Here is a 72,089-nt window from a genome sequence, read left to right as displayed (position 1 = left end):
TAAGAGCCCATTGAGAACAATACTACGCCATCTTCACCAGCACTCTCGAGAAACTCAGTCCATTCCTGTTTGGTTAAAGATAAGAACAATGTGTCAATGAGGATGATTAGTGATATCAAGAAGCACATATACAAGAAGCTCTAATCAAATTAATGCGTCTGACGTCATCTATCAATCAAACTCGGGCATGGTTTGTTTACAAGTGTCGTGATGATCTGAACGCGGCGTGCCTTATGGTTAGTTTTGCACCTTGATTCAAAAGTTAGGTCTTAGTAATGGAAAACTTTCTTTCCTGAAGGCACTATGTCAACAATGCCTCGAAGGTAGCTCTTTGCCTTGTAAAAGTACCGTAATTTTTCGCCATTTTCTGCGATTCCTTTTGTCCTATCGGCACTAGATGAATCAACTTTCATTTTACGCGCTACTGGGGTCGTGGAGAGTTTGATTGACAGTTATGTCAGACGCAAACTAGTCTTTTTAATTTTGTCTCATAAAAAATCCTCCTGTAACACGGTTGTTTGATAGGATCATTTATTAGTTTTTCAAACAAAACATCATGTATAACCAAATTTTAGGCTTAAACAGCTAAAAGTGATATCGTGCTAATGTATACAGATGCTTTTGAAACGTTTTCAACTTTAATTTCCCCTCTTTTACAAAATTATTCACTTTTATAGCATTTTTAAAGCTTTTTCGGATATAAAATCTATCTATTAATAACAAAATAGGTGGCGCTATTTAGTTACTGGAAATTACTCTTTCAAGCTTTTAATACAAATAATTCCTTTTATTGTTTGATCAAATATGTTTATAAAATTTCCTTGTTGCTTGTTTCACCTATTGCAGCTGTTTTAATGGCGGTATTAATCACCTAACCCTTGCAAATAAAGAATTATGATTTAGGATAAATAACGCCATCTATAGTTTGCATTTAGTTAATAATGAAGCCAATTCTATAGACATCAAACAACCGTGGTAAAAAATGAAAAGCGTTACAAAACACAAAGTACGAATTCGGTGCAGACTTGTTACAAACAAAGAGAAAAATGTACAAATGAACCAACTTGTTAAAATTTATTGCTAGAAAAGTCTTTTGCAGGTTTACGTATAACTTGATAAGGGGGTTTCACTTGAGTTAGGGGGCAACAATGGGCTGGCAGTAATGCCCACGGCGAGGGTCGTGTTAGATAAAAAAAATATCAAAGCAAACGTCGTCAGAATTGTAATCAATCAATCAATCGATCGATCGATCAAGCAATCAATCAAATAATAAAATAATCAATCAATCGATCAATCAAAACATCAATTATTCCGGTGCTCATATAATTATTAGTGAAATTTGAAAAGCACTAAAATGAGTACTACCTCCTGATTGGTTACAAGAAGACTATTAGGACTTATTGAGCCAATCGGCAACATGGTAAGATTATACCGCATAATTAACCAATCAGAAACGTTGTAAGAAAGGCAGTATTAAGAGGTTAGAAAGTGCTTACAGCTGAAAGAGGTCTATTTGCTTTGGTGGTCAGCCCTCCTACTGGAATCACATTGGGCAACAATGGCCTTGCAAAATCCAACGCAAAATCAGTATTGATTAAAAACAATTCAGCATCCTCATAATAAGGACTTGTCTCTGTGATACCAAAGTCTCTTCTTGTTTCATACTTGGGTTTATTAACCAGTGTTGATGCCACCAAGATGATAAAGGATGTCGCCACATTTTTCAGACGCTCAGAAATTGTCATTTTATGATCTAAAGCAGACGTCATTTCCGTCATGTAAGAAGGATTAAATGGAATACGTTTAGATATCAAGTCTGTGGAAGGAATTGTCAGAATAGCGGACACTGATACAAATTTTACGCCATATTTGAGACGCAAATATTGCATAACAAAACACTCTTGATTATTATCTACCACGGATAGATCAAAATTCTGCAACTTTGACATCAATTCTTCATCGCCTAAAATCCTATCGCATTCCTTTATATGTTTTTGAAACCAGTCCGTTGAGGACGCCTCGATAATCCATTCGTTGAAACGTCCTTTTATCCCTGCATTAGTCATGCCTTCTTGAATTTCGATTCTCTCGATATAGGTCAGACTAGTTTGATGGAAGAGAAACTGGATCTTCTCTCCATCGGGATCTGTGGATTTTAACATTTCATCTTGGAAGATATCGCCAACCAACATGGTGACATTGTGTCCGCGTGCAACTAATTCCTTGGCAATGTTATACATTACTTTGAAGTGACTTCCGTGGCCGTCTAATGGAAAGATAAGCATGTTACTAGCACATGCCATTGAGGCCACTATCCATAGACACACAATAAGACAAAGTATAGTTTGGTAAGCCGTCATCATGACGTAGTAGTGACGGTGGTACTAATACCCAATATGAAGCGTACTCCGTTAAACTTCTTAAAAGTGCCATCTTCTGCTAGTCACAGTTCCAAAGGTTAGCACTCGTCGTATTTCATACTCTGTTTAATCAGAGATTTACTACATTAAAGCTGTGCGTACTGGCTATAGTCTTTTACATAAGAAGTCCTAGTTTTGAGATATTTTCTCAAAATGTCAAGAGCTATCTCAAGAACCACTGAACCAATACAAGGCTTGATTGTACTTATTTGAATTCATTTGTCATGCTGATTCTAAATGTGATCATAAAAATGCATAATTCTGAAATTGTTGAATTTTTAATGAAAATTTATAACTTATCGTCTGCAGCCGATACCCGCGAAGAGAGGGTTAACTACGTGCCAATATATTGATAATTTGTTTGCTGATAACATGATATAAGGTTGCATAATTAATCTGAACATCAGTAAGGTTTTTTTCTTTTCCAAGAACATGCATATGTGCCAAGAACAGGCATATGTGCGTGTGTTCCGACAAATTTCGGTAACTGCGGATTATTCGTACAACATCAATAACTCGGAATAACTCCATATAAATATTGGAATTCCGATTATTCCAATATCGGAAACCCTATAATACTCAACAAACCGAAGACATGGGACATCGAATATTCTACGTCGAATAAAAAGTATTCAGCGGGCATTCGTACTCTAATGCATGAGCATGAAGTAAGAAGAAATACATATTGTTCCTTGTGCTATTAAACCTAACCTTCTCTGATCCAACAAAATCCAACAGCATGATATCCACTGCGCGTGCATACATCCCAGGTGATGCGATGACGCAATCACCCTATTATACGCACGGTTTTGTTAACCGGGCCAGCGAAACACACATGGCTACCGGTTGCCGGTCGAGTGCTTGACACGCGAGGGTCTGGGATTGGAATCCAGAAAAAAAAAAAAAACTTCTTTGTTCATCTTCTCTTTTCTTATTTATTCCTTCTTCCCCTTCCCTTCGCCAAAAATGACGGGGAAAGGGAGGTTGGTATGCCACTTGACTCTTATATAATTTAGTTGAATGTAAACACACATCTTTGCATACATCATGTACATGTTGTGATGTTGACCCTACTGTGGCAATATTTACACAGTTGATAACCAATATTGGCAAACAAAACTTCTCAGCCTTCATGGACGCACACTCCACACGTTTATGTGCATGTTTATAATGTTGTCTTTCTTGTCTTCCTGAATCAACAAAAACCATCCGTTACATCTGTGCATACAAACCAGGTGACCGAATTCAGAAATCATGCTTGACATTTTATATTTAAGGTACTAACAATTGCCCAATAAATTTACTAATCAATCATTTCTTAAAGTAGAAAGACAAAATAATTTTGTGTAAAAAATCTCTTTATGTTTCATTAAAATTAAATCAAACCCCGGATATATATGCAGGGCCCCATGTTAGACCAGCTATGTCGCTGCATTGGTCTACCCTGGATAAATATGATTAAAATCAATCAATCAATTAATCAATCAACTCCTCCTTGCTTGCATGTCTCTGGGCAGATGTGATCAATTATTAAGTGCTTTCAAGAACCACGAATCATACCATCAGCGGTATCGATAAATTTGAAAAGGGATTACAAATATTTATATCGCCTATCAAATAATTATCCAGGCCCATAGCCATAGCCAGGATTTTTATTTCGATTGATTTTATTTTTTGCGGGGGTGCGGAATTTTTACTTTGTTGCTCACATGAGAAAAAGTGGACTTACCCCGCTATAATAATGGATTATTTTTCGAGGTATCAGAAACGCTTTTAGAAAGTATTTATGGTGTATAGGGCTGGATAAGTACTTACTGCTGAGATAGGTCTTGCTTTTTTCGTGGTCAGCCCTCCAACTGGAATCGCATTGTGTATCAATACAAATTGCTGTTTAGCCAATGAGGTGGAGCGCTTTTTGTTACCATGATTACGTTGGGAAAAGCGCGCTACCTCATTGGTTAAACACCAATCGCTCGTCGCTCAGCGATAGAGTAAGAAAGGCAGTATTTCACTAGGATCCACAACATGCTCATCTATCATGGCACAGTTTTTAACCCAAATACATTTGTACATTTATTGGATGACCTTTGAAAATTTGGGTACAATTACTCATACTCTGCAACTTGAGGTCAAATTTTGCACTATGATTGTATAATTGAAATTATTGAACTATGACATTGGGATGAGGCCTTTGTGGTCCATTTCATAGTGTGTACGTGTTATAAAGTACTTACAGCTGAAAGAGGTCTCTTTGGTTTGGTGGTCAATCCACCTACTGGAATCGCATTGGGCAACAATGGCCTGGCAAAATCCAACGCAAAATCAGTATTGATTAAGAAAAGCTCCGCATCCTCATAATATGGACTTGTTTCCGTAATACCAAATTCTTTTCTTGTTTCATACTTGGGCATGTTAAGCAGTGTAAACACAACCAAAATGGTAAAAGATGTTGCTACATTCTTCAGACGATCCGAAAATGTCATCACGTGATCTAAAGTAGACGACGTTTCAGGCATGTAAGAAGGGTTAAATGGTATACGTTTTGTTATCGAGTCTATGGACGGAACTCCGAGAATAGCGGACACTGATACAAACTTAATGCCATATTTGAGACGTAAATATTGCACAACAGAACAGTCGTGATTATTATCCCCAACGGAGAGGTCAAAATTCTGCAAATTTGACATAAATTCTTCATCACCTAATACTGTGACGCATTCCTTTTCATATTTCTTAAAGAAATCCGTTGAAGAGACTTCCATCATCCACTCCCTGTATCGTCCTTCTAACATCGCGTTAGTCATGTTACCAATCGCTCCAATTCGCTCATCATAGGTCAGGCATGTTTTATGGAAAATAAACTCGATCCTTTCTTCGTCAACACCTGTGGACTTTAGAACTTTATCTTCGAAGATATCGCCAACCAACATGGTGATCGTGTGTCCGCGTACAGTCAATTCTTTGGCAACGTTGTACATTACACTGTAATGACTACCTTCCCCTGTAAATGGGTAGATTAGTATGTTACTAGCACAAACCAATGGGACTAAAATCCAGTATAGAAGACAAAGCAACATAGGTTGGGAAGCCATAATCATGACTGGTGGTATTGTCCAATAAAGTTGAATAGTATAACGGTTTGTTTGGCTTTTTGACAGCGAATACGTGGTTTAACGTCTACATGCCCTGCGCTACACTGCCGTTCTAGTAATATTGGTGGGCGCACACCACTAAATAAAGTCCCATTGAAATACACGTAAATATGCATGAAAGTAAGTTTGTTTTCCTACCACATATTATTATGTAAAACCATTTCATATTTTGGTGGCACAAATGTATTAAATAAAGATTAAAATTTAATTTTAAATTGTTTTTTGAAACAAGACTAACTTTTGAGCTACGGGGACCTGAACAGCGCCACCCTTATTTTCAGCTTGCACGAAACTTCCATGTCCGCACGCGCGGATTAGTTTTGGGAGCCAAACTTTTTGACCAGATCGAGATGCACCATTTTATGATATTCTGACATTGACAAATTGCATATCTTTTAATTTAATTATAATGATATATCGGATTTCTAATCATCTTGCTCCCAAGGGACACTCACTTGTCTGCACTACCGCGGCACACCGACATCGCCCGGTTAATAATTACATGATACAGCAGAGACACTGAAATGAATACCCGGGATAATGAATATCTCCCGTAATTTATTTAGTCTAAAGAAACCAGATTTTGTTCCTTGCACTTGAATATATGTGTTCAACGGATATGATAGTCGTTAGCTTGCGTCTTGAGAAAGAACCATTGCGTCTTGAACTCAAAAACTGACAAAAATATTCTGATTTTATATGTGTCGAACTGTAGCGCACCGTAGGCTAGCTGCACCCACTCGTGCAAGCAGTCTAGAAGCATATGACCATTGACCTCATCAATGGCGTATACATGCTCACTCACACACAGAGAGGTCAATTACCTTAGTCGGATGTCCCTCGGCTCATTATGCGTCTCAAAGGTCGGCTGTGGATTCAACCTACCATGGCGATTTCTGCCATGAAGATATCGGGGTGATGACACTGTGCGCGGGCGACCTATCATGTTTACCGGAACTATCAAGGGTTACACCAGCGGGCTACAACGTTCATTGTTCTATTGTGTCTTATTAGAGCGCTGACATATTGGAAAATGTTGCCAATCAATGTTCATGAGAGTGTACATTCAACGTCCAGTTTTCGAAATTGGGTGACTTGTGCTTGGCAGGTGCGAAATACATTTGACTGGGCTCTTTAATTACGTAACGCACATGCGCACAGCGGCATTGATGTCATCGAGTGGCTGCTTAGTGCTGTCATGTTTCATAATAATTATTATTACATTTATTTTCCTTTCTGTTCTTTCTCTGTACTTATTCTTTCCTAGGCCTACACTAACTTTATCACTCACTTGCTATCCTTCTCTCTCTCTTGCCTTCTTCCCTCTCTTTCTTTTCTTTTTGTCCTCTCTCACTCTCCCTGTCATTTCAATATAAATAATGTCCTTATCTTTCTATTATTTTATTTACTTCTCATTATTTCTTTCTCTTCATTTATCCTCTTTCTCCCTTCCTGTAGGTCCCTCATTCTCCATATCCCACCAGGCTCCCCTTTTCCTCTCTCATATCCCCTCTCAAGACTTCTCACATGGGAGAATCTGCCCCCAAAACTTCCACCTTTCTATGCCGATCTCCTTCTTAAAATAAAAATAAATGGACATTTGTGAAAAACCTTTATATGCCTATACTTATACTTACATGTAGACCGCATGTATACGCAGTGATTACCATTATAGAATACTATAGGAATGTGGACCTGGCAGCTAATACATCTGATTTGTAGTCGATCAGCAGGGGCATTCAATTTATTTAAATGAAGCGCCTAAAGTCAGGTGGGTGATAAAAAAAGATTATATCGACAACTAAAGCCTCCTTTATAGACTTCAGACCCGCACAAGCGCACATTTGGTATACGTGAGAACAATGGTACCACTTTACACATGACTGCCCTTACACATGACTGTATTGTAGTCACTTTATACTCGCCTGTTGGGTAAAGCGTTAATATGATGCCGGATCAGTGACCAATTTAATGGCGGAACCCCTTTGTTCGAAACAATGGTACCACTTTTATGAATAGCATGTCGCAATCTCTAATCGGCATCAAAGGAATTGGAACAAAGCATTACGTAATCTATTTCTTCTCCTTTCTATCTATCCTCCTTGGTTACACCAAATGCGGAAGGATTTAGTGGCGTGCTGTCTGGTAGTCACATTTAGCTATTCAAGTTGAATCCCATAAGCTCCCATACACCTTATGGAAGACATGGACTTAATTCACCCCACACTGGGGTTTAGATTTCAGATGGAGTCATGTGTAGATTTCAAATGGAGTCACCCCATTTGAAATTTACACTCCCTGTATGGAAGGTTAAGGCCATGTCGTCCATAGCGGGTGTGTGGATTTTAACTGTAATAGCTACACTTATCATCTTACCATGCTTTGTAAAGCGACATAGATTAAAGAGGGCGTTTTCTTTGTACTGGGCGCCGCCATTTTGTGCGATTTTGTAAAATGCCATCAGTTGTAAAGCGTCATAGATTAAAGAGGGCGTTTTCTTTGTACTGGGCGCCGCCATTTTGTGCGATTTTGTTGGGTTGAAAACCGCACAGGAATCACAGCGGTACCACATGTGAACACTCATGTGTCGATTTGGGTTGTGGGGTGGGGGTGCGTTGCACCTCCCTGGCACCGTTCTGTCGATATTGTGTCTTGATTTGGGTTGGAGGGGATACTTTGCACCGCCCTGTCTACCATTCTGTCGATATTGTGTGTCGATTTGGGTTGGAAGGGGTGGGTTGCACCTCCCTGGCTACCGTTCTGTCGATATTGTGTGTCGATATGGGTTGGAGGGGGTGTGTTGCAACTCCCTGGCTACCGTTCTGTTGAAATATTGTGTAGATTTGGTATGGAGGGGATGGATTGCACCGCCCTGACTACAGTTCTGGGTTGAACGGGATGCGCCTATTGCATCTCCCTGACTACCGTTCTCTCGAAATTGTGTGTCGATTTGGGTTGGAGGGGATGTATTGCACCTTATTGGCTACTTTTTGTCGATATTGTGTGTTAATTTTGGGATTTGAGGGGATGCTTTGCACCTCCCTGGCTATCTCTCGAAAGTGTGTGTTGATTTTGGTTGCAGGGGATGGGTTTCACCTCATTGGCTACCGTTCTGTCGATATTTTGTTTTTATTTGGGTTAATGGGGATGGGTTGTACCTCCCTGGCACCGTTCTGTCGATAGTGTGTGTCGATTTGGTATGGAGAGGATGCGTTGCACCGCCCTGGCTACCGTTCTGTCGATAGTATGTGTCGATTTGGGTTGTAGGGGATGCGTTGCACCTCCCTGGCACCGTTCTGTCGATGTTGTGTGTCGAATTGGATTGTAGGGGATGCGGTGCACCTCCCTGGCTACCGTTCTTTCGATGTTGTGTGTCGATTTGGATTGTAGGGGATGCGTTGCACCTCCCTGGCACCGTTCTGCCGATGTTGTGTGTCGATTTGGGTTAATGGGGATGGGTTGTACCTCCCTGGCACCGTTCTGTCGATAGTGTGTGTCGATTTGGTATGGAGAGGATGCGTTGCACCGCCCTGGCTACCGTTCTGTCGATATTGTGTGTTTATTTGGGTTGTAGGGGATGCGTTAATGTAGCGTTGCACCTCCCTGGCACCTTTCAGTCGATATTGTGTCCGCTGAATAAGCCAACTGTGGCCTATGCTACCAAATCATGAAATACAAATTAAAAGAAATGGGGTTTTCTTTATAAAGAGATTATTGCCGTCCTGTTTTAGCACATAAACACACTTTTAGTGCGAGTTAGAGGAGCGCATAACCTAGCGGTGTTTGCACTCAAATATTCAGACAAATAAAAGTGACACTCGAAAGAGATGACATAGGCTTCTACAGTAGGGTGGAGTGAAAAAGCACAAAATTTGTTTGGATAATTATAAAAACTTGCTTGCATATGAAATAAGTACGCTGGCAAAAAATTGAAAAATTGAAGCATATCTTGAGGTTCAACAAAGCACCTGAAAATGTCCGAAATTACCCAAATTTACGCATCCCGGCACGAAAGTGCATGCTGAGATGTTAATATATCCATAAGTACACTCCCTAGAACTATGAAATTTTGTATATATGGCTACCTTAGACTGCTCAATCCATTGCTTTAATCACAGGCAGTGTAGCATGTGCGAATTGCAAATGTAAGTGTCCAAAAATGGATGAAAACCCTACATGGACCGGTCGACCATTAAGATAATGCTTCTAATTTTCTAATTTTTTTGCCAGGTTACTTATTTCATATGTAAGCAAGTTTTTATAACTATCCAAAAAAATTATCTCACTTTTTTGTTTTTTCACTCCATCCTATTCTACAGGGTGGTCCAAAAAGAACTTCACGAAATTTGAGGTTGAAGTGTTGTTGCATATTCTGAAAGGACATCTTCCTAAATCGCGTTATTAGTCAGAAACGCGGTAAAACGCTGTACGAAAGGAATACTCCCATGCAAATGTATTAGTAATACACACAAATGTTTAAGGAATACACATAAATGTATTAGGAATACACCAAAATGTATTAGGAATGCACCCAAATATATTAGGAATGCACCCAAATATATTAGGAATACACTCAAATATATTAGGAATACACCCAAATGTATTAGGAATACACCAAAATGTATTAGGAATGCACCCAAATATATTAGGAATACACCCAAATGTATTAGGAATACACCTAAATGTAAAGGAATACACCCAAATGTAAAGGAATACACCTAAATGTATTAGGAATACACCCAAATGTAAAGGAATACACCCAAATGTATTAGGAATACACCCAAATGTATTAGTAATACACCCAAATGCATTAGGAATACCCACAAATATTTAAGGAATACACACAAATGTATTAGGAATACACCCAAATGCATTAAAAATACACTCAAATTGATTAGGATTACACCCAAATGTATTAGGAATACATCCAAATGCATATGGTATTAGGGGTGAAAGAGTACTTACTGCTGAAACAGGTCTTGCTTTTTTCGTTGTCAGTCCTCCAACTGGAAGCGCATTGGGCAACAACGGCCTGGCAAAATCCAACGCAAAATCAGTATTGATTAAGAATAGCTCCGCATCCTCGTAATAAGGACTTGTTTCCGTGATACCAAATTCTCTTCTTGTTTCATACTTGGGGGTGTTAAGCAGTGTAAACAAAACCAAAATTGTAAAAGATGTTGCTACATTCTTCAGACGATCAGAAAATGTCATCACGTGATCTAAAGTTGACGTCATTTCCGGCATGTAAGAAGGATTAAAAGGTACACGTTTCGATATTAAGTCTATGGATGGAACTGTGAGAATAGCGGACACTGATACAAACTTAACGCCATATTTGAGACGTAAATATTGCACAACAGAACAATCCTGATTATTATCCACCACGGATAGATCAAAATTCTGCAACTTTGACATCAATTCTTCATCACCTAATATTGTACCGCATTCCTTTACATATTGCTGAAAGAAATCCGTTGAAGAGACCTCCAACATCCATTCCGTGTATCGCCCTTCTAATCCCGCGTTAGTCATGTTAGCAATAAACTCAATTCGCTCGGCATAGGTCTGACAAGTTTTATGGAAAATAAAGTCGATTCTCTCTTCATCAGCACCTGTGGACTTCATAACTTTATCTTGGAAGATATCGCCAACCAACATTGTGACCGTGTGTCCGCGTGCAGTCATTTCCTTGGCAACGTTGTACATAACACTGTAGTGACTACCTTCCCCGAATAATGGATAGATAAGTATGTTACTAGCACCAACCAAAGGGAGTACAATCCACGATATGAGACAAAGCAATATTGGTTGGGAAGCCATATTAATCAAGAGCTCAGTGTTGTCCAATATAACGGCGTATTTGGCTTCTTTAAAACTCCAGCGAATACGCATCTATCAGGGCACAGTTCTTTACCCCTAATACATTTGTACATTCATTGCATGACCTTTGAAAATGTGGATAAACAAAAACTCATACTCTGCAACTCGAAGTCACATCTTGCATCATGATTGTTTAATTGAGGTTATTGAAGTATATGCCATTGGGATGAGGCTATTGTGGTCCATAGTGACATGTACTTGGTAGTCGTACTAGGCTATGTGGGTATACAAAAACTCATACTCTGCAACTTATAAAAGTCACATTTTGCATCATGATTGTTTAATTGAGGTTATTGAAGTATGCCATTGGGATGAGGCTATTGTGGTCCATAGTGACATGTACTTGGTAATCGTACTGGGCTATTCCAGTTGAATTCCATACACCCCCATGGAAGACTTAATCTCCAACACAGGAGCTACAAGTGGGTGTAGATTTCAAATGAAGTCACTCATTGAGGTAACCGTAGAAAATAAATGTCATGTCTTCCTTAGTGGGTGTATGGATTTCAACTGGAATAGCCCACTCATACAACAAGGTTGACCAAGTGCAAACATATTTACTTAACATGCTTAATGATAACACGATTTAGTTTGATAACATATTTGAACTTACAAGTTTACATATTAGTATGGTTCTTTAACATGATAATACGTCGATGCGACGAGGTTTTTGCCCCAGTGTCAACCAGCTCTTGTGTCAACCAAAGCTAATTTAGTATCACCATGATCATGATCACTAAGATCCGGGGTCCACTCATGAAAAGTTGTAAGCATCCGCGTGAAAGAAAACGCGCATTTAGGGTGGTTTTGAAAGCAAAACGAGAATCCGCGCGGATCCGCAGGTATCCGCGATTGAGGTATCAAAACTCAATTTACGTGAAGAAGGGGTGCTTTTTTGCGGACGATCCTCGCTTAGGGTAGTTTCGTAAAATTACCTAATTAACGGCCATTAGTGGTTGCATGTTTATCAAGTTATGTGGCACAAATTTGAGTGGTCTCTGAGCGAATTTACAACGTACTGATATCACTGTCACACCGGGCTGTAACTGAATGACACTGATACCTACACACGCAATGTCTATCCTTGTTTAGGGGCAAATTTCAAACCATAATCTTCGTTTAGGGTGTTTTTATGTCTATATCCTTATTTAGGGGCTAATTTCAAAACAGATCCTTGTTTAGGGTTTTTTTTGAGTAAAATCCTTGTTTAGGCGACGACAAAAATAAACCCTGTTCTACGGGCGGACGGACCTTTCAATTTGTTCCTGAAGTTTCCGAAATTTGGGTCGGTCGGTCTTTTTTTTTCTCTTTTTTTTTGGAAATGACCCAAAAATTACCAAAATCTGTAAATAGTTTGAAATTTGGGAAGATACAAAAAAAAAAAAATTGTTCCTGAAATTTTCGAAATTTGGGTCGGCATTCATTTGTACAAGAATTTTTTTTCCTTCCAAATTTGTTCAAAATCTGGGTCGGTCGGGCCCGTCGAACAGGATTTTCTTTTTTCGTCGCCTTGGGGTTACTTTGATAAATTTTCGAGATCCTATCTTAAGGCCATTTTAGAAAGTCAATTCACACGGATGCTTACAACTTTTATATATATTTATTTGGAATATATACTTAGTATAGTGGCAAAATCAAACTCGAAATCTGTGTTACGACTGAGCTTAAAACAAAGCCATGATGATTGATAACTTAAGGGCGAATTATTAATTAAGGGCTGGGCTGGGGTATGAACGTTTGGACAGTATTTATTGTGGGACATTAGAGCACATCAGACATATCGAATTGCATTCTGAATACAAAGAATGTCCTTCTGATATCGAATAATTTTGATTTTTTGAAATTCGCAATGTAATACACATTTTATGGCAAATGATTAAAAATTGATATTTTTGATATTTAACAGTATTCGAAGTAAACTTTATAAATCTGATGATTTATACTTAAAGTGTATGTAGCTGGGATGAAAAGCCAACGATCAATTGAAAACTTTGATATTTCGTATTGAAGATATGGATTTTTTCCCAAAACACCAAAAAATAGGTCTTTTTGGGAAAAAATCCATATCTTCAATATGAAAGGTCAAATTTTTTAATTGATCGTCGGCTTTTCCTCCCAGCTACATATACTTTAAGAATATATCATTAGATTTATAAAATTTACTTCGAGGACTGTTATATATCAAAATGTGAAAAATATCAAATTTTAATAATTTGTCATAAAATTTAGTATTATATCGTGATTTTCAAAAATGAAAATTATTTGATATCAGAAAGACATTCTTCGTATTCAGAATGCAATTCGTATGTCTGATGTGCTCTCATGTCCCACAAAAATACTGTCGAAACGCTCCAAAACGCTCATTCCAGATCCCTTAAGGCGACTGATTCTTAAGGAAGTACTTCCCTCCAAGTTTCTGATAAGATAATCTATTTCTTAAAAAGTAAAACCGTAGTTTAACAAAGAATAGTTAGGGACTGTACATAAATACGTGGGTGGGTATTTAATGTGGATATTAACTCTTTAATCCGACAATTTCAGTCTTATACACACCAATCGTTTATTGTGCAGATCAAAGGATTGCATCTCGGATCTACCCGCAAAGTCACGGTAATTTACTGAAAAGCTGAATTGAAATCGAGTAAATATAGATGACCACAATTCAATAAAGAGTTTTGAACTAGTACTCACCACCGCTAGAGGGCGTTCTGGTCCAGCTGTCAATCCCCCAACAGTTCTGGTATTAGGCAATAGTGGTTTAGGGAAATCCATAGCAAAATTAGTATTTATAAAATGAAGTTCCGCGTCTTCGCAATGTATAGAATTATCGGCAAGTCCATATTGATTTCGTGTCTGCAGTAACCTATCCTCTATTCCTTTATTGAATAGAATCAATAACACGACAGATGTTGCAAAGTTTGTCAATCTTTCCGGAAATGACATCACGTGATTCAAACCGGAAGAAAATTCTGGTATATATGCAGGATTAAATGGAGAACGATTTGCAAGAAATATTGGTGATTGTATTGTTAATACTGAAGACAGTGCGATATATGGTACACCCATAGTCTTTCGGAGATATTGAGATATAACACAGTTTCCATTCATATCAGCCAATGACAAATCGAAATTGCTATGACGTAATGTGAATACAAGCTCCTGATTGGTTAACAAATTGTGCCATATACCATATTGCTTTACTAAGACGCTGTCCTCCTCCCTCATTTTTTCCATGAACCATTGCATGTATTTGCCTTGTAATCCTGCTGCAGTCATCTCTGACATAACCTCACGATAGTCCGTCATTTTGATTTGAGCGGGAAAGAAGATGTAACTTATAGCCTGCTCCGTAGGGTCTTGAGACGAAGAAATATGGTGTTTCTGATGATCTGCGACGAGCATTGTAATGTTATGTCCACGATATAATAATTGCTTGGCAACATTTAGCATTATGTGATAGTGACTGCCTTCCCACATGAGAGGGACGAGAAGGATATTACTACAGGATGCAATGGTACTTGACGCCAGAATTACAACCAATGTTATCGACACCATTATGAAAGCAGGGTCTCAGTTTTAGGTTTAGATCTAAGAAACTTATAGTTCTACCTGTTTATTACAGGAAGACGGCGATTGACATAAAATGGTTATGCCAATAGCACTAGCAGATCTGGAGTCAAATTCAACAGTATTACGTACCATAGACGAATAAGTGGCCCGTCGGTATAAATACTCGAAGCTAGCTGGTGTCAAATATGAACAACGATAATGACAGAGGGATAAGTGACCTTTGACACTAAATATTGCAAAGGTATTATTTAAATAGTTGATAAGTTCGAGGATTCCGACTGCGATTCTGATTGCAAATTGTTCTTTCTGACAGGGAGTTTTGGACACGTTTGTATGATGTAGGTGACATTTACCAAAGGTCAAAGTTCACTGACCTAGAATACGATCAAGATGTAGGTGAAAGTACATGTATCATTATCAGACCGAGCAAATGTCCTGGTTACGATCATATGAGGTGAAAGCACATCATTATCAGACCGAGCAAATGTTCTGACTAGGATACGATCATATAAATTTATGTAGGTAAAGGTACATCATTATGAGACCGAGCAAATGTCCTGAAATTTCTAAAGAAAACCTAAAGCAGGGCCAAGCCGAAATGAAGCAATGGTATGACAAAAACGCCAAAACTAGAGAATTCAAACCAGGAGAAAAGGTTCTTGTCCGGGGTTCTTGTACTTTTTCCAATTCCAGGGCACCCACTACAAGCTAGATATCCTGGCCCATTATGTAGTAGAGTCATAAGTGGATTATATCATTAAGAATCCTGGTAGACGCAAAAGTAGACAGTTGTGCCATATAAATATGCTGAAAGAGTATATTGAAATAAATGTCACTGATAGTTCAAAAAACCAGTCTGTTCAGTTACAAATGCTGAAGTAAACATGAGTGAAGATGCAAACTCTCACATCATGAATGAACAGAGTGATGATGTAAACCACAAATATTATAATGTCAAATTAGAAAACTCTGATGTGCTCGGAAAATTAGATGAACAGTTAGAGCATCTTTTAGAGGATCAACAAAATCAAATTGGAAATTTGATCAAAGATTTTGAAAGTATCTTTCTAAACATGTTGGATCTATGTGGTTTGCAACAACATATCGTCGGGTCGACACATAAGAAGGGGCATACATTAGATCTCATCATATCCAGAAAAGATGAAGATCTTGTTTCCTCACCATCGATCCATCGTGGACTACCATCAGATCACCATGCCGTCAGATGCTTTGTCAATATAGCTCGCCCAGGACTAAGTGTTAAACACGTTGAATCTCGCAGACTTCGAGGTGTGGACACTGACGCATTTATTGAGGACATTCGTGCTTCACCTTTGCTCTCTGCTCCGGCTCCTGATTTGGAAAGCCTCGTCAAGGAGTATTCATCTTCATTGACTGGTGTGTTAAATACCCACGCACCCCTACGCAAGCAAACTGTGATGCTTAGACCACATGCTCCGTGGTTTTCAGATGCTCTTCGAGTAGCGAAGCAAGAGAAACGTCGTCGGGAGCGAAAGTGGCTTAAATCTAGACTCTCTGTAGACAAAGAGTACTTCAAAGACCAATGTGATCTTTACAAAGATCTCCTGTATAAGGCAAAAACTGACTACCATCGTACACAGATTAGTCAAACAGATTCGAAGGACCTGTTTCGTGTAGTTGACAACCTTTCAAATCCTAAAGTTGACCAAGCTCTGCCATCTCATGATTGCCCGAAGTCGCTCGGTGATAGCTTCGCCAACTTCTTCGCGGATAAGGTAACAAGACTCCGTGGATCCATTGCAAGTAACGTTGCAACACCTATTGTTGTCAAGGGATTGCATTCATTCATTCATTCTCCGAGTTTTCTTCAGTAACAGAGGGTGACGTTTTCAAGATCATCAAGTCTGCCTCCACCACATCTTGCAGCTTGGACCCCCTCCCTGTGGTGCTTTTTAAAACCTGTCTGCCGGAATTGCTATCAACAATTACAACCATTGTGAACGAGTCGCTGAAGACCGGCGTAGTTCCATCGAGCCTGAAGCATGCTGTTATTCGACCATTGCTGAAAAAGGCTGGACTCGACCACAACGTATATGCTAACTATCGTCCAATTTCCAACCCCCCTTCTTGGGCAAAGTAATTGAGAGGGTCGCCGTATCACAACTGCAATCATATCTATCTGAAAACAACCTACAAGCACGTTCGCAGTCTGCATATAGGCAACATCATAGCACCGAAACAGCCATCCTACGTGTTCAGAATGATATATTATCTGCTCTTGATCGACGGAAAGAGGCTATGCTAGTCCTTTTAGATTTTTCGGCGGCTTTTGACACGATATCGACCATGGTATGTTGCTAGACCGTCTATGTACACGCTATGGAATAAAAGGTACAGCTTTAAACTGGATCGAGTCTTACATGGCTGATCGTACGCAATCGGTTCTGATAGACGACGTGCAATCTGATCCTCTTCCATTATCTTATGGTGTTCCGCAAGGGTCGGTAGCTGGGCCACTTTTGTTCACACTGTACAGTGCGCCACTCCAGGATGTTATTGAGTCGCATGGCATCAACTGTGTTTTTTACGCAGATGACTCTCAGTTATACCTCGTTTTCAACCCCGAGGATCGTGATTCAGCTCTCCAAAAGTTGGAAGCATGTATTGCTGATATCAAAACATGGTGTGCATTTAATAAGCTAGTCCTCAATGATGACAAGACTGAGCTTATTCATTTTTGTTCCCGCTTCAACAGTTCATCCACATCTCCTGTTCAAGCGAAGCTATCCATTGGTGAGGTTGAAGTGTTGTCATCGCCAAGAGCGCGTAACCTCGGTGCCATCATGGACGCGTCTTTGTGCATGAGTGACCACGTAAATAATATCTGCAAGTCGGCGATGTTTGCTATCCGGAAGATCGGCCAGATCCGCCAATATTTGGATGAAAACACTGCCGCTAGACTCGTCCACGCCTTTGTAACATCTAGGCTTGACTCTGCAAATTCTTTGTTGTACGGTTTAACGCATACCGAAGTCGCAAAAATCCAACGCGTGCAAAACACCGCAGCACGTTTAGTTTTATGCAAATCTCGCCGTGAGCATATCACACCTTTTACTACGCCAATTGGCTTCCTGTGGAATATAGAGCTATGTTTAAAATCCTTCTGCTCACCTTCAAGGCTATGAATGCCATGGCACCTGGCTTCATTTGTGATCTCATACAACCTTATGTTCCTTCAAGACGATTAAGATCTTCGCGTGATAATCTACTGAAAACCAGCCGTCCGAGCACGAAGTTCTACGGAGAAAGAGCGTTTGCTTATGCCGCACCATCTCTTTGGAATCGCTTACCAACTGATATTCGTCAAGCAACAACTGTGCCGATGTTCAAATCACGCCTGAAAACTCATCTGTTCCGCCAATGTTTTAATTAGTGTTTTATAATATATTTCAATTTCCAGGGTGATGTGCCAGTAACCTCTCCCCTATATCATATTTTCTGCGATTTATTTTCCGTGCATAAGAATGGCGTTATATTTGCATTTCTACGTTTTTGTCATCGAGAGATATTGTTTCTGCATTCCAATATTATGTGTTTTCTGTGCAATAATCACTAGAGTGAAGTGCTGGTAACCTCTCCTCTAGTGATCCTTATTTTTCGTCATCTCAATGATATTCGTCAAGATACATCTCATTTGATATTCGCATTGCATTGCAACAACTCTACCGATGTTCAAATCACGCTTGAAACCCCATCCTTTCCGCCATTGTGTTATTTAATGTTTTGTTATTTTCTATAAATGCCAGGGTGATGTGCTAGTAACCTTTCCAGTATATTATTAGGGATGACCACTGTTAATACAGTTTCCACTAGAACGATTTTTCATTTACTGTGTGCGTGCACTCACACACGTATTGTCTATGGAGAAAGTGATCGATACAAGAAATCCCAGGCCTGTTAAATGGCGCACATACTTGTTTTGATCCAAATGTGGGCCTATATCAGGGTGTTTCAAGAAATTCCTGATTCCACCAGAAAACATTAACCAAACTTTTTCCTGTTTGGTCAGTAAATAGAGAGGACCTTCCTTCATGAAGAGATCAACTTTTTTAATGAAAAATTTAATGAGATGAGAACTACAACAGGTTGAAGTGACACCATTCCGTGCATCAGGTGTTCAAACGCAATTATCTCCGAATTTGGAGTGAATCAGACAAGCAAACTTACATACTCATAAAATTTAACTATTTTTGAAGACAAAATGTGCAGGATGTTAAGAAATTTAAGAATGTTTAAGCCTACCGCGGCCCATCTCAAATCTTTTACTTCCCCGTGCACTACTCACTACCTAGTCTGTGTTACAGACCGTGTACCTATATCCATAGGGAGAGAAACTACTGGGAACCACACACTCTCGGAAACCATAGTGGGCACATGCACACACAGTGTATTGCTCAATGTAGGAGCAAATGTCTCAAAATTGGTAGTGATTAATGTTACCAAACTTATGCCATGATGAAATATAATAATTTTTGAAGATAAAATGTGCTGACCTTAAAAGATTGAACAATGTTTAAGACTACCGCTATTCATTTGAAATAATGCACTTATTGTTCATCTCCTCTATGGAGATATTTTCCATGGCGGCCATCTATGATCATGCTTGAGGTTTCACCAAACAAACCATGGGTTTTGAGGTCTTATATTTTTTGTTGTATGTCAACAAAATCGATTAAATTTTCAGGATGATCTTATTTTCATGTTGTTATAAGCAAATATAATGTTCCAGATAACGCTAGTTAATAAATACATTAAGAAAAAGTACCTTAAAGTTGCACTTTCTGTTAGTATTCCTTTTTGGACTTTAACTTTTTAACATGTTCTAGCAGCCCTATATAAAACCGTGACACTCGAAAGGCCATATCTCTGGAATGAAACGTCCGATTAAGATTATTTAAACGCCAAAATGTTTCTTTCATCAATTCCAAGCCAATAAGTTAGGTCTGAATCAATTTAAATGTACTTCAATTTTTAGTGGACATGCCTAATATTATATTATTTTGTTGGATTGCATTTCTGCGAATTATTTTCCGTGCAAGATTGTTATCATCTCATTACATTTTACAACTCTTCATCACATACTCCGTGCATTATGGTCATCATCATTGTCTTCACACGCGCATTTTTCGAACATCATCTGAAATTGACTCTGACAATTATATTTTTTACTCAGTGTGTATATTTGATTTTTGGCGTTTTTACTCTAATCATTTTGTATTATAATTATATTCTCCTGCTTGTTTGATTTGTAATTTTTACAATGTTATTTGATATTTGTAATTTTACAGGCCTATTATTGCTTTGATGCATAATACTTTCATTTTGTTTGATTTATGCTCTCGTGAATCTTGCTGTTGTGCATCCTAGCAAAGGATATCATTGTTTTTTGCATTTTGCACAGTTCATTACTTGGTCTTCGCTCTCATGTTTTCCATCTCCTGTGCACACTGCATTTTTCGGTGTTAATTAGTATCATTTTCTTTTTGCTTTGCATTACATTATTTTCCCATAATTGGTGTGTTGTTTTTGATGTAGGGGGCCTATGCCCACTTGTTTCTTTTGGTTTTGCTCACGTGATTGTTTTGTAGTGGGCCTACATTATTAGCTGTTTTAGTTTTTTTGCTTTTCTTGTGCTTATTATTATGTTTGACCGATGGTATTTGCTTATTATTATATTAGACCGATGGTAATTGCATTGTTGTTTATTGTTTTTCTCTTGCTCGTTCACCCCTTCCTTTGCAATTCTCATCACGGTTTTTGGTAAATTTTGCTTCAAATTTTTTCCTTTTTGCTTTCTGCACAGTTAATTTTTGTGGCCTTTACTCTCGTTTTCCGTTTCCTGTGCAGATTGCATTTTAGGTGTTAGTTACACAGCCGTGACGTTAGTCACGGCTGTGTCTTTTTTCTTACAGGTTCTTTCTTCTTTCTTTCTTCTTCTTCTGCCGACCACTACATTTGCTCTAGCACTTACATGCTTACACCGATTTTGACCTAACTTGGTCACAACCATCATTGACCATGCCCCTACATGTCATATGAAACTCGTGGGGTCAAAGGTCACGCAGGGGTCATAGGGGTCAAAAACGTGATTTCAACTCAAAATGCTTCTTCTCTCACAGATTACGTAGGACAGTGACACCACTTGCACACATGCATTGTTATTATCCAGTGTCTATGGGGTCCTCACAGATTTGGGGTCAAAGGTCATTAAAGGGTCACTTCCGGTATAAAACGAAAAACCGTCAAATTTTTTTATTTGCTAAGAAAAACATAGGACAGTAACGGTATGTTCACACATAAATTGTAGTTACCCTGTGTATATGTGGTATTTTTTTTATTTAGGGTCAAAGGTCATTAAGGGGCCACTTCGGTATAAAACGAAATACCTTTAAAATGCTTCTTCTCCCACAAATTACGTAGGACAGTGACACCATTTGCACACATGCATTGTTATTATCCAGTGTCTATGGGGTCCTCACAGATTTGGGGTCAAAGGTCATTAAGGGTCACTTCCGGTATAAAACGAAAAACCTTCAAAATGTCTTATTTGCTAAGAAAAACATAGGACAGTAACGGTATGTTCACACATGAATTGTGGTTACCCAATTCATATGTGGTATTTGTTTATTTCGGGTCAAAGGTCATTAAGGGTCACTTTCGGCCTGAGACGAAAAACCTTCAAAATGCCCCTTCTGCCACAAATAACATAGCAAAGTGATGCCACGTGCACCCATACATTGACATTAGCCAATGTCTATGGGGTTTTCATATATTTTGGGGTCAAAGGTCATTGGGGGTTACAACACGGCTGTGTTTGTGGTCTTAGACCACAGCTAAGTCTAGTTTAAGTTTCTTTTTGCACAGTTATATATTTTTTATTCATTCATATTGTTTGTTGCTCTTGGTGTACGCTCGCTCAGTTTTGATTGTTTTTTACTCTCGTGAACTTGTTGTGGCGGGCCTACATCATTTGCTTTTTGCTGTTAGCCAGTTGGTTAGTGCAATGTGTTTCTGCATCTGCTGCTCATTAATCATTCCTTCATTGCATTACCCATCTTGGTGTTATTGTATTTTTCTTTTATCTTATATTATCTCGTGATTATCTTGTTTTTCATATTAATTTGTTTTTATGATAATGTTATCTGTACTTCTTATTGATGTTTTTATATTTTATCTGTACTATTATATTTTGTTTTAATATTGTTCAGCGCTTTGTGATCTTGTTTGATGTAAATGCGCTTTATAAAAATAAAGTATTATTATTATTATTATTATTATTATTATACTCCAAGCAGAACGAATGCTGCGTTCCATGATATAGATATTGGTGACACGAAACCAATTAAGCAGCATCCATATAGTGTAGAGTGAATCCATTGAAAATGGAGTATCTCAAGCCCGGGAGGGGGGTCACTCATGCGGTAGGTCAAGCTTTGGCTGAGAAGTCAATGGAATATTCCATAGAGTTTGCGGTGTTTCATTTTTTTAATTCAAAAACTTCAGAATTTTACAGGAGCACAAGGAATCAGCTTGAAAGTGCATTAAAATGAGTACAAACAAGCCTAGTATTGATTCAGAGGCTCTTGCAATAGCTCTTGATATTATGAGATTTCAAAATTGGGACTTTTTTTATGTTGAAGGCTATGGCTAGCAAGCAGACCGCTAACTTTAAAGCATATACACCAGTTAAATAAATTCAAAAGTCACCAAAATTACATTATCATGACTGGTTTTGAATTGATTTACCTGGCGTACGCTTAGAAGTAATAGAGAGGTTACGATTTACTTGGCGTACGCTTAGAAGTAAGCCGCGATTTCCAAACGCCGCGCCGTATCGTAAGCCCGTATACCTATTCAAAACCAGTCTCAGTTTGGCGCACGCTTAGATGTATGTACGAGGGGCAGTCAGTATGTTTTAAGAGTTGACTCGTGACGTCATTTGTGGATCGTTTTCATGGCATTTCTCAATGATTACATAAACACTGTACCTTGGTCTTTCAAACAACACATGTAAAAATTCTATCACACACATGATTACGTAACAGCATTAGTATAAAATCAATGGTCTAGAGTCACCTGGTGAAATTGAGGCGTTTTTGTTAATGGAAATAAGAGGCTGAAATGAGGTATTGTTGTATTTTCTATATTTTCTCTGGAATTAAAGAATGGAGAATGCTGCCTTTTGGAACAGTAATAGAACACAAACTGCCAGTTTATTAAACCGTGTTTGTTGGGCTGTAAAGGTTTTAGTTTATTTAAAATGCGTGGTCAAATATGTCTTATTTTTTTGACAAAAACAAGGCTTTTCTTTCTTTAAAAATCTTGATATTGCCAAAAATAGCAAACGTGGAAATTTAAATTTTTTTTGCCAGTTCTGTTGACTAATCTCCAAACATTTAAACGGGAGTCTCCCTAGAAAATATTTGAATCCGTGATTAAAATAAATTTAGCAATTTTTGTGCATTTCCACCATGTTGTATCGGTCATCCCACCTGCGCATGCGCAGATTGTTGTTTCATTTGCACCAGTTATCATCGCACTGAGTACCAGCTCTCACACGTGACCAGTCATTATATTTTAGTCTGTTTCATTTTGGAGATAATTAATGTCATTTGTAATAACTGTTTTTTCCATTTCGCCATTTTTGCAGAATAATTTTGCTTCCATTCAAGCCCTAAAGTTGTTGAAGTTTCCAGACGTCCCATTTCCACCAAAGTTTAATGGCAAATCTCATATTTTACCAAATGCAAACGGAGGACCTAGTATTTATTCCTGCCCAAAACTAGTCATATGCACCTTGTACTTTTGCTGTTTTCGGACATTGTAAACACGTGTTTTTTCTGTAATTTAAAAGGCCCGCCTTTTTGCGTGATTTAGCAGTGTCCCTAGTATATTGATTTTATGCTAATGCTGTTACGTAATCATGTGTATGATATAATTTTTACATGTGTTGTTTGAAAGACAAAGGTACAGTGTTTATGTAATCATTGAGAAATGCCATGAAAACAATCCACATATGACGTCACGAGTCAACTCTTAAAACATACTGACTGCCCCTCGTATTGCGGAAGATTCGCACCCTTTCAATTCGCCAAGGCAATTGAAACGCAAGGCCAAAAAAAACAAAAAAAAAAAGACAGCTTTGTTTCCTGTAGCAGGTCAAAAAAGTCAAATGCGAAATGCGTTTTTTTTAAATTTTTTTTTTATTGATCCATTTTTTCAAATGAAAAAAAAAACACCTTTTTTGCCGCAAATTGGAATGAGAATTTACAGTGGTGTCTCCGACACACAAAGATAATCGCATTTCTGCATATTTAAGAATATTTATGATCCCCTTTTAACCTGCAGATGAAAAAAGGTTTAAAAAAATGTGTGATGTTTTCTTCGGTAGTTTTGCACTGTGTTCGTTTGTTGTGTGATGTGTAAATGATTACTCCAGTAGCGTTTTATATTATTTTTTGCGATTTTCCCGTTATTTGGAGTTTTTGTACGTGAAAAAAATTCTAATGCGCAAAATAAGCCGTCAAAACGTAATGCGCGCGCTATGGGAAACAAACTTGTTTTTTTGCCTAATACGAATTTATTTTAATAAAATTTATCGTGAAAATATGAAAATAATATGATGTAGGCACCATTACCTTGTAACTAATTATAACAACCTATTCACTTTTTACTTTACTTGACCCGCTATATAGTCTTTTACAACCTCTGAAACATAGTCTACAGCTACAGTATAAAATAATCATAAATGTAATGAAAGCTAATAGCAAGACTGCGATGACGTCTAGTAATAAGTACTGGAATATGTTCAAATCTAAAGCAGCAGATCGTAAATGTTTGGCGCCATCGTGACGTATAACATATTCTATCCAATCAACGGCTTCTTCTGTTGGTGTGCGGGGTGAGTCTCGTAATATAGCGGATATACGTGTGGCGTTGCTCTTATAACTAAGAAAAAGAAGAAGGAAGAACAATAGGAATATGTTTATTTTACCTTAATCATAAAACATTAAAATTGTAATAGCTTATAAATGCTTATTAATTGCTTATTAAGGTTAGCAACTACTTTTAACTGTTGCGATTTGGTAGTTCACAGTATCTTGCGAATGGTAGTGAGCTTTGGCAAAAATTGCATTGATCATTTCATAGCGAGTGTCTAGAAGAATTCAAATATCACAGATATACTTTTGTAGGTCCTGTGGTTCTTGATTTATGTTGTAAAGAGGACTGAAACAACAACACATCGTGTACCCTTAAAGCAGTTAATCATTTAGAATCATCCTTAGTGCGTTTGGTTGGAATTAATTCATCGCTCTTAATTTCACAGATATGTCACCTATGCATCGCCCTTAATCTCATAGATATAGGTCATTTATTCATCCTGATTCAAGTATCCCTTTCTGATAAGTCTTGGTCTTTGGGAGAAGCTCTGTGCTCTTGAAACATGGGCATAATCTTACCTTGGATCGCTAATGACTGTATGTATAGCTTGAGCCAACTCGCTACTGGTCAATGTAGTGATGTCAACTTTCACCGCCATACCACGTGATACCAATCTTTGTGCATTGTCGTATTGGTCAGCAAACAATGGCACAGCTACCATAGGTACTCCGTGATATACAGCTTCCCATACACCATTCATACCACAGTGGTATACAAAGGCTTTGATCTGAGGATGACCTGTGAACAGAGACGAAGGGCAATATGGTATAAGTCATACCAATGGTTAACTAGTTTCCAATATGTTCCACTGTGGAGGATTAGAATGTAATAATTTAATAATCAACATCAAAGTATATAAACAATTTTGTGACTCCCATTTCGAACACATTGTGCGCAGTATTATGATATATATGATATATGACAGATTTCATAAAACAATAGGGGTGGTACAGTGGTATATTAATGGCACATTCTCCGAAGTGTCCAAAATGCCAAATCTGTGTTGCCCATAGTTTTTAGTCGTATTCAGACTTGTTTCGTCAGAAAGAAATGACTTTTATTAATATAACTTATACTTAGGAGTTGCTTTCTAAAATACGCCGGGCTAGAGGTTGTAACATGCATAGAAAGTATAAATAAAGCTGATTATGCATATCCATTGTTTTCGTCCATGTCGCCAGCCAAGGTGCGTTCCCTATGTGTCCCTACTCGCTAAACATGCGCGCATAATGGATTGTAGGTACTTTTCATTAGCTGGTATCATGCACTAAATAATAAAGTATAAAACATCACAACACAGGTTATTAATTTTTCCAACAGGTTTATGAGATTATGTCGTTAATATTGTTCACAGATACGTTACCATATTTCTAATGGATAACAATCTGTGAAAATAATTGGCTAGATGAATGTTCTCATATGTGATGGATCAAGCAGGTTCCATAGTTATATTATGTGTGATACATAATACACTGGTTTCAAAGTAAAAAAAATCAGGTCTATTAAAGGCAAAAAGTCCTTACGTTACGTTCATGTCGTCACAGCTACGTTACCTAAATTCTATTCCCCTGTGAAAAAACGCTGTGATAAATGAAGCCAAATACCATACCAGACTTTAGTACATTGGGTGATGACTGATCAAGTATGGGCATTAAGTCGGTAAGTTTTTACACTTGTACGATTAAGACAGGTGGGAAAGGTCTTCACAGATACGTTACCACAGATACGTTACCACCAATACGTACAAGTAATATTGCTCAAAAATGAAGTATTGCTGAAAAATACCCATGCATTGTTTTGTGTTCTGAAACTATTCAAGTTTTTAATACGATTCAGAATGATTTTCATGAATTCTTTGTGGTTGGCATTCAGTTATTCCTGAGACCAAATTTGAACACTTTATCGGAGCAGGGCCGGGATATCCCTGATCGGATAATGTGCCTAATGTCCAGAGCAGCCCCTGGCGGCAAATTAAAAAAAATATATATAACCCCCTGGACACTGCTGATCATCTAACAGCATTTTGACAGGTGGGTTAAGTCGACTCTTACTGACTTACCTAGCAGATCATTTTGCGGTATCCAGTCTACAACTTTGACATTAGGAGTCAAAGTGGCCGATGGTTTCCCGTTTAACTTCCAGATAACTTTTTGAGGTAACTGGGCGAAAGCTCCAGCAAAGAGACCTGCCACACCTTCATCGATACCAGTTGCATAAGAGCCCATTGAAAACAAAACTACGCCATCTTCACCAGCACTCTCAAGAAACTCGATCCATTCCTGCATGGTTCAAATGTAAACAAAAGGCTAAGTAGTATCTCCTTTAGTCATGTTAGTGATATCTTGACTATAAACACAAGAAACAGAAATTTTTTACCAATCATGTAAAAGGGTACCATCATGATTATAAAAGTTAAGAGGCATGAAGATGATGAGAAAGCATAGAGAGAGGTTGTGATTTCCAAACGCTGTGTTCGTGTCACCAATATCTATATCATGGAACGCAGCATTAGTTCTGCTTGGAGTATCAGGAAAGATACTTTCAAAATCTGTGATCTCCTGTGACGGAGCAGTACTTTTTTTAACGATTTGTAACTCACCATCGCTAGAGGGCGTCCTGGTCCTGTCGTTAAGCCTCCTACTGTTCTTGTATTAGGCAACAACGGTCTCGGGAAATCCAGAGCAAAATGTGTATTGATCAAAAAAAGTTCTGCATCCTCACAAAATATGGACGAATCAAGTCCATGCTGAGCTCTCAATTCCTTTGTTGGATCAACTACTAAGTTAAATAGAACCAAGTAAAGTAGGCAAGTTGAAAAATGTATTACCCGTTCTGAGAATGACATCACGTGATCACTCCCGGTCGTTATTTCTGGTATGTATGCAGGATTTGCAGGAGTACGACTGGTTAATTGCGATAGAAAGGGTATTGCCATTATAGCAGACACACCCACATATGGAACTCCCATATACTGTCGTAGATATTGAAATATTGGACAAAAACCGTTTACGTCTGCCACTGATATATCGAAGTTTGAATCATGCAATGTCGAAAGAATCTTTTGGTTAAGTAATAAATGGTGACATTCATCAGACTGCATTTGCATAAAGTTACGGTCCTTTTCTCGTGATATTTCCATAATCCATTGCATATATCTTCCCTGCAATCCGGCTGCTGTCATGCCTGTCATATAGTCACGATAATCAGCAAGTTTAACTGACGGGAAAAAGATGTATTTAATAGCCTGCTCTGTAGGATTTTGCGATGACGTAATGAGAGGCTCATGACGATCCGCTAGGAGCATTGTAATGTTATGACCACGATCCATCAATTCCCTGCCCAGTTTGAGCATTACGTGGTAGTGACTCCCTTCACCATGTAGTGGAAAAAGAAGGACATTACTGCAGGACACCATAGCAAAGAGACAAATGACAAGCAATAGTTTGATAGCCATGGTGTACGATCACAAAATTAAAATTCCGGCCTCTAGTGTGAAGAAGATACGATTTTATAGCTACCACGGTGTAGATCGACGCTTTATCTAGCTTTTTATAGCTACCACGGTGTAGATCGACGCTTTATCTAGCTTTATGTTAGCAACAAAAAATTGAACGGTATTAAACATTATAGTGCGTCCAATACACTAGTCTCCACAGCAGCCAATTCGGTTCCGCTCCCTCCAACAAGGAGCGTAACCAAACTGGCTGCGTTTAGTTAACGCATCAGTGCACGGTAAAAACGTCACGTGATGCAGGTCAAGGACAACATTCGGCAATCGCCGGTATTTAACTCCTCCTCTGTTAAGGGTAGACGAGGTATTGTTGGTCGAAACAACAAAAAAAAATCAATTTTCATTATCTAAATCAATATATTATTGAAAATAACAACAATTTGATGTTTTGCAAAAGTTCATTCTACAAATCATATCCTTTGAAAACTTAATTGATTTATTGTTGTTACTGCGTTATGTACGTTTTACAAAAGTGTGGTTGTTTAAGCTCTTTACAGCATAACTCAAGAACCACATGACCTACAAAGTAAATCTGTGATATATTAATTCTTCTACACACTAGCTATGAAATCATCAATGCAATTATTGCCAAATCGCAACAGTTTAAAATAGTTGCTAACCTCAAAATAAATGCAAGGTGAACTTGAGACTCTTTAGCACATGTGATATACGGTAGCGGTGTCGCATATAAATAGCCCTAAAAGCAAAATAATCTTTATTACATAATTTTTATTTCGCATGAGGAAATACCGTGCAATTTGTGTTGTAAGGGCGCATACTACCAAATCACTCAAAATAGACATTAACAATTGTATGATAATATGGATGGTTTTAATGCACTAACTTTAATTACTAATTTAAAGATTATTTGTGATTTTTGCCCGGGTCGGTTATCAAGCTGCTATTCAACTTGTACTAACGTTTGCACTTAAAAGGAATATTGTTTGTCAATTTTTTCATTATTTTCAAGTTGATTTTTATAAATTAAATGTGTGATTTGCATAAAGAATAGATTACTATTTAGTTTACATTTCGTGTACATATCCTGAAAACTTTTGAAGGCATGCTTTTTGCAGGTTTTTTAGGTTTGACAGCTAGTTGCCATGGCTATGAACATATGAAAGTTAGTCTTAAAACGCACACTGGATCCTGTGTCATATACTGGGGGGTACCCAAAAAGGTGGTTTTGTTACATTTTGATGTGCAGCTTGGATTTCAAAACATCTCTTGAGTATTCCTTCACTTATAAGATTCAATTAGGTCGTTAACATGTTAAATTGAGGCTAATTTATTCTATATTACTCATGTTTTTATCCCGTTTTCAAATAATTTTTCATTATTTTCTTATGACGTTTGGCATAAAATGTGCCAAAGCCTAGGGTGGTTGTGGATTAGGGGGAGGGATTCATATCGTAAATTTGATCTAAACCCCCATTAAAAATTTGAGTAATAAAATGTCTAAATGAACTCCCAGACATCTAAACCAAATAAATAAATACAAAAGGTCATTTAACTGGCTAATACTTGCTCAGAATGATTGTAAATGTGGAAAAAAGAGATGGGGTTAAAGTCAGGCGAGACAAAAAGACACATTAGGTATGAAGCATAACATAAACAAACATTAAAATTTTAGAGCTGTAACATTCACCACCATTTTGAAAAGGTATACGTCGCCCAAATTGACAACATGTTTTAAAAGACATGATACCAAAACAAATCAACATTAACATTTTCAATAATTGAAACAACAACTTGTCATGCTTTAGAAAATCCCGACTTGAGCTTTTTAGGGGAGCACGTGTGGCCGAGTGGATAAGGCGCCCGACTCATAATACATAGGTTGTGAGTTCGAGCCCCGCTCGTGCCAACGTGTTGTGTCCTTGGGCAAGGCACTTTATCTTTATTGCCTACTTGGGGGGATGTGGTTGGGATGGATTGGATGTTTGTATAGTTGTTTGTTTCAATGTTGCAATATTGGCGCTGATTAAGCTGCTGCCTGCAAATTGCATTGTGTCTGTTTAGGTGTGTTTAATGTACAATTCTAGCAATTTGACCTGCGGGTCACGATTAGAGTTTGAAATAAAAACCTTCCTTTTTAAAACAAATTGAATGTGTGACCAATACCTACCATGGTGTGACTATATACCATGATAATTTAACTTTGTTTACACTTTCACGCTATTTCACGAGAGATGGGAATCTCCTGTTTCAGTAAACACGAATAATGCACGAGTCAGTGTACTCCGTTTTGATCAGAAAAACAAATTCAATCAATACGACATATTTTGAATGTCGTAAGTATCATTCCTGTTGAATTTAAGCTGGATTGGACAAATTTTAAAATTCAACTTTTGACCCGTCAACTTTGACCTTTGGGGTCACATATAACATAGATGAACTCCTGGATGGGGCAGCTTTAATTAGCATGAGGCCGCATTGATATGTAAATAGCGTATTGTTATTTAAATTTGTGCCCAGACGTATTGAGGGCGACAGTCATGTTATCCAGACGGAGAATGGCTGCACATGCCGGGCATGTCAATTTGCTGAGTGAAGGCTGATACTCACCTTTCTGTATAGGTAATAAGCTAGTATATTTCGTGTACCAGTTGGTTATAACAAAAAATTAGTATCAAATTAAATATATTAAATGTATAAACTTTGAAATTTACATAAATTTGAACCGCAGAGCTTCGAAATCTAGCTAAGTCAGGTGATGTGAAATTCTGCTGCGTGACCCCCTCTGCGTGGTAGAATTATATTAATAAAACATTGAATTTAATAGATATCATGGGCAGCCAACCACGATTTATCAGCATTTAAAATATATGTTAATTAACCAAGATAAATAATTAAGAGTACAAATGGCAATTAACTAGTAAACAATCCTGAAATCTTAAAATGTTGCCACGTGATTTCCCGACCACATGATATGTCATCATGTGACCACTATTCAGATTTACCGTAAATATTTGGAGTATTGTTGCCTTTGTTGTACGGCTTGCACATACACTGTGCATTTCTTCACCTCCGTATAAAATCAATAATACATGCTGGGAGCCAAGTAACATTCTGTCTGCTCAGTGCACATTGGTATTTTATTTTACTTGTATAATAGAAATACATAAGACGAATAGCGCGCCATGATGGAAGGTCAGGTCGGGTATCAAAGGTTATTATAACTTAAATACTACTTGTATTTGTAATTTCACATCTTGCCTCTGTCACATATTTCCTTCATATTATTGACAGCAAGTCCTAATTTTGACTTTGCTATGCAAAATGTCATTTCATATTAAATTAGTAGACTTTCTTTGAAAAAACATATCACTGGTGCCTGATGGGAATACCCGTCCGCCATTTCATTAAACTGGATCGTTTTCGCCTGGTTTGTGCCCAGATGTATTGGGGGCGCGCTATACTCTCATTGAACAGGCAAAGTTCGCAAAACTAACAACGTTGTTATTTGCCAAACTCAATTAACATGATCCAAGGGGTCGAACATGAATTATTCATAACGAGCTATAACGGATCGATAACTATTGTTATTTCGCTCCAGAAAATTGATTTCAATTTTACTCAAATCCAATTCTTTCTACACCTGGAGTCTTGCTATTCAATTCCAATTCAATCCACCTTGCTTTAGAATTAATTCAATTCGATTCCAATTCAATTTTTCATTTTCAAAGTCATTTCAATTCAATTCCAATCCAATGCAGTGAAATTAACAGCTAATCAATTTCAATTCAATTCTGAGCATTCATTTCAATTCCAATTCAATTCCAATACAGTTGCAGTTTGTGTTAATTGACCAAAGGTACACTGCAAAAACTGTGTCTAGCATGTCTAGAGATAGAACTTTTTTTGTCCTCGATTTGTAAGTTACACATATGTAAAATCTAAACACAAAATTAATGTCAAACTTCAAAAACATCAAGTGTTTAAAATCAAGTACACTACTTGTCACAACAGCATACTTTTCACATTCAAACAATGCGAGTGATCCTTGACCTCTGGGTCCTATTTTATGAAACTTTGGAACTTCTTAGTTCTTAGGTGACTGCAAGGCCGGATTGACCTTTGGGGGGGGGCTGGGCCAGGCCAAAATGTGGAGGCCCCAACCTCACCATGAGGAAGGCATGTGCACATCAAGTGGTCAAGTTTTGTTTCATAAATAGCTCTAAATTGGTGGCCTACTTTAACATCGATAGGATATTTGCACGCAAAGCGCGCGAAACAAAAATCAATTTTAACCATTAATTCAGCCCAAAATAAAGGTGAATTTTGCAATTTTAGCATATTTTGGTCCAAAACATTGTGTTTTCGGGCAAAAAAGAAAGCTGCACATGGCCACATTGGGGCCCCCAAATTTTGGGGGCCCTGGGCCCGGGTCCATCTGGCCCAATGGTAAATCCGGCCCTGGGTGACCGACTTCGTAATATTTGTCTTAACTTCTTGTCCACCATGCACATTATTTTCTAAACTTAAGGTGTGTGGTACGATCGATAATGGGACCCTGTCCACATACTGACCTCAAAGATGTCAAAAATCAGGGTTTTGATACTATTAGATAGCCTCTACTTGTCTCCTGCTCCACCTAAGATTTTACACCCAAAATCCTTGTACTTTTGAAAAAGTGTGAAAAAAGCTGTCAAAGATATTTAGTATTTTCTTAATGGTTTTCTCACAATTTGTTCAAATGTACAATGGCTTTTGAGCATAAAAATTAGGAGCTTGAGAAAAATAGGGGCTTCGCGCCGTCGGTGTAGCCCTGTGAAAAGGGTCTAGCTTCGCGCCGTCGCTGTAGCACGGCAACAGCGATACCTTTGCGCCGTCGGTGTAGCCCCGTAAAAAGGTATAGCTTCGGGCCGTCGCTGTAGCACGGCAACAGCGATATACCTACCTCCCCTACATTCATTTGGTGACATGACCATATAAGATATACCTCAGTGCCGTCGGTGTTACCATATAGAAATAGGTATATACCTTCGCGCCGTCGGTTTAGCCCCTCAAAAAAGTCTAGCTTTGCGCCGTCGCTGTAGCACGGCAACAACGACACCTTCGCGCCGTCGGTGTAGCCCAGTAAAAAGGTATAGCTTCGCGCCGTCGCTGTAGCACGGCAACAGCAATACCTTCGCGCCGTCGGTGTAGCCCTGTAAAAAGGTCTAGCTTTGCGCCGTCGCTGTAGCACGGCAACAACGATACCTTCCTCCACCACACTCATTTGCTAATATGGCAACTTTAACAATTAGGCCTACATAAGGTGCACCTTTGCACCGTCGGTGTAGCCTTACGGAAATAGGTCTACCTTAACGCCGTCGGTGGAGGCCCCTCATAAAAGGTCTAGCTTCGCGCCGTCGCTGTAGCACAGCAACAGCGATACCTTTGCGGCGTCGCTGTAGCACAGCAACAACGATACCTTCATTCACCATCACATCAATATTCAATATTATGATACGTATTTACTCCATGAAATAAATGCTACTCATTCTTAATCAAACCACTCATTAACAATTAACATTCCTCTTATCAATATAACTTTAATCACTATTAACAATCATTGTTAATTACTTACAACAACCCTCTTATCCCTCACACTCATTATTATTATGTCATAATTATTAATTAACTACCATCGCCCTCTAATCCATCATAATAATTAGAATTATATAATCATTCATAACCAATTACAATCGGCCTCTTATACGTCACACTAATTATAATTATATCATGCTTATTAACATCATCTTTTGATGCGATCAATCATTATTACTTGAGTACATTAAAATCTATTACGCATAATTAATACTTCTAAGTCATTATATGCAATATAGTTATTTCATTATGCTTAAATTAAATTCAAATATGACATTACTACTATCTAGAAGTAACCACAATAATTTAATCGTACTAACACTTATTACCTTGATGAATGCAAACTTCATTAAGTCAAACGCCGACATATACTTTATTAAAAACCTGACTCATATACCTCTAATCTATCCCATTAATAAGTAATTCTCGCCGACGCGACGTCGGTGTAGTTTTACCAAAAAAGGTGCAGCTTCGCGGACCCGTCGATGTGGTAGGGTATTCTAAAGGTACTCCTTTATATGCTTTTCTGTGGGGTTGACCCATAATTTTCATGTCAAAAAGGGGGCCTGAAATTTTTGAGGTCTGTGAAGGGGAGCCTCAAAAAATTTCCGCGATGACATTTTTTTTACAAGCGGCTAGGGGACGCAGGGGTAACCTTGTCAATCAAATACTTTATCTATTGTGTCCAATACTTAATCCGAAAAGTGATCGATGTATATCGATAAAAGTAGGATCAAGATCATGGAATTAAGCTACGGCGGCGCACTTTAATACTTAACGAGGTGATTCAGCCAGGTACTATTGTTATTTCACTCCAGAAAATTGATTTCAATTCTATTCAAATCCAATTCTTTCTACACCTGGAGTCTTGCTATTCAATTCCAATTCAATCCACCTTGCTTTAGAATTAATTCAATTCGATTCCAATTCAATTTTTCATTTTCAAAGTCATTTCAATTCAATTCCAATCCAATGCAGTGAAATTAACAGCTAATCAATTTCAATTCAATTCTGAGCATTCATTTCAATTCCAATTCAATTCCAATACAGTTGCAGTTTGTGTTAATTGACCAAAGGTACACTGCAAAAACTGTGTCTAGCATGTCTAGAGATAGAACTTTTTTTGTCCTCGATTTGTAAGTTACACATTATAAACTGCTCAAATAAAGAAAGTCCGCACTCATGTAACCTGTCCTACACCAAAACCTGATCTTGTTATGACAATTTAGTTGATAAGATCGTGTGCAGAAGCTTGTTAGCTCAAATTTGATACCAAATTTGCTACCAAACACTCAAAAGTGACAAAGATTGATACCAGTTTATGGCATTTAGTGCATTTTCAAAAGTTGCAAATCAAAACTATGCACGCGGTCGAAATTGCTTAGCGGGGTAATGTGGTCAAACTTGCTTGCCTACGATGGGCCCTGTCGACTATCCCAAGTGCGCGCTTTATTCAATTGTTAATTTAAAACGCATGGATTGCTACAGTGCTTTACTTATGAATACTAGGGCACATTGCGATCGATATGACCTACGGGTTGTTTCGGCCTATCAATGGTCACGCTCTGCCATTCACCTCTACAGATCCGCGTGGTCTGTTTTCAATTTGCAACTTTTGAAAATGCACCAAATTTCATATACTGGTATCAGTCTCTCTGAATTTAGAGTGTTTGGTAGCAAATTTGGTATCAAAATGGAGCTAACAAGATTCTGCACACGACTTTATCAATTAAATTGTCATAACAAGATCAGGTTTTGGTGTAGGACAGGTTACATGACTGCGGACTTTCTTTATTTGAGCAGTTTATGTAAAATCTAAACACAAAATTAATGTCAAACTTCAAAAACATCAAGTGTTTAAAATCAAGTACACTACTTGTCACAACAGCATACTTTTCACATTCAAACAATGCGAGTGATCCTTGACCTCTGGGTCCTATTTTATGAAACTTTGGAACTTCTTAGTTCTTAGGTGACTGCAAGGCCGGATTGACCTTTGGGGGGGGGGGGCCTGGGCCAGGCCAAAATGTGGAGGCCCCAAACTCACCATGAGGAAGGCATGTGCACATCAAGTGGTCAAGTTTTGTTTCATAAATAGCTCTAAATTGGTGGCCTACTTTAACATCGATAGGATATTTGCACGCAAAGCGCGCGAAACAAAAATCAATTTTAACCATTAATTCAGCCCAAAATAAAGGTGAATTTTGCAATTTTGGTCCAAAACATTGTGTTTTCGGGCAAAAAAGAAAGCTGCACATGGCCACATTGGGGCCCCCAAATTTTGGGGGCCCTGGTCCCGGGTCCATCTGGCCCAATGGTAAATCCGGCCCTGGGTGACCGACTTCGTAATATTTGTCTTAACTTCTTGTCCACCATGCACATTATTTTCTAAACTTAAGGTGTGTGGTACGATCGATAATGGGACCCTGTCCACATACTGACCTCAAAGATGTCAAAAATCAGGGTTTTGATACTATTAGAAAGCCTCTACTTGTCTCCTGCTCCACCTAAGATTTTACACCCAAAATCCTTGTACTTTTGAAAAAGTGTGAAAAAAGCTGTCAAAGATATTTAGTATTTTCTTAATGGTTTTCTCACAATTTGTTCAAATGTACAATGGCTTTTGAGCATAAAAATTAGGAGCTTGAGAAAAATAGGGGCTTTATATTAGTGCCAAAGGTTTGAGATCTTTGGCAGGTTGGGGATCTCATACTCACATTATCGATCATATCAAGCAATTTAAAACATTGGAAAATGCTAAGAATCAATTTGCATCATACGGTATTAGAAGATATTAGTGTCTTTATGAACATAGAACCTATAATTTTTGCACATGACGAGATATTCTTCTAAAGAAGAACTCCAAAAAAATCTCAAAAAGTTTAACTATACCTGTGTATGAAAAATGATATCATACTTTTAATTTTCTTTGATGTAATATAATGTATTTTATGCTATCATTTTTAAATGAAAGCTTTCCAGAATACTTAGTTGCAATATGTTTTGTAACACTTTATGTTTATGTTTTGTGCCAGGTTATGGTGACTACTGTTTCTTTTTATTTATCATGTTTTATAAGGAGTGATCTGGAATCACAGACATCTGCTTGTGAATTGAAATGCTGAATTGAAATCGATGCTGAATTTCATTTCAATTCCACTTCATTCGTCATCACTCAACATGATTTCAATTCCAATCCAATTCAATTCTTCATTGCTCACGATGATTTCGATTCCAATCCAATTCAATTCATGCCCAAGCCCACTCATTTCGATTCCAATTCAATTCCAATGCATTGAAATGAAAATCGCCCAAAATTCATTTCAATTCAATTCGATTTCAATGCATTGAATTAACATTACCAGGTACCTGGATTCAGCACTCAACAACAAGTTGTCATGACTTAATTTATTCTTTATGATTACGATTAAAAAAAAACAATAATAAAAATATAAACAAAATAATGATAATAGGCCTATAAGAATTCATAATATGAATTCGTAACGTTATACTTTATAAATATCCGCACGAACGGCATGACTATAGCTTGTCATAAAATGTAGGCCTAACTTGAATACAAATACCAATTCAATTTAGCAGAAAAATGTTATATTAAAATGCGCTTTGTGATTTTTTATTTGGTTAAAACTACGCACTTTAATAATTCTCAAACTGTTAATACAAATAGGAATGCGTCTTTTGAGTATAGGCCTAATACATATTTATTAGTATTATAGTTTTGCAATATTATTTTTGTTACTATTTATATATTGTGTTATGCAATTTTGAATTATGTTCAATTATCCCAGCAAACACAAAATGTTTTTGAGCTTTCGACATCATTCGCAAAAGGTTAAAAAAGGTTGTCAGAAAATGTTTAAATGTCGGGTTATAAAGGGAATAAAACTTTTTCATAACATTCAAAAACATTTTTTGATAACTTAGGCCTACTGCAAATATTCTCAAACATATCATTATTTAAGTGGTGACAAATTTGGCAAAAAATGTTTGCAGAAAATATTTAACAATAACATTTTGAAAACATTTAAAAATATTTTTGTAGTGTGTTTCCATACAAAACGTTTTAAAATGTTTTCATGTCCTTTATTTAACCCGACATTTAATGTTATTAAAACGTTTTTACCAAAACCCAAAAATATAGGCCTATTGTTTAAAACGTTTTAAAAACGTTTTCTGTTTGCCGGGATGACCTTTCAGACCTTCACATTAAAATGTAGATTACTTGGTAGCTTTATATTATAAATGGTCAATGATTTAACATAAAAGTTATTATTATTATCATTATTTATAACATTGTGATGACTTTTCATTATTATTATAAATTTTTATTTCATTTCAAATTGTAATATTTTATAATTATTTAACTTTTATTCCATGCAGATTTATGCGCACACGTTAATCTTGGTAAATTTCGCACAGTGTTCCTCTGGGGATAATTGCCTATCGATTGGATTGATCATGGATATAAACGTATTGGTGATGTCATGAGCTTTATAACTTTGGTGGACAATAGAATAACCATTGATTGACAAGGTTACCCCTGCGCCCCTAGCCGCTTGGTTTTTTTTTGCATCAGGCCCCCTTACAAGTGTTTGTGAACGGTCCCTAATCACGAATAATGCACGAATCGGGTGTAATCCGTATTGATCAGAAAAACAAATTCAACCGTTTCTATTTTTGGATCTTGGAAACATCCTATGTCTCAATGTGACCATTGTATTGCATCATGTGGGGAAAATCATAGCTGGAAATTTTCAGTTTTACTACTTTGGTATAAAAAGACATTGCAGGAGTTTTCTTGTGGCAGATCTAAGTTAAAAAGTGGATAATATTGCTTTCTAATGTGTTATATTCTATATACACGTTAAAAAGGTACAAGTGAGCCAGTCAATTTGTATAGCCAATGTATTATTATTCCCGCAATATATACAATTTTTTGTAACAAAGGCTATTTCAAGTGCTCTTCCCTGCCCAAAAGAGGAATGTAATTATTCTTCTGTAGATTTGCTGAAGCCTGCCACATAACATATCTGTCAATAAATTGGATCACTGCAGAAAAAAAAAAAGCTTCCTGAAGAAAGTGACTCTGTGGTGAAAGCAGCACCATTTTGGAAATCGTTATCTGTGCAAGGATTTAATACGCAAAGGATATATAAATTCAACAGTGGACTTCGCTGAAATCATCCCGAACATTAAGTGCAACAGAACTTTGTAATCGACAGCAAGAAGGTCGAAGGCTGCTGGATATTAAAGTAACAGTCCTAAACAATGTATTTTATCGATTCCAATTGATTTTTAGACTATGGACTTAAGATTTTAAACGGGCAAAGTCCCTAACACTCACACTGTCAATCATACTTGTTTATCAATCAAATTTAACCATAAGCAAATACAAGACGCGGGCGTCCATGCACAATACTGACGCGTTCATGCAATTACACAACACAAAGGCGGGTAGGCCACATACTTGTGTACCATGTAGTTATTAATGGTAATGACAGGTACCGGAGGATTTAAACCATAACGAGATCGGGCGACCAATCACAAGCCAGATCCATTTAAAGATGCATTACATCATGGCCAATTTTAGTAGGCCAGATTTCCGACAATCTCATCCATAGAAGCTCATAGACAGCCGTGTTAAGCATGAAAACTGCAATCCAATGTCAGTAGTCCACTTGGGAAGCTAACAAACAGAGGGAGTAGGGTGACTGAAAAGAACAGATGTGAAAATCTATCAATTGTGCACACATTAATTAAATCAGAGTTTTAAGCTTAAATACAATATCCAGAGTATGCACAATGGGCAAGTGGACTACGGGTAGTCTAATTGATTTTATGTAATTACTTTCATTTCAAAACCATTGTTAATTCATGCTTTTCATTAGAGATCCAGATATTATGGGGCTCATTAACTACATTGATTATTGATAAAAACAAAAGATACAAAGAAAATATAAACTGATGTATCATGGAAACCGTATGTTTGATTTGTTTCAAACAAAAGGCATATTGATCAGTGTACAATTTATATACTTTGCCCTATTCAATATAAATTGCCTAAACGTGAAGGATTAGTCATTAAAATTGTCGTTAGGTATTTTTGAAATGAAAAAAAAAAAAACAACAATATTGATAACTTGAAGCCCCATTCAAATATATGTAGCTAATTTCGCTGCTTAAAAACAGAAATTACAGATTACTGTAAAAATATCATACGGCTTTCGGCTTAATTAACCACTAGCAGGCTATCTATGACACTATTAAACAAAGGTTTCAAAATCTGAATTTTGATGATTTTTGCGATCCTTATCCAGAAAAGCAAATCACTGAATAGGCTTTAAGTCTCAATACAATATTAACTTAAAACATTACAATTCATAGTTACGGCTGACACACACTCACACATACATGTATGCCAATAAATGAGAAGTCTTCTTTACGTTAAACGCACGCATCACTGATGCGTTCAACGTGTAGGAAAATAAACGAAATAACTCATCCCTATCTTGTTTATAAACTTGTAAAAAAAGAAACCAATTCATTTGACCAATTTTAATTTGTCAAATTAGACTAGTTTATTTTCTGTGTCTAAGGATCATCTGTCATAACAAATTGAAATATACATGTAGGGTCCACAACTTAAAGTTCCCCCTAAACACTTTTTATATCAATTGAAAAATATTTGACGAAATGCAAAGATGTTAAAAGATGTAAATAGCTTTATTTGTTTTACACATATGGACCAAGTTATAGCATCACACGTCATTGCGTTCAGTCACAATGGTTCATTATGTAAAAAAGACCATTTCAAACGGTGTTAAAAGTGGCATTTGAGTCCATAGGGGTCAGAGCTCAAACAATACAGTAGTCCAGGCCTATTCATGTGTTTGTTAAAGAAAACCTGACTGCTATGGACTCAGTTGTAACTTTTTAAACGGCCTCTTTTCTTACACAATTAACCATTGTGACTGAACGAAATCATATGTGATGCTATAAATTGGTCCACAGGGGTAAAACTAATAGGGCTATCCATATCTTTTTTACATTTTTATATTTCGTAAAATATTTTTCGACTTATTTTAAAAAGTATTAGGGGGGAACTTATAAGTTGTGGACTGTACAATGTATATTATGTAATGCTGAAAATTTATTTGTCATACTGAAGGAACAATAGGCTATTCCTATTAAAATGCATAACCCCTACGGAAGACGACATGACACACACCGAGTACACACAGGGAGTGTGAGTTTGAAATGAGGTTACCTGAATGAGTGACTCCATTTGATATTCACCAAAAATGATGTACTGCGTCCTGGGTACTGCGTAAGTAGGTAACCAATCATGCCACGCCTTTGCCCTGACGTCAGACTGGTCTTTTTAATTCGGTCTTCAATTATATTATCTCAAATTAATTGTCAGCATAATTATTTTATTGACTAATAAATAATTCTACTGGTAATGCCAAATTAATGAATAACAAATTAACTGAAGAATTGATGTAATTTATCAAAATAATTTGAAAACATTTTGTGTTTGTTAGGTAGGAGCTACAACGCAATAAGGTAAGGCAGCACATCAAAGGGGGACTATGCGGCAAAGTGCTTTTCAAGATATAGATTAAAATAGATTAAAAATGTGACCTGCTACCATGAAATCAGCATAAAGTCGCAAGGTGTTATTCACTTAAAACGCCCTGACAACAGCGTTGGTGTTCACTCACCTGTTAAAGCCACTGAAGTACATGTCCTTTGCAAATAGGGGACCCGGAACAATGAGCCATTCACGAAGGATAATACTACTGGCTTGTACAGGTGGCGGCAAACAAAGAACATCAACTTAGACCAAATATCTTGAGACTACCAAAATGAGTATTGAGTCATGGCGACTTTACACTTTTTTCGTGGTAGCAGGTCACAAAAAGGGTAAATAATAAGAATCTGGGGTGCTTTTTCATATGAATGCCTTAACCAATTTTGGCTAATGAATTGTCATTTAAAAGCTTCAAAGAAGAAATACTGAACTGAAAATTGAACTGCAAAGTCCCCCCCCCCCCTTTTTGGCAGATGTGCTGCGTCACATAATTATATGAATTCTTAAGAAACTACTACATTTCCGATTGCCACTGTGAAGAAGGGAAAGGCTATGAAGTCTTATACAGGGTGTCCCATAAAAGCGGTTTCTAATGAAAATGTTCATAATTATCTTAAAACATGTTTTCAACCATCATTCAGTATTTACATAATGTGAAAGCCACATGTTCATTTTGTGAACATGCCTTGGAACTTTTAAGGCACTGAACAAATATCACATTTTCTTCCTTATTATGAGGCTCTTATTTGAACACATGATCATTTGAGCCCACTCGGTATGCACAGATATTTGCCCGAGCGTACAATAGAGGTTATCCACTTTACTCATACCGTGACTGCTAACAAAAGGCGCTGGTTCCAGTAGTATTCCTCATTCAAACCAATTCAATGCACGACCTCAGAGTTATCAACATGACTTTGGCAGGCTATATTGAAACAGTCGTGGTTGCACATGCAGGTACTTCTTTTGAAAGTTCCAAACAAGGTATAGCAGTTGCTGATAGGATATGCAGCTTCTTATAGAACATGTCAACACTTCAACACGGATAACCTCTATACAATGAAGTAAAGCATATTAACTATTTGAAAACTAATTGAGCAATTACAGTCTTTGAACATGGCTATCCTTTGGCTAGGTCAAGAGTTGGTCACAATCATGTTATCCACGAAATGTGCACTTGAAAAAAGCTTTGATGATTGATAATTGAATATTTTGATTATAGTTAGAAATTCTTATCAGGCATATCGCTGATATTTTGTCGGTCACATCACATACTGATATGAAAACAGACAAAAGTGTTTCACATACAGAGCTACATGTATACAATGCTGGTTTTAGATTTCGCCTCAAACTTACTTATTGCTATTATCAATTTTCCTCAACGGGTAATTATATGAAGAAGACACTTGAAAGTTTTAATTTTGGTGAATTCTACATGCCAATCTTTCGAGTAACATTGTGTAACATGGTATTTAAGTTATGACTCTGTATGGGAAATAATTTTGTTTAAAACTGGTATTAAATTTAGAGGTCTGTATGTGATGTGACCGGCAATTTGCCTTAAAGTACCTCTGGTGCTAACATCACCAATCATTCTTATAATTCGAGACAATATCATCTTTTCATACTCCGTGTCCTTCTACTAGGCAATGACTCTTCCCTAACCTGCGCTCGAGTCTTTCTTCCCTCAGCCACGGTCTCTGCACCCAACATTTTAACCCCCTTGTCAGAATCTCCTTTTCTTTTATCCATCTTGGTGGATGAAATCAAACTTGCTTTTCTTTTTCTGGACCCTGTAACAACTGGACTTTCACACTCTGTTTTGGATGGATTACTTGTGCTGGGCTCACCGGGCTCTTCTCTGGTGACCATAACTTGCTTGCGTGGTGATTTCCTGACTGTCGCTACAGCAGAACCATTGTCAGATTTTTCACTGTTTTCACTTGTGATTGTAGACACCTGTTCTGTAACAGCTTCTGCAGTAGGATTATGTGATTGTGTGTCTGCTTTGGGGGTTCCACTTGTACTGGGTTCTACGCTGGTAACCAAAACTTGCTTTTGCGACGACTTCCTCACGGTCACAACAGTATAACCACTTGATGTTCTAGAGCTACTTCCACTTGTTTGAACATCAGACTCGTCTGTAATAACTTCAGATTGCTTTTGTGTTAATTTCTTAACTGATATATTTTGAGAATCAATTTTATCCTGTATTGATGTCTCAGCACTGTTTCCGCTAGTTTTTGCATAAACTACTGTAACATCTTGTGCTTGTGGTGATATTCTAAGTGACGGATTTTGAGAATCGACTTTGTTCGTTTTGGAACTGGATTCATCATGTTCCATTCTTACACCTGAAGTTGTTTCCGTATGCGGTTCTGTTACTATCATAACTTTATCACTAGTTACTTTTGGTTTAACACTAAAGCTTGATGAACCACTTTTTACTGAGGGTACAATTGTTGCACTAGCTCTAACAGATATAGTAGGTGCAGATGTTGTAGCAATGACAGTGGGAGTGAGTTTGTTGTTTGTAACAGCATGTGCAACATTTGTAACGACTGTGACTGGTGTCACACCCATGGTTGATGAACCTTTGTTTGTGGATGTCACTGCTGCACTCACTGTAGCAGGTGCAGATATTGTAGCAACGGCAGAGGGAATGAGTTTTGTGTTTGTAACAGCATGTGCAACATTTGTAACGACTGTGACTGGAGTCTTTCCCATGGTTGATGAATCACTATTTTTGGTTGCAGCACTAGCTGTAGCAGAAGCAGATGTTGTAGCAGTGGCAGAGGGAGTATTTTTTGCATTTGTAACAGCAGGTGCAACAGTTGGAACACCTATGACTGGAATCATTCCCATAGTTGCTTGGGGCAAAGGAAATATAAGGGGTTGCTGCTGCACAATTGGGAACAACGTCCGCCTGACACAAGAATAGGGGCACCTTGGGCTTGCTGTAGTGGGTTATATACAGTAACTACCGGAGCTACAAGAGGCACTGCAGGAGTAGCAGGTGCTGGTGCAATTCTTGCTTGGTTACTACTGGGCTGTGATCCGCTTGTCTTTTCCGAAGGTCTCCTTTGAGACGCCAGTGTTTTCTGCTGATTCTTGACGGCTAGTATGATATCAGCCACGTCAGCGTTGAATGCCTTGGCAATCTTTGATAGCGTCGCCGCTTCCGATTTTGTCAGCTGGGCTTGAGATTTGGAGACTTGGGGTTGTTGCTGCAATGATATTGGAGTGACTGCTACTGAAGGCAAGGCTCCACCACTTGCAGATGGCACCAATGTAGAACTTATAATTGCAGAACCTTGAGAAGGAACCGTGTTTCTACCACCTGCTGTTATAGTACTTTGCTGCTTAAATGGTGCAGATATTGTTGCAGAAGTTGCTGATTGATGACTCTGCGCCACTCGCACAGATGGGTTTGGTTTTCGTCTCTGAGATAGAACATGTTGCTGCAATTTTGCTGCAATCACAGATATAGGAACAGTAGGTATGGTTGTTTGTGAAGGTGCCATCTGTGGTTCTGATCCGGATGGTTTGTTGACGGCTATGATAGGGGCTGCAGATGTCCTTGCAACTGTGGTGGGTACTGTTGTTTGTGATGGGGCCTTCCGTGGTTCTGATACGGATGGTTTGATGGTGGATACGGCAGATTTGCTTGCAGCCTTATTAGCTTTCCGGGAAGTTTTTGATTTCTTGATATCTAATGACGACAGAATATCTGTGTTCTTTGCTATGACCGATTGTATGTGGTCGAGGATTGATGTTGAGGGTGTTGTTAATACTGGCTTTGGCTGTTTCAAAATGGATGCTGTATTTGAAGGCTCTACATCCACTTCTGAAATGTCCAAATCAGAATCGTTATCATCAGAATCGGACTCGACTGCATCTGTTGATGATGATGCAGATGTAGCAGTAACCATGGTAACATCCGTGGTCAACAATGCATTACTGGTACTACCTGGGGCAGAATTTGACGAAACTGGTGTGGAACTTGTCGCGACACCTAATGATACATCATGGGATGGGAAACTTGTGGCATCCTCGTCAGCTTTGGTTATTTTTACTGGTATAGGTTGAGTTGCCGATGGTTGCGGAGGATTATTAGATGGAGGAGATAACGTCGGTATGGCAGTTGTTTGCTGAACACTACTAGATGGAGTAGTTGGTACTGCCATTGTCACTGCACTACTGGCTGCAGTAGATGTAGTTGGCATATCAGTCATTTTAGGCTGAGTAGATGCTGTTGGTATACCGGTTGTTTTAGGCCGAGTAGAGGTCATTTTCTTCAGCATCACGTAAGAACGTCGATCTTCGTTCTGTTTCTTTACTACCACTATCGAGTTCAAAACTTCTGTATTGAAATGACTATCCTGTTTTGGTTCTGGGGTAGAGGCGTCTTGGCTGTGTAGTGTAAAGGTCACTGGGTCAGATTTGGAAGTGGAAGTGGAGGTCGCAGATGACGTCGACACGGCGATAGCAGTAGGGTTTTTCACCGGTGTTATTATTGGCACAGTGTCGTTACTACTGCTTGCCTTCATATCAAGATTGGGCTCTTTGTTGGCAGATAGAGACTTCTGCATTGATTCCAGCAAAGATATGGCAGGTGTCTTCCCATCGCCATTTGATGTACTCGCACCATCAGAGTCGAGTACAACCTCGCTACAAACCTTCAACAAGATGCTCTCGCCACTCTTCGAAGATTGAACGACTAAACTTTCTAAGCCGTCGGATTTCGTCTTTTGATTGGATACGTTAGCGACTTCCTCAGATTCTTTCGCGTTTGTCTTGGTGCCCTTTGCTTTTTTCTTGCTTTTGCTTTTCCTTACTGGTTCTTCCTTGGGGAGCTGAACTTGTTCTGGTTTGAGCGGAAACAGACCTGTGTAAAAGAAAAAAAAATCAAATGAGCTATTCCAGTTGACATTCATACACCCCCTAAGGAAGAGATGACCTTAATCTCCCACACAGGGGTGTGAATTTAAATGGAGTCTCACATTCGAGTCGTCGGCTCCAAAATGGGTTATTCCAGTTGAAATCCATACATGTACACCCCCTCCCATGGAGGATGTGACCACTCAGGGGGTGTGAATTTTAAATGGCACACATTCAGAGTTGTCTGCTCGAAATGATTTAATCCAGTTGTAATTCATACAGCCCTTGTAGAAGAGATGACCTTAATCTCCCACATATGGGGTGTGAATTTCAAATGGAATCATATATTAAGGGTCGTCTGCTCATAAATGGGTTATTCAAGTTGAAATCTATACACCCCCATGGAGGATATGACCTTAATATCCCACACAGGTAGTGTGAATTTCAAATGGAGTCGCACATTCAGAGTCGTCTGCTCAAAAATGGATTATTCCAGTTGAAATTCATACACCCCGGCCCCTATGGAAGACATGACTCTTAATCTACCTACACACTACACAGGGGGTAGATTTTTAAATGTTAAATTCATACATGTACACCCACTATGGAAGACATGACCTTAACCTCCCACACAGGGGGCATGTTGAGAAAAATTGCAGCCTTGACTGTTTCTTTCCAACTTTCATTATATGTCCGCTGTTTATGATTTTAAAAAATCTATACATATCTCACCTGCAGATTTGAAAGCCTCCTGTACCCGACACATAGTGAAATGCTCCGAAAACAATGTAAGCAGGGGCACAGGGAAGGCCTCAACCTCAAACGGGTCCTGTACTTTGCCTATCTGACTCATCTTGTAACTACGCATACTGTCTACATACGCATCTCTTAGCTTCAAAAGGATGGACTGGATTGGGTTAGTCCAAAAACGAATCTGTGGTATAGAGAAATGAAAGCACAAGTGGTTATATTTGCATGCAGATATTTTCACAATTTCCAGCATCCTGTAGCTCTTCTCTTATAGTCTGTATATATCTACCTTGAGTCACCGGCACTAGCTTTGAAGTTCAGCGTGTGTTGCGTTGGCTAATAACAAGTATGTACATGCACCAATAACACTAAGTTTACGCAGAACACGCTGAGCTTCAAAGCTAGTGCCGGTGACTTGAGGTAGCTAAATAGACTATAGCTTGAAAAGGATTGACTGGATTCAGTTAGTCCAGAAACGAATCTGTGGTATGGAGAGTTTAAAGAGCAAGAGGTTATTTTTTGCATATCATGTACAGATATTTTCGGGGTCTCCCTGTCAATCGGAAATACCGTCAGAAACATTAAGTTACGAACCCTAACACTAAAAATATGGACTGACGGTGGTTTGGACTGACTGTGTTTCAGACTAACAGGGGTGTACCCATATTTTCACAATTTCCAGCATCCTGTCTATATAAGCTTCTCTTAGCTTCAAAAGGATGGACTGGATTGGGTTAGTCCAAACGAATCTGTGGTATAGAGAAATGAAAGCACAAGTGGTTATATTTGCATGCAGATATTTTCACAATTTAAAGCATCCTGTAGCTACATAGCTCTTCTCTTATAGTCTGTATATATACCTCGAGTCACTGGCACTAGCTTTGGAGTTCAGCGTGTGTTGCGTTGGCTAATAGCGTGGTTTCTTGCGTGTACATATGCGGCATGTTGATCGCGCGTGTAAAAGTATGTACATGCACCAATAACACTAAGCTTACGCAGAACACGCTGAACTTCAAAGCTAGTGCCGGTGACTTGAGGTAGATAAATAGGCGATGTGTGAGGGGAGGTATGTGTGGCTATCAGTGTGCCCTGTTGATGGGACCATGAGCATAATTTGTAATAGTCTCCTCCACCCTTAATTGAGTCCACTCGCGCTGGCCACACAAACCATCTGCCTGTGATAACATGACAAGCCTTTTTTGACTAGCTGAAATGTTCATCAAAACTTTCAATACACCCCCGCCTGGTAATCTGTTACTTAATATTTATGTGTCGTGACCATATGGAGTGATTTATATTTGGCTCAAAATAAGCTAAGGTGTCATAAAAGTGTAACACACAATTATTTTTCCAGCTCTTTTCTTTTGGTCTCCAACCAGGTTTAAATTATAGTATGCACATATATCGTTCATAATACACTAAAAGAAAGATAAGTTATAGACCATTTACTTCACAAATTTAATTTTCTAGCCCTTAAATGCGTTATATTTGACAGACACAATTTTGATGATTTTCTGCAATCAAATAAAAATTTATAAAGTATTACATAAGGTATTTTGTGGTTATTTAGGTGTAGGACCTACAGCAACTGATTGTGGAAAAAAATGTGTCCAAATATTACAATAAGGAGGATAAATTGTTATAAATAAAATATGTGTGTCTGTCAAGCCATAACATACATAAGATGTCTGTCAAATGTAACATACAGAATAATAATTTGGCAAAAACAGTAGTTCAAGATGGGAAATTGAATAAAGATCACATGCAGTTTATAAATCACATGTTTTAAAACACTTTTATAAACTCTAAACTATCATCATAATGTGAACATCAAGTGATTTTTAATTTTTTTAAACAAATTGCGTATGTTATTTTTGACAGACATGTATACAAATCTTGCGTATGTTACTTGCGTACAAATGTTTGACAGACAACACTTAACAATGGATTGTGTCATCAAAAAAGCTTCTCCTCACAAAGTGATAGTGCCACAAAGCTAGGTGGAGCTAAATGCTATGTCATGTAGCATAATTAGCTGTATCACCCTAGTTTAGCAGGAATTACAGCACCGTCTTGCGTATGTTACTATTTGACAGACATTTCAAGAAAAATTTTAAAATTCTTATATGTTCAAAAAAGATGGCAGCCACTTACAAATTGATTATAATATGGAGAAATGAAGTTATTTACAATAGATTTACCCGTTAGTTTATGCTTCAAGTCTTTGTTTATAAAAAACTGAGGGACTTCAAAATCAATCAAAAGTTTGACAGACAATAGTAACATACGCAAGTCAAACTTTTAAATCCTTTTTTTTGATCTGTTAACTTATAATTCATAATGCCTCTTTCTGTTTTTTTTTTTGGTTTACTGCACCATTTTGGGAAACAGGTCACATGAATTTCTATAAGGATCCATAAAAAAAATTAAAAGCTGTTGAAAAAAGGCGTCTCTTGGCATGTTACAAATAAAAGTGTAAAAATAGGCATTTTTACAGCTATTTTTATTTTTTTTATTATTTAGAGTGAAAGGATTTTACTTAAATTGTGTATGCTATGTCTTTACTACCTAAACTTGCCACTAAACTAGCAAATATTCCATTTCTATAATTATTATTAAAAAAAAAGATGTCAAAATATATGGCTATAATATGACACCTTAGCATATTTTGAGCCATTTATGGAAACTGCACAGCATAGCATGGAAAGATGCATGCTGGGCTCCACCAAAAGGGACAGGAAAACAGTGGCATGGATCAGGAGCCAAACAGAAGTTACAGACATAAATCCACACTATAGTGGCATTTGGGCTGGCCATCTCACAATCAACAGATGCCTGGACAAAGAATGTCACAAAATGGAAGCCTTGGCTGGGCTCAAGACACCAAGGCAGACAGGAAGTCAGATGGAGGGATGATACATTAAGTTGTAAAGGGATCAGGTGGATGGCAAAAGCAAAGGGCGGGAATCTTTGGTGCCAACTTGGGGAGGCTTTCGCCCCGCATTGGGCTGAATACGGCTGATGATGATGATAATGATAATGATGATGCTGATGATGATGCTGATGATGATATTTGTATCATCATAGCATAGGGCCCTATGCTATTTTTAATATCAATCTCAAGTTCCTGGATCCAACTTTTTATGTCACATCCTAAAGCCAATCAGAAAAGGGCTATTCCAGTTGAAATCCATACAACCCCTAAGACATTCCACACAGAGAGTGTGAATCCCTGTGTGGAAAATTATCTACATGCATGTCTTCCATAAGGGGTATATGGATTTCAACTGGAATAGCCCACTGGGGTTACATGTTAAAATCAGCAGATGATTTGTGTGGAGTGAAAACAGAATCAAACCTGCGGCAGATGTGGGTAGAGTCAGACTAAGGCCTATAACTTATCTGTGGATAGACTGGCACTGTACTGGGGCATAGCCGGGGGAAAACTACCCCCTCCCCGCACCCGAAATTTTCAGGGACAAAATGGGGACAACAAAGAGTAAAGACTTAAAATATGGCTTTGCCCCCTCTCACAGAAATCCTAGTTACGCTCCTGTAAATGTAAACATTCTTTTCAAACTGGCGGAGGATGAGACAGGGACCTTTAACATACCTGTGGACAAACTGGTACTAGATGTACATGTTCTTTTTCAGCCATCTGAAGTAACTCCGGACTAAACCAGTCATGATGACCATGTAGTACAAGAGCCACCGGGTCTTCTGCTGTACGCGGTAGCAGGTAGTGTAAGAAAACACTGCGGAACCATTCAGCCTGCAACATAAAAACAATGCATTTGTGACACGATTAGGCGCAGTATAACATCGCAGTATAAAGTTAATCTCAAAGAGTGTTTGATGTAAGACATGTTTTATGTATTAATCTCAAAGAGCGTTGGATGTAAGACATGTATATGGTCATGTTTTTTAAACTGGGACCCTAAAAAAGGTGGTGCTGTCACATTTTGCTAAATCATTTTGTCTTCTTATTCCTATATTTTTGCTAAAATTCATCATGAACAAATGGTTTTGGTCTTATTTTGAAGATAAATTATTAATCTAATGAATTAATAACAAATATAATTAAACAAATGTATTAATTAATTACAACAGCTTAATTAAGTTAATTAGTCAGGGGTGGTGCGGAAGTGGAGGAGCCGGAGCGGAGGAGCTCTGTGTAATTCCAATGGGAAGTTGGTGTTCATTAATAAAATTTATGCACTTTGTTGCCTAGTAGAAGTGAAAATGTATTTGCATAATGTTAATCTTATTTTTTAACTTTCTATAACTATAATTGCCTAGTTAATCTTAATAAACTTAGTAATTACGGATTTAATAAGCTTTTAATTAATGCAGTGGAATGTGGGTCATGCAATAGAATGGGCTTTAAATTTTGCATGCATATATGAAATAAATTTCAATATTGTTTTATATTTGAAATATAAAATAAATCTTCTCAAAGGAGATTATTACAGTCAAAGGATTTAATCTGATGACATATTGATCTCTGGTTATTGTTAAAAGTTTATTGATGTAGGCTATTTGTGCATGTATATGCCTACATGTACATGTACCTTTGTTACTAATTATTCACTGTATATTGATTTTTGGAACACCCTATATAGGAATTGGATATTTAAATTTGATATTATAGCAATTCTTTAAACTATATTGAATATATTTTCCAAATTTAATGGCACTTAGTGAAATTTTACATAAATTAACAAATTTAAAATACAACGTTTTTCACACCCTGTATAACACAATGGGCTTAACAAATATAGTGCAAACTATATATTTAATGAAAGGACTTACTGTGTACATTGCAAATATCAAGTTCATTTTCCAATTTAATATACTATGTAGAAATATTGAAGTGGTAAAGAAATTTAAATTTTTCGGTATTTTTCAATGGAATCACCCTGTATATTTTTTTTTTCTTTCTTTATATCCACTCAAACTTTACAGATTTGCAATCATGACAATATATGCTTTCATGTATACTTTTACTAGTTTGGGTGAAAAGTTTTTGAAATATAATCAGAAATACAAAAAAGGAGTTCATTTTTGACAAATTGCAAGATGTGACACAATTGGGTCCCACCTCAAAAAACATGACCATATGTAGCATTATCAGCTTGCACACTACTTGATTTTTGTTTCATTTGCACACTTCACCATGTTCACTGTATTAAGTCTGTGGCATAAAATTGCTATGTAACATTTCAAAAATTGTGTAGCAAAGTGCCCCCCCGGTCAATAAATCAAAAATCCAATCCACTATCTTGGTTTGAGCCATAAGGCAATGAAAAAAAGCCTATAACAGGCGCTAGGAGGATCGACTTTTCAAGTACCAGTGTTGGTCGGTCGGTCGGTCTGAAATAATAAAAAAAAAAAATTCTGAAGGCTCCTGAGATTTTTCATAAAAAATGTCATAAAAAAATTTCAGTCAAACTCAATAAATTTTGGCCCCAAAATGACTGATTTTATATGATTTTAGCAAAAAGAAAAATGCAAAATCTTGTCAGTCAATATCTTGGTCAGTCTTTTTTTTGGCCCCTTCCATTTTTTTTTCACTTTGAAACTCCCACCCCAAAAAAAAATTTCTGGTGCTGCCTGCCACTGGCAGTGGAAATTACCAAATTCAAAATTACTGGAAATTTTGCAACCATAATTACCACAATGGGTGCCGTAAGCTTCTTCTTATCCGAGACCACAAATCCAGCCTCCGGCAATCCCAGGAAATCTGGGATTCCATCCCCTTCCTCATTTGAATAAACCACGCACGGCGGAAGAATGTGAAACCCCACAGCATTGGCCGCCACAAGCATCTCCACATCGATGTTTTTTGTTTCATCCGCTTCCCAACGCTCTACTCTTAATGAAATCCCTTCGCAGGCATATATCCTCGACGGCTTAAGGTGGAAGTTATGCGTGTCATATAATTCTGCGAGTCTATCAAACATCTTTTTAGCAAGTTGCTGTTTGGTTATCGCTCGGACGGCCGGCGGCGACAGATATTACCATCCAACTCGGGATGTCGTCGTGCAAATAATTTCGCCCAACCGTGCACATCTTTAACTGGATTCCCACGATCCGTAGTATATTGCATAGCAAGCGGGACTAAGCTCATATAAGTCACCAGAAAACCGATCTTATCCAAAGCGAGGGCGTACTCCACGACAGCCTCCTCCTCGTTATAGGTGAGTTTGGCTTTGTTTCTATTCTTCTTGTTCATCAGGGCACGTATGGGTTTATCTGTCCTCATCACTTCATAGAGGAGTTTACCTGCAATGTAAAATGTATAATTTGTGTGTATTCCTAATACATTTGGGTGTATTTCTATACATTTGGGTGTTTTCCTAATTCATTTGGGTATATTCCTAATACATTTGGGTGTATTTCTAATACATTTGGGTGTATTCCTAATACATTTGGGTGTATTCCTAATACAATTGGGTGTATTCCTAATACACTTGGGTGTATTTCTATACATTTGGGTGTATTCCTAATTCATTTGGGTATATTCCTAATACATTTGGGTGTATTTCTAATACAATCGGGTGTATTCCTAATACATTTGGGTGTGTTCCTAATACATTTGGGTGTATTTCTAATTCATTTGGGTATATTCCTAATACATTTGGGTGTATTTCTATACATTTGGGTATATTCCTATACATTTGGGTGTATACATGTATATGGGTGTATTCCTAATACATTTGGGTGTATTCTTAATACAATTGGGTGTATTCCTAATACATTTGTGACCCGTTCTGACAAAACCAGGAACAAGTCTTCCACATTTTTGACATTTTATGATTTGAATAAAAATGTAAGCACTGGACAATAAGCCTTAAAATGATACCAAAATTATATACATAACATCAATACTTTTTTAGTTAATGATACCTAATCAGGGAATAAATAAAGATTGGGAAGTGTCTGCCATCGCGTAGGCCTGGAACACTACCGCGATTTCTACCGGATGCATCGCGCCCGTGCTCCGCGTTCAAGAAATAAAATTACCCGTGAAAATCATGGCTTGCTGCAACCAAGGTTAGACCTTTTCAAGCCTGCAACAGCGTATTTTTTCAAATGTTGAATAGCTAATACTTTTAATAATATTTTTAGCGCATCCATTAACTTAATTTATTTATTTAAAAATACATCAAATAGCCCAACAATCCCACTCTCCAGACCAATATTTATACAAGAAAAATACTGTTTCAATCACAAAAATTAACCTTAATTTTGCGCATGTAAGACTTGGCAATAGTCTATTCAGATATCATTGTCAAGCTCGAGGTGATTGACCCTTGATGATTGACAGTCGGGAACGTGTATTGTTACGCGTAGTCATGGTGCTGGGAGCTGCTGGGCGCGTTCCGGGGTGCCAGCACCCCCTTTTCCCAAGATGGCGGCGCCCATGCTGGTACCAAATTTGTGATTCCCAGCAACTTCTGTATAGCGTGCAAATTTGGCCAAATTTGGAGAATCGGCGAATCACTGTCAACCCCTTGCCTTGATATATTTGCCAAGTTGCTATTCTGAGTATTAGGCTAATTAGATTCCTGCCTTAATACACGGGATTGGATACAGGTATTCAATTGTTATTTATTGATAAGCCTAATTGTTTTTTAAAATAAGTACTTTCAAGGATTTGAAAGTCCACATAGTCCCACAGTCAAATACCATGAAATTAAGAATTCCAAAATTTGATTTTTATTATGGGAATGTCATCTTTAAAGGCCTATAACTTCCCCAAAAAACATGCCTGGCGATTTGTTTCAGGTTTTGTTGGAGCTGGTCAAATTTGGGTGTATTCCTGATACATTGGGTGTATTCCTAATACATTTGGGTGTATAATAATTACCTGGGATATTGTAGACATTGTGTGCTGCGTTAATTGTGTACATGCCCGATTTCACCGCTTCCACAGCCAACGCTAAATTTTCTTCCGAGTACGGCTTATGACCTGATCTTCTCTTTCTTTTAGTCTTCCCACCTCCATCACCAATTTCATCAGGGGCGTTTTGTTCATTCAGCTTGGCAAGATAATGAGGGGCATTTTTACCCCAGTAAATTTCAAGCTCACCGCTGTCTTTTAATTCTTTCACACGAGCTTCAAGTCTAGTGAAAGGAACTTTACAAAGTCTGGAAGCTCTTGCCACGTAGACGCCATCGCGCACCATTTGAAGCGCTCTCTGGATGTCTTCTTCTGGCACATAGAGCTGGTTCTTTCGTACAGTGCCTCGGACAGTGAGTTCTGGTACGGGCTCTGTTGGTACTCGAGGCATTTTGGTGTACTATATAGCTTAATCACTGAGAAAAAAAGAAGAAAATACTGTATTAGTGGGATGCTGAGTTAACTTTTCAGGATTTTATCAATTCAAACAGTTTTGTGCCACTGAGGCTTTTTGGTGGAGGGGAATAAATGAATGTTCAATGAATGAGGCCTATTAGTCTAATAGGCGCGGCCTATGAATATATTTTTACAAATTAGCAGTGGCGTAACCAGCGGGGGGCAGGGGGGGGCTGGAGCCCCCCATTTTGAACTCCTTGCCCCCCCCCCCCCAAATGAAAAAGTTAAAAGTAGGCCTACTTCTGAGAGTTATTAATTAACCTCATATCTGGTCATTTTAACCTTAAAAAACACAAATTTTTGAGCGCTTCACGCGCATTTATTCCACTTTTTTACCATATGTCACCAGTTTAGCTTCAATATGCCAAAAATTTTAGATGCGCTTGCAGCGCATTTGTACCATACACTTCTTTTGTAAGCCAAAAGGTGCTGGATTCCTGCCCCCTCATTTATTATGTTTGCCCCCGCTTGCCCCCCCAAATGAAAATGTCTAGTTACGCCACTGCAAATTAGATTAACAAAATATTGGTTGTTGGTTTTGTTATTGTTGTTGTAGTTATTGTTGTAGGCCTATATATTGCATAATATAAATAGGCCTACTAATAGGCCTATTATAGCCTATAGAAGCATTGATTTATTTCATGACAGATATCATCCAGGATACTTTTAAAAAAATTGAACATTTAGAAAATCCAAAGGAAAATTGACGAAAACGGCTGCCCATATTAAACCCCCCATCAGCCCATAATTATGGTCCTATCAGGTCGCCCCTCCCTATCCCTGCAACATCTAGGATTACTCACGAGCAGCGGTTTGTCCGTGGCCCTAGTTCAGATTGATACACTATTGTACGCGTGAGTTCATTCTTTTCTGCATGGCTGTTTCCATTATTAACTTACACCCCTCTGGAATCAAGCCTTGAAAATCAATTGTATTTAACCTTAAGTCCGCCTTAGGACATTGTGGATACTGCAATTGGACTTTTGGTTTGGCTAAAGCCAAGGACAAACGTGAGAACACTCCTGAGCCTCCTACTAATGCCAACCAAGTAGAGGGCAGGAAATCGTCTACTTATATCACCCTACCCTACATAGAGGGGTTGTCACGGAAGCTCCAGCGTATTTTTAAATCCTACGGTGTTGCAACCAGCTTCAGACCGCATAATACGCTGAGGAAACTTTTAGTCTCACCCAAGGATCCCACGCCAACAGAGAAGAAATCGGGTGTAGTCTACGAGATTCCCTGCGGCGAATGTACCAGTTCGATATGTCGGCCAGACCGGTGAGACAACTGGGAGATAGACTGAAGGAGCACAAGTCAACCGCCCCAACCGCATGAAACCCTCTGCTGTCGAGAGCATAAAACAGACTCTCGCCACAATATTGACTCGGAATCCACAAAGGTGTTAGCCAAGGATGATAGAGAGTACCCCCGTTTAGTGCGGGAAGCCATCCAGATCAAGAAAAAATCGCCAGAACTAAATCGCGATCAAGGACTGGAATTGCCAACCTTATACATGTACAACGCCCTCATTCGACCAAAAGTCGCCAATGGTCAACAAATGGGCAAGTCCATCACAACATCTTCTGATGAAGATGTGTGTCACACATCGAAAATTCAAGGTTAGTGAATTTTTGTGCTGAAAGTCAGTTTAAACTTTTGGAAATTGTTTATTACCAGCACGTATGAACTTACATTCGAGTATAAAGATAATCATAGGTGGAACCTCCACAAGAAATTTGGGCCTTAAGCTTTTTTTTGTTTGACAGTGGCACCGTTTTTTGTAATTTCATGAAGCCCTCCATTGAAATGTACACGGTATGAAAGTGCATTGACCCCTGTACATTTCAATGACAGCGTTCCATGAAATGTTCAAATGGGTGTTAACCCTAACACTGGACCCTACTTTTTGGGATCGGAAGTCAAAGAACTTAAAAGAAGATCCGAAAAAGTCAAGGAGAAGAAGAATTTTTGACTTGGCACCCCCGGGATTCGAACCTTTGACCCCTCGCTAGCTCTAGTATAGAGCCTCTGCCAATGCCCAATAGCACAAGTAATTATGAGGTCTGACTATACCATGTACAAGCAATCTGAGTTCTGACTGGGGCGCTACGCGCCTCGATGTCGGCACTACGCGCCTTTTTGCACTTGAGCCCTAAGGAATCTGGCACATCATGGTTGTATAACCCAGTAGGCCTACTAATGACAAAACGGTTTTCAATTTTGGCTTTCTTTTCGAGATCAAGGGCTTTAATTTGATATATAAAATGATGTGGTTTGATGGCAAATTTGAATTCACCTTTCATACACAAGATCATGCATGCATGTTTGTTGCCAATTGTTGGTTGGCATTGCCTTTTTCAAGTTTTTGGATGATATTTCAAGTTCAAGTACAGAGACTAAATGTAGACCATGTATCAACAGTCAAAGTCCCTGTGTATTGTATAGTGCGATTTCTCCCATATTCATCATGAGGGCCGATTGTTCGATCGTGCCGTGTCTAACAATCACGCCAGCCATGCCAGCGCTGCGCATGTCCGTGCCCTTTGGCTTTGCTTTGCGTATTATTATATTACATACGCGATAGAGCTTTGCGTGCTTTCGCGATAGACCGTGAAAATACGCGGAAATTGCGTAGCAGTCTCGCCTGTCGCATTTCATGGAACAATCGGCCCTAATTATTGGATGATGCGGAGACTTTGACTGGTGGTACGCTCTCTGTTGCTGTAGTAGTACTAGTAGTATAGGTAATGCCAGGCAAACACATTTGCTAGTCAGCCAAATTCGCCGATAATGTCAATTGATGCATTTTTACATAGAAATTTAAAACTTGTGCCCGAAGAAAGAAACCTACATAAATATGTTTTCTATACTTCACTTGACCCAAATATATGATTTTTTATGGTGATAAGGGATTTTGATAGTAAAAAAGCTGCTATCATAATGAGACTAAGATCTAGAAACACCTAGTACAAGGAACTTATCGATGTCCTCATTCACAAACTGATACTATCTGTCCATCGTATAAGACTGTTACCGTCGACAATGTGGTGAAGGAATATTACACAGTCAAGAATAGGCTCCATCATTTTTTATTATGATCCTCCCAGTCTCCCGAAACATCAAAAGCGTTGCACTTATACTTACTTAAGACTGTCCTTTTTCACATAACGCAGACAAAGTAGGGCCAACTTGCCTAGAAATGGTCAAATTTTGGCAAGAAATATCTCTAATGTAATCCTATGTAAGTCCCATATCACATCGTTATCGGCGATCAAGGTTTTTTTTTTCTGAAGTTTGGTTGGTACCCACCAGCGTCATGCATGTGACGTGACACAGCTAAAATAATCGACCGGGAATCGGGGATCGTTAAAACGTCAACAAATTTCAAAACACAGAAAGCAGTAAACTTAATGGCGAGCGGTCCGAATTTTGAGCCATACAAGTTTACGTGGTGAACTAAGAAACACCCCCGAAAAGCCGTTTTGGGGAATTTTGCTAGCTGAATCTTTTTGACATTGTTTGATGACAAGCGGCTAGGGGACGCAGGGGTAACCTTGTCAATCAAATACTTCATCTATTGTGTTCAATACTTAATCCGATAAGTGATCGATGTAGGCCTATATCGATAAAAGTAGGATCAAGATCATGGAATTAAGCTACGGCGGCGCACTTTAATACTTTGCGAGGTGATTCAGCCAGGTACCTGGATTCAGCACTCAACAACAAGTTGTCATGACTTAATTTTTTCTTTATGATTACGATTTAAGAAAAAACAATAATAAAACTATAAACAAAATAATGATAATATTATAAGAATACAAGGTGTATAAGATTTTTTTTTATTAAAGAAATTAAAACATTTTTTTTTATCATTATCATAGTTATAGGTCTAAATATGAATTCGTATAATGTTATACATTATAAATATCCGCACGAACAGCATGCCTATAGCTTGTCATAAAATAGCTTAAAATGTAGGCCTAACTTGAATACAAATACCAATTCAATTTAGCAGAAAAATGTTATATCAAAATGCGTTTGTGTTTTTTTATTTGGTTAAAACTAAGCACTTTAATCATTCTCAAATTGTTAATACAAATAGGAATGCGTGTTTTGAGTATAGGCCTAATACATACGGTATTTATTAGTAGGCCTATTATAGTTTTGCAATAATATTTTTGTTATTATTTATTGTGTTATTCAATTTAGAATTATGTTCAATTATCCCAGTTTTCCATACAAAAACGTTTTAAAATGTTTTCATGACCTTTATTTAGCCCGACATTTAATGTTATCAAAACGCAAAACCCAAAAATGTTTTGTGTTTGCCGGGATGGCCTTTCAGACCTTCACATTAAAATGTAGAGTTACTTGGTAGCTTTATATTATAAATGGTCAATGATAAAACATAAAAGTTATTATCATTATTTATAACATTGTGATGATTTTTCATTATTATTATAAATTTTTATTTCATTTCAAATTGTAATATTTTATAATTATTTAACTTTTATTCCCATGTTCCATGCAGATTTATGCGCACATGTTAAACTTGGTCAATTTCGCAGAGTGGTCCTCTGGGGTCTGGGGATAATTGCCTATCGATTGGATTGATCATGGATATAAACGTATTGGTGATGTCATAAGCTTAACTTTGGTGGACAATAGAATAACCATTGATTGACAAGGTTACCGCTTACCCCTGCGTCCCCTAGCCGCTTGTGTTTGATGAAAGTCAATCTATGACATGATGTAACTTTGCAACGGAAAGTGCTATGAAAAAAAAGGTTTTCAGTTTTGGCTTTGTTTACTCAAGGGCTTTAATTTGATATATAAAATGATGCAGTTTGATGGCAAATTTGAATTCACCTAGCATACCTATAAAGTAGTAGTACTCTGCTCTGTCATGTCTGTGGTAAGCTTAGCCTTATAAAACATTGTAAAACATGAAAACGTGCACATAAATGTACATACGTACGAACAATAACTTGAACTTCGCTCTGGTGTGAAGCTAAATTCGACTTTGATTTATTTGCATGTCCATGATATTATAGCTTATTATTTCTTCCACGATGTCACAACTTACCAAACATACAAACTTGCTGCAGATCGTAAATATTCACGGTACAAATAAACTGCAAAAACTGGAATCTTGGAATTGAGCTACCACAGAATCAGTTTCTGTCTCGCTGTGACGCCTCGCCATATGTAAATTGGCAATGCACATGCGCGGAAACTGACGCTCATGAACTCGGCCCCTGCAATGTCGTCCCCCAAAAAAACACTCCCCTCAAATGGCGTCAGCTGACAAAAGGCGATAAAGGTAGCGCTGACATTAAATTGTTGACCATCGATCGAGCCCCATTCAAATACGTGTAGCCGATTTTTATACTGTTAGTAGGCCTAAATTACTAGACTTCTCCGTAGTCCACTTGCCCACAGGGGCGTAACTAGGGTTGGTAGGCCTAGCGCCCGGGGCAAACAAAAATTGGCGCCTCTACCCCACCCGAAAATATCTTAGACGCGGGCAGTGGCGTAGCTAGGAGCTAAGGATATATAATGCCCCCCCCATTCTTGAAATAATTGCGCGAGTAAGGCCTTACACTAATTAATTTTGGTTAGGTTACTATAAGCATGGTAGGTAGGGGCCTGTGTTGATTTTGTGCTGAAATGCGCGCGAAGCGCGGGACAATTTTGACTTTCATCGCTTGGAGGGGCGCAGAATCGATGCTGAATTGGTCAATTTGGCGCCCCCCTAAGTTTGTCACACATCAGCACACATGTATTGACTGCACTGATTTGTGGGAAGTGCTTTGACTTGAAAGATTAGGCTCTTCACCAACCTTCAAAAGAATTCATTACTGTACTGTTGTATGCATGGCTAGTTGTCAATAGTGTGACTTGTAAATGAGGCTTTTGTGTGGGTCAAATACTTGAGGTCAATTCTGGGCACCATTTTGAAATCAATGTGCTTTTTATATGACTGGAGACATTTAGACTTGCTTGCCAGTCCTATATACGCCGTACCTATGTATATTAAGGACTGGCTTATGCCATTTTGGATGTCAATGGGAAATACACACTTAACGATTTGCGCCAGTTAGAAACTTGAAAAAAAATCTTAAAATACGATCAGCTACTGCAAACAACTACACACCCTGGGGATGAGAGTAGGAGGACCAGAGGTGGTGCAGCGGCTGTATCGGCGCATTACTGATGAAATCTTCCGCACGGAAGATGAAACGTCTAAAACGTGAGTAAATCTTTGGACTTGAACAACATAATCTGATATTTAATTTAATTATATCAGTCCTGATGAACTTATTCAAATAGAACAGCCTTAAATTGATATCGATATTAATATTGACGTCACAGATTCGATTTGTCACGTGATCGTCAAACCTGTAGGAGAAGGTGTCAGTTCTTCAGGAACTGACACAAAAACTGTGTCCTTGATTCTGTCCAAATTTAAGGTTGCTTCTAAAAAAGTGATTGAAAAAAAAACCCGACCCAAGATTTCCAATCAAGTTTTTTGGGTCGGTCGGTTGAGGGCAACGAAACGTTTTGTTTTTTAGCCTCACACCTCTTATAACAATACGTACTCGAACTCGCACAACAATGAGATAACATTATTATGCTAAGAGAATTATTCATATATATAAGAACCCTACAGACTTTTGAGTGGATGTACATGTAGAACATTCGATGTAACATATCGACGTTATTTAACAATCGATTCTCATTCTATTTCCAGTAATATTTAAGGTGGTATTGGAGGCATTATGGAAGTGCTCTAAGCATGTTTTAAAAATATTAATTGAGTAGAGCAAAACACACTTATAATGTGCCCAAGTTTTGTTTGGAGCAAATCGGACATACGGTTTTCAAAATACATCAATTTATATTCTCTTAGTAGCTTATTATTTTTATCAATAATCAATAAAGTTAATGAGCTCAAATGACTGGAGAAGCTCATAAACATATAATACATTAGAACATATTAGAAACACTTTGGCCAAGTTTCAGGGCAAAAGTATGGAAAATAAAAGTACTCTGAACATTATTGCATTGATTTTTAGCAAAATATTGGCAAAAATTACATATTTATTAGCCTTTCCAGTCAGCCCATTTAGCTCATTAACTAAACTCCTTAAAAAGGTTTGGAAACTTTCCAAAACGGCTATTTATCGGATATATTTGAAATTTATTTCCATATTGTGTCATATCAATAAAAACATTGTTCTATTGTGTCAAAAATGACACCAAATTTGTGACCATAACTCACTCCATAGTTGAGTAACTATCTTTGAAAGACAAGGAGGTCTCAAACAAAATGTGCCAAGCATTGTCTGCGTCATTTGTATCAGCAAATAAGTAACTTTCTCATTATAGGAATGTTTCGAAGTGCTCCAGCCTGATGTACCGGTCTTCTGCAGCCGTTGTATTTCTTGGGCGGCCACTGTCTTTGACATCTCCAGTCTGACGAAACATCGCTTTTAGCTTGGAGATCATATTGCGGGAAACTCCAAAAGTTGCCGCAACACGATTTTGAGGTATGCAAGCCTCAAGCTGACCAATATCTCGAGCCTTATCCAGATATGATTATCGAACCATGATTGATTAGAACTTTCTTGCAAACTACCACTATGAAGAATCCACCTGTAGTAGAACTATTAATCCCATCCTAGCATTTTTCATTCAAATGACATACTGCAAACAACTTTTCATTCATTCTTTTATTGATGCAATTAAAGGAAGGTGACCTGATATATTTGGAAGTTCTTTAAAACTTACGTATAACATAAAATGTCATCCCTTTCAAGCACTCATGCAAAAAGAACATGTAAAAATTAATGTTTTTTGTAAATGTGACTAATTCCTATGAATGGAATTACGGACATTTATACAGCGTGATATTGGTAGTCTACAGTGTTTTTATTAATGATAATCATCATGATCATGTAATATATTTATTTCAAGTGAAAGGCCCTATTTTCTCATAAACATATTGAAATTAGAAGTTCCAACTCAGTGTATTTCCGTCCCAGAATGATTTGTACCGGGAAAGATGGAATTTTTTAGGTATGAACGGCATTTCTATTGGTCATATTGTTTTTCATTTTAAGTTCTACATATATTAAGCTTCCTCGGATTTTTTAGATTTTAAAAATTGGACGCTTCTAGTAGAAGTTAGAGAGGATTGCGTAAAAATGGTGAATTCCAAGTTTTTACAAAGCAAATTTTGAAATCTGTAAAATTACTAACCGTTCAGCACAAAGTTATTTGGAAAATGTTATGCAGTATAGTTGTTGTGCCATGTTCTTACTTCTACTAAATAATCGATATCTATCGTTGATTTATGATGTCACGAAGCAATCCTTGTATGGAATAAAGGATTTGCTATGCTTGAGTGACCTTAAACTATTCTTTCTTTGGCGGCAGTTTTGAAGCCAACTATTGCGGTGTGTGAGTTTCATCATTTGAAATGCCGGCAGAGATGGATTTTTCATAAAAGTTTAGAGATGGTTCGTCCTTAGTGTCACAGCATACTTTTATGTACACAGTATATTGGCAAACCCACAGCTACGTGACGAAGAAGATTACAATTTACTGCGGAGGATCCTTGAGGAAGTTATATCCTCTGTAATAGTGTCATTTTTGGGTAAAAATTGGGGTAAAAATCACATAAAAAGTATGTTTTTCAACCTTAATATCTGATGTCATATTGAAATGTTTCACTTATTCCCATATCAAGAATTATTTAGCATTGTAATGTAAGCTCTACATCTGTGCCAAATTTGGTGTATTTCCTATAAGAATGTACGATTTCTCCAATATATTGCACAGTGCGACTGGACGATGGTGATAAAGGATCCATGTGTTATGATGCCTTTGCACTGCGAATTACACACATGCCGTTTTCGTCTATTTTCAGTAATAGCAATGACATGCGAAAACGAATCAAGCTATTTCCATGAAAGTCACAAAATAAGTAGGAGACATGTGTGGCATTGTATTGCACTTATTAAAGTTAGATATCACTGTTGACTATATATTTTTGATATTTTGTTCAAACACGGTATAAATCATTCTGGGACAGCTTGTATCATCAAAAAACTGCCTAATTAGTCTCAGATATGGTATACCATTATTTGAAACTAATTCGACAGTTTTTGATGATTTCTTCGGAAATATACCGATTTGGAACGCCAAATTTCAATATGTTTATGAGAAAAATATGAGCTTTCATCTGATACCAAATTCAGCATTTGAGATGAGCGCAGACAATGGCAAGTTTCAGTGGCGTACCGTGGCCGCTCCTACTCCGGGGGCTGTGAAGAAAATTCAATTTTGCCGCCCTTCCTCAACAGCCCGAAAAGGTTGACCCAATTTTTTTTTTTGGTGGTTTGAAAAAGTGAAGAGCAAAAAAAAAAAAAAAAAAAAAAAAAAACAGGCAACACATTTTTGATGTATACTTTTCAAAATTTTGTATACTTTTCAAAATTTTGTCGCCCCTTCTTCCGCCGCCCCTTCGTTTTGGCCGCCCCCTGCTTTTACCCCGGGGGCTGGCGCCCAAGCCCCCACCCCCAAAAACATTCGCGCATGAGTTTGGCACATTTTCTTTGAGACCTCTCTGTCTTTCAAAGAAAGTTACTCAGCCGTGGAATAAGTTATCGTCACAAATGAGGTGTCACTGTTGACAGGAGAGAACAACGTTTTCAATAATGAAACAATAGAGGTTATCCGTGTTCTATAAGCTGCATATCCTACCAGCACCTGCTATACCTTGTTAAGGATTTTCGTACCTGCATGTGCAACCATGACTGTTTCAAAATAGCCCGCCAAAATCATGTAAGTAACTCGGAGTTCGTGCATTGAATTGGTTTGAATGAGGAATACTACGGGAACCAGCGCCTTTTGTTAGAAGTCACACATGAGTAACGTGGATAACCTCTATATGGAGATAGATTTCAAAAATTTCTGATATACAGCCGTTTTTGAAAGTTTCCAAACTTTTTTGAGGAGTTTATATTGATTATTGACAAAAACAATATAGGACACAAATAAAATATAAACTGATGTATTATGGAAAGCGTATGTCCGAAAAGCGGGCCGAAAAGGCATATTGATCAGTGTACTTTACCCTACTCAATTAAGGCAAAAAAAAACATGTTTGTTTTCTGTAGCAGGTCAAAAAAAGTCAAATGCGAAATGCGTTAATTAAAAAAAATTATTCCATGTCTTCAAATGACAAAAATACCCGTTTTTGCTGCAAATTTGAATGGGAATTTACAGTGGGTCTCTCCGACACACACAAAAAATCATATTCAAGAATATTTTTGATCCCCTTTCAACCTGCAGATTAAAAAAGGTATTTAAAAAAATGTGTGATGTTTTTCACTACGGTCGTTTGTTGTGTAACTAGTGTAAGTGTTTACTTTAGAAGTATTTTATATAATTTTTTTGCGATTTTCCGGTTTTTTGGTTTGTTGTTTTTTCTTTGAAAAGTGAACAAAAATCTAATGCGCAACATAAGCCGTCAAAAATGTAATGCGCGCTACAGGAAACAAACTTGCTTTTTTTTGGTCTAGCCTGTTTAAAACAGGCTCAAAGCATTTCCTAATTTCTAGAAAATGACTCCAATACCACCTTAAGTTCTAACGAATGTTTGATGACGTAAAATCGATTTTAAAAACGTCGAGTACTTAGGAGTCTGTTGCGGCTCTGACGGGCAGTCTTCTAGTGCGGCCCTGAAGATCGTCAACTAACGCAACGGTAGCCGGTAAGCTTTCCATTTAAAGGGCATTTCGTGATCCACAGCCTCATCCCCCACTTTTCTCAAAAAAGTTGAGATTTTTATATCACTGGAAACCTCTGGCTACATAATGTTTATGTACAAAATATTTCTTGCAGATTAATTCGTTTTGCAAAGATATCGTGAAATTTGAATTTCGTTCTGGTGCACCAGAACGAAATTACAACGCATTGTCTATGGAGCAGTGTAATACACATAATCATGCATAACTCGCAAACGCAAAATCGGAATCAACTGAAATTTTGGGAATAGGCTTTTTTCGTGGATATGTACTGAAAATGTCATAAAAAGAGGATGCTAGGATCACGAAACACTCCTTTAATACTGTACTGTTATTCTGTTTTATAGGCCTACCCATGTGTTTAACCCCCTCCCCTCCCTCTCCCACAAACAAAGATAATTTCGTTAGCCAGCATCTGTTTGCTAGATCTAGATCAGAAATGCGATCTTCAACGAAACAATTCATGTATTATGAAACTCCGAAACTTTATAAAAATTGTGTAGGCTTCTTAGCAGAGACGAAATTCGTATTAGCTTCTTGGACAGTTCCGTAATTATGTCAACCAAATTGTCAAAATTTGAAACTCGTTTTTATCTCATATCTCAGTAATTTGACATTGCAGGTAGTGCAAAATGTTCTTTTCTGAATCCCCATATACTATATTAGATGAACAATTTGCTGCCAATTTTAAAAAAAGATCAGAGTAAGTTTATTTTTTACCCTGTATAAATGTGAAAATAATTGACAGCGCTGTTGCGGACGTTCACTCCCAAAATTTCCATCTTTAGCCACCTTGTTTATAGTCTTTTGGTTTCAAACAAAATAGAGTTTGTACAGTTTGAACTGTTGAAATTTGATTACTGGCTTTCTCTACATGAGACCTCATGAGGTGTCTTGATTTTGCATCCCTGTTCAGTATTAAGAAATTATGTTATTAAATTTCATCTTTGCTGACGTACAAATTAGTTCAATTTGTACGTCCGCCACGACCAATCAACCACCAAATTTGTTTTTCTTTGCTGGTTTTCTTTAGCTTTGTCCCTCTTGCAAACAAAACTGTACCAGTTTCCATCAAAGATCTGTACACTACAGAGAAATTGTGACTGAAACGCAAGTAACACAATGGAATAAACTTTAGTCATCATAATTGTCATGGTTCATTTTTTTAAATTATTTATAATATAATTCCAAGTTTCAATACCAGATAAAAAAATCATCATCTCAGATTCGTGGTATATTACACGCGTGTGTTGCTTTTGAACATACTGAACTCCTCAAAAAAGCATATTCAGCTTATTTTAGAAACAAGGATATGATGTATTGTTGGTCGAAGCAGCAGAAAAAAAGTAGTTCACGGAAGCCATGACAGCATCTTGCGAATGGTAGTGAGCTTTAGCAAAAATTGCATTGCTCAATTCATAGCGAGCGTGTAGAAGAATTTACTTTTGTATAGGTCCTGTGGTTCTTGAGTTATGTTGTAAAGAGGGCTCAAACAACAACACTTTTGTAAAACGTACATAACTCATTAACAACAATAAATTAAGCACGTTTTGAAAGTACAGTAAAACCTCATTAAAACGAAATCTGATACAAGAAAAAATCCCGTTATAAAGAAGTATTTTTCCAGAACTAAGATACAAAATTCTTTTGTTATTTATTGTTTTTACAACCCTGATATAACGACATTTGGATATAAAGAACTAATTTCTCTGTCCCTGACAACTTCGCTTCCACTGTATATGATTTGTAGAATGAACTTTTGCAAACACCAAAGTGTTATTTTTCAACATGTTCAATAATATATCGATAAACGAAAATCGTTTTGTTGGCTGCTTCGACCAACAATACCTCGTATACCCTTAACAGAGTCAGAGAGTCTATTTACTTAGCAAAGGAAAAATATCTAGCATTGTTTGCCTCACAAAAAGAGAACTTTAAATAACACTTCTAATTTTTCCATATGAATAGGATAATTATAATACTAGTACTATAGAGGAGGTTTACTTTAGCACAATAAGTTTGGCAAAATAACCAGTTTTATAGAAATGCACGGTCGTGATTGCGATCTCAGGGTTGTGGAAAAAACAGAACATCAGGTGTGATGTAATGGTAACATTTTCCAATATTTCCATGCTAAAATTATTATGTTTTATTTACCATAATTATGAACTTGATACTTTATGAATATGATGATTATACTAAACTCTTATTGGTATCAATTTAGTTTGTTTTGATTAAACTTCGACAGATATTAAGATATGTTAATTTTACATAATATAAAATTGAGATTCCTATTATGTTATTTTATATCAATGAAAAGCTAATAATTAGGAGAATTGATAAGATAGAGTTTAAGTTTATCTCCTGATAAAAAAACAATAAGCAATTTATTGCCCAAAATGAATGTAGAGGGAGTATGACAATTTTATAGAGAGATAAAATCTGGGTGGAATTAGGGCCTTAAATAATTAGGTAAAATTTGGAATCTTACACTCACAGACCTCCCAAGATGGCAAAATAATGTCTTCGGAATGATGGTGTTATATATTACATAAATCAGAACTAATTTACTGATGTCTCAGAAATGCGTCTTGTTGTTCATAATGGAGCACACCCATCAAACGCTTGAGAAAAATATATATGTATGTGACGCGATCAAGCAAAATAAGTCGGAACTCGGAAATATTACATTTTCAGTTTCTTATAGGATAGTAACAAACATTTTCAAAGCTGGATTTTGCAGAAAATTCCATTGAAATTGAACAACCAATTCCAAAGATATGAGCAGTTAAAGAGTTTCCAAAACAATAGGATACAAAAAGAAATATTTCTTTTGTTTGGCTATATCTCAAAATCAATATTTCCATCGTACAATATCAATAGACAGCACATTGAAACAATTAACTTTTCATGTCTTGTGAATGTAGTTCCGGAAAGTAGTGGGGTCCTCAAACAGAATGTGCCAAATTGCCAAATTAATCTGTGCAGCAAGAATGAATAGAATACAATGCCGGATTTCAATAGATTTGAAATGTAAGTTGACTTCGCGCTAATAAACCTGGTCGCGTTGCTAAATTTCACTCTTCTTCATTTTATTAACTATCCGTTATATTCATGTATGTCTTTTTGTTTAAACTTTTAATACTTTTAATTCGCTTTCTTTGTCCATTCTCTCCGATCTTATAGTTACGAAGTCGTCGTATTGTAGCTGTACCGATTTTGCTTGCTTCTCAGTCCATCTCTTCATCATAAAACATGGAAACGATAAATCGATTAGTAATCAATGCGGTGGTGCTAGCCTTACTTGCTACCGTTTGTCTTGTTGAAGCGGCACCGCGGGATAAGACCAGAAAAGGTAAAATAACAACCCTTTAAAAAGGGAACTTGTGGCAATGTATAAGACGAGTATTGTACTGTATAGTGGAAGAGCTCAAAGCCTCAAACCCTAGCGATTATAAAATAATTCAAATACTAGTACTGAACCCCTTTTACAAATTACGTCTGTTTTTTTAAAATATGCATAGGCCTAAACTTAGATTTAAATTACTAATAGTACGAAGACTAGAATAGGTACAAGTGGTATGGGATCGGATAACGACATTGTGCAGTATTTTTGTGGGACATGAGAGCACATCAGACATATCAAATTGCATTATGAATATGAGGAATGTCCTTCTGATATATAGTTTTGATCTTAGGCCTAAAAAAGAAAATTGTTTGATTGGCGTAACATAAATAAAAGATTAGGGTAGGTAGGATGGGATTTTCTTTTCTTTTTTAATTTAATTATTTTTTTTAGGGTTGGTCGGGTTACGCCGATCAAACAATTTTTTGTTTAAGGCCTTATTTTTAAATTGTCGCACAAACGGTGCTAGAAAACGTGTAATTGTTGGGTTTGTTTGTTTGTTTTAGCGGTCGCTCCATGCTGGCCGCTATTTAAACGGTCGCTCCATGCTGACCGATCTGGAAAAAGAAAAGAATGCAACAGAATTGAAGAAGAAAGAAAGAATACTGTCAGCCTTGACTATATAGGCCCATAAAGTATATTTTTGCAACTTCATATTTCAACACTTACAATTAAGGGGCTGTGCAATAATTATGAGCCACCGGGGTGGTAAAATTTCCAAACGGCTCACCAAAAATCGCTTGCCCCCCCTCTCGGCCCGCCAAAAATCGCTTACCCCCCCTTCTCGGCCCACCATAAAATCTTTGCCTTCCCCCCTTGGCAAGGGGCCCTTGCACGTGCCAAATTTTTGGGATCCTAATTTGCAAACCTTAAATGGTCTACATGTAGTAGCCTACATATGTTGCAAGCGCAGCGAACAGGAAAATTTGCATATTTAAGCGTTTCCGTACGGTTTTCCTATAAGCCTTTTTAGAGCGTTTTATTTAAAAGGCGCCCCAAGAATGTGTGCCAAAATCACTTGCCCCCCCTCTCGGCTTGCCAAAATTGCCCCCCCCCCCTTTCGGCTCCCCACAAATTTCTTCCCCCCCCCTCAATTTTAGCCTCCCCAGGGCTCATAATTATTACACAGCCCCTAATGTTTTCTTTCCAAATATTTTGCAAAAATATTTTACAGTAATATTTTTGTCCATATAGTGGTTTTTTTTACATAACATGTTTTTGAACGTTTTTATGATCTTTTATGTCAGCATGCGTTTCAAATATTTCTTGTACAGGTGGTGGAGTGGTTAATATAACTTGTGAAGACGCCGGTATGCCAAAGGGTATGTACATATAGAAAATAAATTAGTTCTGCGAAAATTTAGATTAATGGCCGAAAATCACTGTAGCAGAAAGGTTAGGCCTACTAAATGGCAATACAACAAAATATTTGTAAACTGCGAAAACAAGTAAAAGTTATTCCACGAGTGGCCTTCAGGCCAAGAGTGGAAGTTACTTGTACCAGCGCAAAGTGAGACATGGAGAAAAAGACCACACTTTCAGGACAAAAGTCTAGCCATTTCTACAGTCTATGGTCTAGCCAACACCTGTTATTTGTTATACACTACATGCTTTTTGTTGACAATCTACCAAACACAATAAGATTTTAATATATAAAGGAATACAGTACTGAAATTCTAATCTCTTTAAACTTTATATTTATTGATGTATACACAAAAAATAGTACAAATTCGATTTCTATTTGAGGAGAACTTCAAGTCGTATAATAATATAATCGGGAACCAATAATTTGATCAATAATTGATCTTTACCTGTTTTGTAAACGTAATCAATATCAGACATTGGTACAAAGATAGTTGTTTTGTGTGATCATGGACCTTTACAATACTCATACATATATATTTTTAGCTATTTTAACTTAGCTGTTCTTTTCTTTATCAAAACTTTTCACATTTTCTGCCTTTTGTAGTCATTTTTATTATAAACTGTACATGTGTGCAAATTGAGGGCGCTATTTACATATATTTTAGATTTAATTTAGCCCAATAATGAGTTATTCTTTTCATTTCTGGTTCTGGTTTAGATACTCCAACAAAGCGGGATCCCGCATCAACGTCATTTCATGATAAAAAGTAGTTTG

The 72,089-nt window shown here is 37.6% G+C and overlaps 5 protein-coding genes across 5 annotated transcripts in view; 1 reads left to right on the top strand and 4 right to left on the bottom strand.

Moving 5' to 3' along the window:
* Positions 1 to 5,616, bottom strand: part of LOC140144445 (UDP-glucuronosyltransferase 2A1-like) — an 8,370-nt gene extending 2,754 nt beyond the window's left edge. The window contains exons 1-2 of the mRNA XM_072166255.1: positions 4,655 to 5,616; positions 1 to 65 (exon numbers count right to left, since the gene is read on the bottom strand). The exon at positions 1 to 65 is cut by the window's left edge and continues 155 nt beyond it. Of these exons, the coding sequence (XP_072022356.1) occupies positions 1 to 65; positions 4,655 to 5,518 (929 nt within the window). The 5' untranslated portion in view covers positions 5,519 to 5,616. The remainder of the gene's footprint in view (positions 66 to 4,654) is intronic.
* A 4,786-nt stretch (positions 5,617 to 10,402) lies between these two features.
* On the bottom strand, positions 10,403 to 11,395 carry LOC140144449 (2-hydroxyacylsphingosine 1-beta-galactosyltransferase-like). Its single transcript, XM_072166259.1, has one exon. It carries the CDS (start codon positions 11,393 to 11,395, stop codon positions 10,403 to 10,405), a length of 993 nt encoding a protein of 330 aa, XP_072022360.1.
* Positions 11,396 to 24,718: 13,323 nt separating this feature from the next.
* Positions 24,719 to 28,006, bottom strand: LOC140144457 (UDP-glucuronosyltransferase 2A3-like). The gene is made up of 4 exons (XM_072166267.1): positions 27,609 to 28,006; positions 27,069 to 27,288; positions 25,528 to 25,747; positions 24,719 to 25,015 (listed from the first exon to the last, which is right to left on the bottom strand). The coding sequence occupies exons 1-4, from the start codon at positions 27,975 to 27,977 to the stop codon at positions 24,727 to 24,729; spliced, it is 1,098 nt and encodes a 365-aa protein (XP_072022368.1). The 5' UTR covers positions 27,978 to 28,006; the 3' UTR covers positions 24,719 to 24,726.
* Positions 28,007 to 43,125: 15,119 nt separating this feature from the next.
* Positions 43,126 to 60,925, bottom strand: LOC140144461 (uncharacterized). Its single transcript, XM_072166271.1, has 6 exons — positions 60,813 to 60,925; positions 55,235 to 55,683; positions 53,037 to 53,646; positions 50,975 to 51,133; positions 47,344 to 47,545; positions 43,126 to 46,618 (listed from the first exon to the last, which is right to left on the bottom strand). Exons 3-6 carry the CDS (start codon positions 53,322 to 53,324, stop codon positions 44,586 to 44,588), a joined length of 2,682 nt encoding a protein of 893 aa, XP_072022372.1. The 5' UTR covers positions 53,325 to 53,646; positions 55,235 to 55,683; positions 60,813 to 60,925; the 3' UTR covers positions 43,126 to 44,585.
* An 8,808-nt stretch (positions 60,926 to 69,733) lies between these two features.
* The window catches only part of LOC140144462 (uncharacterized), a 16,472-nt gene continuing 14,116 nt past the window's right edge, over positions 69,734 to 72,089 (top strand). Inside the window, exons 1-2 of the mRNA XM_072166272.1 lie at positions 69,734 to 69,898; positions 71,224 to 71,271. Coding sequence (XP_072022373.1) covers positions 69,799 to 69,898; positions 71,224 to 71,271 — 148 coding nt within the window. The 5' untranslated portion in view covers positions 69,734 to 69,798. The remainder of the gene's footprint in view (positions 69,899 to 71,223; positions 71,272 to 72,089) is intronic.

Source organism: Amphiura filiformis, unplaced genomic scaffold (assembly GCF_039555335.1).
Source record: "Amphiura filiformis unplaced genomic scaffold, Afil_fr2py scaffold_55, whole genome shotgun sequence".
NCBI classification, from domain to species: Eukaryota; Metazoa; Echinodermata; class Ophiuroidea; order Amphilepidida; family Amphiuridae; genus Amphiura; species Amphiura filiformis.
The sequence above is the reverse complement of the archived record's forward strand: the minus strand, read 5'-3'. Positions and strand labels throughout refer to the sequence as shown.

What these genes read in the sequence shown, in the direction of transcription:
- LOC140144449 (XM_072166259.1), bottom strand. Translation starts at nt 11,395, where the DNA reads ATGGCTTCCCAACCAATATTGCTTTGTCTCATATCGTGGATTGTACTC.
- LOC140144457 (XM_072166267.1), bottom strand. Translation starts at nt 27,977, where the DNA reads ATGGGAGTTCCATATGTGGGTGTGTCTGCTATAATGGCAATACCCTTT. An exon ending in ACCGCAAAATGATCTGCTAG is followed by an intron (nt 25,748 to 27,068) that starts GTAAGTCAGTAA and finishes CTCTGTTCACAG; the next exon opens with GTCATCCTCAGATCAAAGCC. An exon ending in ACAGTCATTAGCGATCCAAG is followed by an intron (nt 25,016 to 25,527) that starts GTAAGATTATGC and finishes TCTTTTTCTTAG; the next exon opens with TTATAAGAGCAACGCCACAC.
- LOC140144461 (XM_072166271.1), bottom strand. Translation starts at nt 53,324, where the DNA reads ATGTTTGATAGACTCGCAGAATTATATGACACGCATAACTTCCACCTT. An exon ending in TAGTACCAGTTTGTCCACAG is followed by an intron (nt 47,546 to 50,974) that starts GTATGTTAAAGG and finishes TCTATACCACAG; the next exon opens with ATTCGTTTTTGGACTAACCC. An exon ending in GGAGGCTTTCAAATCTGCAG is followed by an intron (nt 46,619 to 47,343) that starts GTGAGATATGTA and finishes TCTTTTACACAG; the next exon opens with GTCTGTTTCCGCTCAAACCA.